We start from the raw sequence: 72,089 nt of genomic DNA, 5'->3' as shown, positions 1-72,089 counted from the left end.
CTGTATGGTACATAAATGCTGTGTGGAATGTAGGAAGTATTTTGGCAAAGAGCCAAATATAATACATGTCCCTTATACCAAGCAACAGGTTAATTGGTTGTTCCAAAACAGTGATTCATAGGCAATTGCCTTTGCTCAGTTTTCAGGAAGAATTGATAATCAGTTTCCAGCTCATGGACTATTGCAATTTACGCTAATGCATCCTTTTATATTCCCAAAAATTGTTAAAAGCAATCCTGTAAAAAATGCTATGTTGGTTTTTACTGATGGCTCGTCCAATGGGAGACCTGCCTATATTATTGATGGAAAGAAATATGTGGAGCAGACAACTCTGGCTTCAGCTCAAATAGTCGAATTTTGAGCTGTTGCAATGGTCTTTCAGCTCCTAGTAAATAATTCATTTAATTTGTATACTGACAGTCATTATGTCTTTAAGGCTCTCCAGGTAATAGAGACAGTTCCATGCATAGGGTCTAGTAACAGTCAAGTCAAAATGTTATTTGAACAAATTCAAAATGCAATTCACCTGAGAAAATTGCCATGTTTTGTGGGTCATAGAAGAGCCCACTCGAACCTTCCTGGGCCACTAGCCGAAGTAAACAGATCAGCAGATGAACTAACAAAACTAGTTGCTCTGTCTCAGGTAGAGAGAGCAAGACAGTCTCATAAATTTCACCATCAGAATAACAAGAGCTTGAGAAAACAATTCGGCCTAAACAGAGAGACTGCTCGCCAAATCATTAAACAATGTGGAGTGTGCCCATAGTATCTACCTGTGGCTAATTTAGGGGTGAATCCCTGAGACCTGATCCCCAACAATTTATGGCAAATGGATGTGACTCACATCTCAGAGTTTGGCAGGTTGAAATACGTGCATGTGGCAATTGACATGTATTCAGGTTTCTTAATGGCCACTCCACAACCAGAAGAGGCCACCAGACATGTTATAAGTCACTATTTAAGATGTTTTGCTTACCTGGGAGTGCCAAAAGTTATAAAAACAGATAATGGGTCTGGATATACCAGCAAAGCTTTCCAGCAATTTTGTGCTCAATGGAAAATTGATAACAAAACAGGTATTCCTTGTAATCCCCAAGGACAAGGAATAGTAGAGCAGGCCCATAGTGCCCTAAAAACACAGCTGAAAAAGATAAAAAATGGGGAGCTGTGCCCTCAGTCTCCACATGATGCGTTAAACCATGCACTGTTTATCTTAAACTTTTTAAATGTGGATGCTAGTGAGCAATCTGCTGCAGACAGATTCTGGCACAACGGAACTCAGAGCAAATTTTGCTCAGGTCAAATGGAGAGATCCATGTATCAGCAATGGAGGGGATCCGACCCCATAATTATCTAAGGTCGAGGGCATGTCTGTGTTTTCTCAAAGGAGGAGAACGAGGCATGCTGGCTACTGGAAAGATTGGTGAGATGCGTGGAACAGAGAAAAAACGGGACCTGGGCCCACAGGAGAGACCATCTGAAACAGCTGGAGTGAAACACTGGACCTGTATTTCCTGAACCTTGAGGACATCCGACCTACAGCCAGAGGAAGAAAGGAGACACACTCAGTTCCAGTTTTGAGATGCTTTCCAGAGTTCCAGCCTCCCTATAGATGGACTACATACACCTCTCTGAATCCGTGAGTGCTCATTCCAGAGCAGGCTAAGAACTTGACAACAAACAGCGTGCTTTCTTGCCACAAACAGACACACAAAACTGTTTTGCTAGTTTTCCCATTGGGAAAAAGGACCCATTTAGGACAGTCGGATACTGGCATAAACCAGAGTGGCAGAAGCTCCTTCACAATGCTTAAACAAGACATGGACAAAAGACTTTTTAGTTAACTTTCAAAGACTGATATTACAAACCTGATGTTAGAACTTCAGACGTTGAGCAAGAAATGGAAAAGTTTCAAGGGGCATTGAGTCCCAGACAGGGAATAAAGAAAAAAGGGTTTAGAATTGTGAAATTGTTCACACCCCACAGATTGTGAGAATATCTTATTGTCTTTGATTGCTTTGTAACTCAACCTAATGTATGTTCATGATGGAATGGTTAATGTCTGTGATCTTGCTATATGTGTTATGCAAATGTTATTAGAAACTAGAAGCCAGAGTTCATTCTTACAGGAATGTAACGTGCAGTTTACAAGCCTTAGGATAGAAGTATGTTTTAGGGAGCAAACTTTAATAAGGTCCATATCAGAGGCACTAGAGGCATTGCCACGGAAATTGTAAAAGGCCATTTTAACCTTTACATGTCTTCATCTGCAGGAGAAAGTTTGCAGCCACGAGAGCTGAGATGCTATTCTCCTGGAGGTTTCTTGCTGATTCAGAACACTTGGAGCAGGACCATGGTCCATCCCCCACTAACCTTATTTGTTTTACAGAGGCTGGTTCCAGCCAAAGACAGGTACAGTTTTCCTTGCCTTCAGGGAATCCTAAAACAGAAAACGCATGGCAGAATGCGTGATTCCATGATGGGCACCCCTCGTAGGTTGAAGGGAACCCCCTAAGATAGGCGCAGTCATCTGTCCCGGTGCAGAGGCACGAGTTTCTTTTTATTAATTTAAGAGAGAGGTATTGTGGGGAACTGAATATTTCTGTTATGGAATATTTTGGGGACCAGTCTCTAGCTCCTGTAAACAGGGGCACCAGAAAACTCAGGCTCACCATTGTATTGTTAATTGCCAGTAGGGCTACTATTGTTTGCCATGGCCTCAGGGTAATATGCCTCCTAATTTGCATCTCTGTAGCTTAAGCCTTGAGTAGGCCCATGCCTGGGCTGAGGACTCTGCCTACCTTACCAAGAGTTGTTTAGGTAATAGAATCACTTGATGTTAGCTATATACATTATAATAGATGCTTTCTGATGTTGCCCCTGCCCTTGGAGGACTATTTAAATGGACTTCTCAATAAATTGTGGCTGCTCAGCATCAGCTGGGAGCCCTCCTGAGATGACATGGTGTTTCCTGTCTCATCATTAGTGTCGTTGGGTAATTAAACTTCCATTTATACCTTCTGGAATTGGAAAACCCATTATCTCAAAAAGAATGTAACTGAGTATATCAACCATACTCCAGGCGGGTACTATAACCAGAAATAGTTCATCAAAAAAAAAGGGGGCGGGGGAGACTGAATAGGTCCCTGAGGACCCTGGTATACTGACTCTGCTGAGATTGCTGGGCTATTCCGGCCCCCACAGAGTGCAGAGAGTGCAGAGTTGAACTTGCCTTGGGCCCAACTTCTGCCTGCCCACCCTGGCAAATCCCACCCTGGATCTGCAGGCAGACTGAATAGGTCCCTGAGGACCCAGGGAACCTGACTCTGCTGAGATTGCTGGAATATTCCAGCCCCGACAGATGCAGAGAGTGCAGAGATGAGCTGCTTCAGCCCCTGCCTTGGGCCTGCCCACTCTGGGAACTCCTGCCCAAAAGTCTGCAACAGGATGACTCAACCTGTGAGGATCAAACAACCCAGGGTCTGCTGACATCTCTGTGCCAGTGATGCTCTCACCCACCTGGAGAGCAAGAGCCTCAGACCTGCCTCTACCCAACTTGTGACCCATCAGAGTATCAAAGTCAATTGCACACACCTGAAAAGAACACCGGACCCATACATACCAGGAAAGGAAGTGACAGCAACTGTACCCACTGGAAGAAGAGATGGGAACTCAAAAATATAAGAACACATCCAAGAACAGGAAAACAAATATGACACCCACCAGGGTCTAGGGACTCTACACCAGCAAGACATGAACATCCCAACACAGAAGAAGCAGAAGAGAACAACCTTAAAAACAAATTCATGCAGATGATAGAGAACCTAACAGGAAATCAGTAAATCCTTCAGAAAAATGGAAGAAAAGATGGACGAAAAGATGCAAGAAATCAAGGAAAGCCAAAAAAGCCAAGAAAATACAATTAAACAGCTGAAGGAAACAGTTCAAGACTTGAAAACTGAATTAGAGACAATAAAGAAAACACAAACAGAAGGAATGCTGGAAGTGGAAAAGATGAGTAAACAATCGGGAACCACAGATGCAAGCATAACCAACAGAATACAGAAGATGGAAGACAGAATCTCAGACGCTGAAGACAAACTAGAGGAAAAAACTCATCAAGCAAAGAAAATATGAAGTCTAAGACATATATAACACAAAATATCCAGGAAATATGGGATACCGTGAAAAGACCAAACCTAAGGATAATAGGTATAGAAGAAGGAGAAGAAACCCAGCTTAAAGGTACAGAAAACATATTCAACAAAATCATAGAAAAAAACTTTCCCAACCTAAAGAAAGACATGCCAATGAAAGTACAAGAAGCCTACAGAAAGCCAAATAGAGTGGACTACAAAAGAAAGTCCCCTTGTCACATAATAATTAAAACACCAAATGTACAGAATAAAGAAAAAATATTAAGAGCAGCAAGGGAAAAAGGCGAAGTAACATATAAAGTCAAACCTATCAGAATTACACCAGACTTCTCCATGGAAACTCTGAAAGCTAGAAGGACCTGGGTAGATATTTTACCAACTCTGAGAGAACATGGATGCCAGCCCAGACTACTGTACCCAGCAAAGTTTTCAATCACTATAAATGGAGAAAACAAGTTATTCCACGACAAAACCAGATTTAAACAATATGCAACCACTAATCCAGCCCTACAGAAAGTACTGGAAGGAAAACTCTAACCTAAGGAAATTAACTACACTCACATAAACATAAGCAATAGATAATCCCACTCTACAAAAACACAAAATAAAAGGCAGGGTAAATCCACATACAATACCAGTACCAAAAACAAATCAAAAACAAACTAGAATAAACATTCAATGGACCTTAATTTCCCTCAATATTAATGGTCTTAACTCGCCTATAAAAAGACACAGGCTAACAGATTGGATATGAAGACAGAATCCATCCTTCTGCTGCATACAAGAAACACACCTCGAATTCAAAGACAGACATTACCTCAGAGTAAAGGGTTGGGAAAAGTTACCCCAATCAAATGGATCTCAGAAATGAGCTGGGGTAGCTATCCTAGTATCTAATAAGACTTCAAACTAAAATCAATCAAAAGAGATGAAGAAGGTCATTTCATATTCACTACAGGAAAAATCCATCAGGAAGAAGTCTCAATTCTAAACCTCTATGCCCCAAATACAAAGGGACCAACATTTGTAAAAAAAACATAATTAAACCTCAAATCACAAATAAGGCCTCACCCAGTTATAGTGGGACTTTTAAACACTCCACTCTCACCACTGGACAGGACTACCAGACAGAAACTTAAAAAAGAGACAAAGGAACGAACAGAAGTGTTGACCCAATTGGGATTAACAGACATTTATAGAACTTTCTATCCAAACACAAAAGAATATACCTTCTTTTCAGCATCACATGGAACCTTCTCAAAAATCAACCACATTCTCGGCAACATTGCAAACCTCAACAGCTACAAAAAAAAATTGGAAAAATCCCCAGTGTCTTATCATACCACCATGCTTTAAAGATTGAAAAGAAAAACAAATCAAAGTGCAGAAAACATAGCAACTCATGGAAATTGAACAACATGCAATTGCAACATTCCAAGGTCAAGGAAGAAACAAAGAAAGAAATTAAAGACTTCCTAGAATTCAATGAAAATGTTGAGATAACATACCCAAAGTTATGGGACACTTTGAAAGCAGTACTAGGAGGAAAGTTCATAGCTCTAAGTGCTCACATGAAGAAACTAGAGAATAGCCACACCAGAGATTTGACATCACAGCTGAAAGCTCTAGAAAAAATGGAAGCAAATTCACCCCAGAGGAGCAGATGCCAGGAAATAATCAAACTGAGGGCAGAAATCAATAAAGTTGAAACCAAGAAAACAATTCAACGAGTCAATATAACAAAGAGTTGGTTCTTTGAGAAAATCAACAAAATAGACAACCCTTTATCCAAACTAACTAAAAGGCAGAGAGAGATCAAGCATATTAACAAATTCAGAAATAAAAAAGGGGACATAACAATGGACATTGAGGAAATCCAAAGAATCTTCAGGTCATATTTTGAAAAACTGTACTCCACAAAATTTGAAAATTTAAAGGAAATGGACAATTTTCTGGACAGTTATCACTTACCAAAATTGAATCAAGAACAGATAAGCAACTTAAACAGACCTATAACCTCTAAGGAAATAGAAGCAGTCATCAAAAGTCTCCTAACCAAAAAAAAGCCTGGGGCCAGATAGATTCACTGCACAATTCTCCAGAAATTCAAACAAGTGCTAATACCAATACTCCTCAAATTGTTCCACACAGTAGAAGAAAAAGGGACATTGCCAAACTCTTTTTACGAGGCTACAATAACCTTGATACCCAAGCCACACAAAGACACAACTAAGAAGGAGAACTACAGACCAATATCCCTCATGAACATTGATGAAAAATTCTCAATAAAATACTGTCAAATCGATTCCAAGAACACATTAGAGAAATCATACACAATGATCAAGTAGGCTGCATCCCAGTTATGCAGGGATGGTTCAACATATGAAAATCTACCAAACAATCCAATTAAAAAGTGGGGTACAAAACCAAATAGACAATTCTCAATAGAGGAATCAAAAATGGCTGAAAGACACATAAGAAAGTGTTCAACATCCTTAGCCATCAGAAAAATGCAAATCAAAATAACTCTGAGATACCATCTTACTCCTGTCAGAATGGCCAAAACCAAAAACACCAATGACAGTTCATGTTGGGGAGGATGTGGAGAAAGGGGAACACTTCTCCACTGCTGGTGGGAGTGCCAACTTGTACAGCCACTTTAGAAATCAATATGGCGACACATCAAAAAAATGGGAATCAGTCTACCACAAGATCCAGCAATTCCACTCTTAGGCATATACCCAAAAGAAGCACATTCATAAAACAAGGACTTCTGTTCATTGATGTTCATAGCAGCACTATATGTAATAGCCAGAAACTGGAAGCAGCCTAGATGCCCCTCAACTGAAGAATGGATAGAGAAAATGTGGTACATTTACACAATGGAGTACTACAATGGAATCCCGAAGTTTGCAGGAAAATGGATGGATCTAGAAGAAACCATTCTGAGTGAGGTAACCCAATTGCAAAAAGACAAACATGGTATGTACTCACTCATATTCGGATTTTAGACATAGAGTAAGGATTACCAGCCTACAATCCACATTGCCAAAGAAGCTAATAAACAAGGAGGACCCTAAGAGAACATACATGGTCCCCTGGAGAAGGGGAGAGGGTCAAGATTTTCTCAGCAAATAGGGAGCACGGGAAGAGGGGGGAGGGAGCTAGGAAAATGAGAATGGGAGAAGAAGAGGGATGCAGAGGACATGAGGGAGCAGAAAGTTTGAGTCAGGGGAAGAATAGAGTTAACAAGAATGGAGATATCATAATAGAGAGAGACATTTTTGGTTTACAGAGAAATCAGGCACTAGGGAAATGTCTGGAGATCTACAAAGATGACACCAGCTAACAATCTAAGCAATGGAGGAGAGGCTACCTTAAATGCTCTCCCCTGATTATGAGATTGATGACTGATTTATATGCCATCCTATAGCCTTCATCCAGCAGCAGGAAGTAGAAGCAGACTCCCACAACTAATCACCAAACTGAACTGAAACCCAGATGCAGAGGACAAGTGAAGAGCACAGGGGTCCAGACCAGGCTGGTGAAACCCACAGAAACAGCTGAACTGAACATCGGGGAACTCTTGCTCCCCAGACTGATAGCTGGAATACCAGCATTGGACTGATCCAGATTCCAGGAACATGGGTTTCAGTGAGGAAACCTCAGAAATCTGCAGGACCACCTGTAGTAGTTCAGTACTTATCCCTAGCACAGGTGTGGACTTTGGGAGCCCAATCCATGTGGAGGAATACTCCCTGAGCCAGGACACATGGGGGTGGGCCTAGGCCCTATCCCAAAGGAAAAATAGACACTGATGACACCCTATGGGAGGCCTCACCATCCAGGGGGAGCAGAAAGGATATGTGATAGATAGGGTTTTAGCTGGGGGGCAGCAGTAGGGGAGGATGGGTGGGAGAAGGGAATTGAGATTGTCATGTAAAACAATCCTGTTTCTAATTCAAATAAAAAAGTTGGGAAAAAAGGGACTCCATTTTTTGTGTGCCTTTTGTTTTGTTTAATTTTGATTAGGCATCATTAAAATCTGAATGGTAGTCTTTTTTCTTGTTGTTTGTCTTTTTTCATAGTTTACATTTTATTTTTCTGAGACAGAGAAAGAGCATAAAGTTAATTGGGTAGGAAAATAGGGAAGATTTGGAAGAACTTGGTGAAGGAAAGTTTATAAATAAAATGTATTTCACATTGCCGTGCAAACCTGACAACCTGAGTTAGGATCCCCAGTGTCCGTGTGAAAAGCCAAATGTGGCTACACAGGTGCCTATAATCTGAGTGCGACTCTACCAAGAGATGGGAAGTAGAGGCAGGAGACTCACCAGGGACTCGCAGGCCATGCAGCCTGGTGTGTGCATCATGAACAGAAACCCTGTCTCAAACAAAAGGTAGTGGAAGGCAAAGACCCAAGGCTGTCTTCTGACTTCCACAGGTGCACCTCAGAATGCGCACCTTGGTGTCTGCAGAGAGAGAGAGAGAGAGAGAGAGAGAGAGAGAGAGAGAGAACTTAAAAACTTGAGTGTCTCAGTCAGAGCGAGACACTCGCTCTGATCCTCGCCTGTGTTTCAGCTGTGTTTCCTGACTTCGCTCTGCCCCTACACACTGCTTATCTCCAACAGCAGCGTCTGTGGAACCGGCTTTTCTTTTATATCTGGGTATCTGTAAGTGTCCATTCATCCACCTCACACACGAGCTGGAGATGCGCTTCTCTTGTTTCTATGGTAACTTTCCTCACACCCTTCAAGACCCAAGACAAAGGTTTTTCCTCAATGAACCCACCAGGGGAAGGATGGCACTTTCTTTCCCGAGTGCTCTAATGGGATCATCCCTCATCTCCACTGTGACTGGCATCCACTGTTAGTAAAGCAAGACAGGAAACAGGTCCTGCCAGGTTTCTGTAGTCAGTAAGGAACAGGGTTACTGGTGCCTAATCAGTGAACAAAATAAACAGCTAGCCAGTATAAATATATAAATATATATAAATAGTATAAGCCAGCTCCCAGGCTCTTTCCTACACTCCCCTGTTATCTCCTCTCTTCACAGACTCCCTGAGACTAACTTAATTGCTCAGTTGTTGAAAGGTCTCCGATCTATATTGTAGTACCTACACTTGAGTTATCAGTTTGAGACAGGTTCAAATACAGGAAGAATTAAGAGACACAATAAAGGAAAGTCCCCCTCTCCAAATTCTGGGATCTAGTTTGTGTTTCCTACAGCAGGAGGCAAGAAACTTCAAGATAACTGTTAAAATCAAACCGCCTACAGAGACAGGCTTGGTTTTCTAGAGGAAAGCAACCTAAAACAAAGAAACCTAGACAGCACTGGGGAGAAGGCTCAATAGGTGAGAGTACTCCCAGCACCCACACAACAGCTCAAACCATCCATATCCCCAGGGGACCCAGCACCATCTCTGGCCTCTAAAGGATCTGCATTACACATACATACATGTCGACAAAATGCTCATAAACCTTTTAAAACTTAAAAGACATTCAAAACAACAAAAACTATGCTCACCCATTCCACATAGAAGGATACTCCCTGAGCCAAGACACACAGGGGTGGACCTAGGCCCTATCCCAAAGGATATGATAGACTCTGAAGACCTCTCCCCCCCCCCCATGGAAGGCCTTGCCCTCCCTGGGGAGCAGAAAGGATATAGATAGGTAGGGTTTTAGTTAGGGAGAGGGTTGGTAGGGGAGCAGGGGAGGGAGAGGGAACTGGAATTGACATGTAAAACAAGCTTGTTTCTAATTCAAATAAAAAAATAACTATGTTCAAAAAAATGTATTTCACAAAATAAAATAAAAATATTTCAAAAATGAAAAAATGGTGTCATTTGGGGGAACAATGTTATAAATGAAGCTCATAAATTTAAGGAAAGCTTAGAGTGTGAAGTTGAGCTGATAAGACAAAGAATAATTTAAAAATTGCTTTATTAACAATACAATGCATTACTATGTGCAACATTAAATATGAATAAAATATACTAAACTGTTTATGTAGTATAATTGCATTTTTGTGTTACTGATAACTGGGGTTAATATTTCTGTTTCAAACCAACATTCAACTGTGATTGATGAATACTTAATATTTTTGTACTCATTCATGGTTCTCAATAGTCACTGAACTTAATGAAATGAATGTCTGTTTCTTCCTCTCTCCATATGTGTGTATGTGCATTTATGTATATATAGAATTTTATTGGAATGATTTACAAGCTGCAGTCCAACACTATCTAGTTATGAATAGAATATCCAAGAATCTAGTAACTGCTAAATCCCATGAGGGTGGTTGTCTCAGGTCATCTTCTGTATGTGCTGCATTCCCCCAAACTCAGATTCCAGTGTCAATGAAAGTATGGATGAGATAACAAAGAGAGAGAAAGTAGGCAAAAAAATGATCTTTTCCTTTTATGATTGCTCCCATATTGGTTTCATAAAGGTGAGTCTTCCCATGCCAAAAGATCTGGATTAATGTTGTGTATCATCCCACAAGTGTGCCTTCCAATTCTGGATTGTAACTCATTCAGAAATAGTCAAGTTGACAACTAAGAATAGACATCACACTCAGTATATTAGGTTTAAAATTAGTCTATTGCAAAATCCACAGAGCAAACAATTTGGGGCAAATATTTTTCATTTTCTTTACCTGCATTTTATTTTATAATTTTTAATAAAGTGTACTGTCCATCAAGGCTTTATAAAACTTTTATTAAACCAATTAAAATAGTTAATAGTCATCTTGTATATTCTTTTTCTTTCTCTTTCTCCTCCCAATCAGAAAGTGACTGAGTAAAATACCTTCAAAACAGTTATTCTTTATATCATAGCTCCTATACCTCTTCACTAAGACAAGGAAGGGATTTGAATTGTTATTTAATGTATTTGGATGATGGGGTCTTTGTGTTGCTGAGGATATATGAAACCATTGAGACTGGCAATAACTCAAAATATAATTGGTCAGTTGGAGTGGGACCTATGACTTGGTACACATGGGTACTCCTTTTGCTATTTATTATCCATCTTTAACCTACCCAAAGCAGACATGAATTGTCTCATAGAAAAAGGGAGACTGTGGCTCCATGAGCTTCATTTGACCATCATACTTACATGTGTTTAACTAAAATTGAAACTCTGATTAATGTAATTAGGATTTGAGTCAGTGCTATTATATTGGACTACTATAAATCACAATATATACTTGATTAATTAAATAAACTAGAAGCAGAAAAGATTATGAATCACACAATGGACTTTTAGGCTATACCAGATGAATTGCACACAAACATTGAAATGGCATTGAAAAATGAACTTGCCCTGTACAAGATATGAGCAAAAGAATGCCATGTTTATAATGACAGCCAGAAAATGCTGCATTTTCATTCATAATGACTACGGATGGCAACATTAAAAGAGATCTTTAAGAGATAACCAGTTTTCACATAAAATTAGAAAATTATGGAATACAGGTCCCCTTTTTCTGTTTAATGGAAAATTGACTTGGATAGAGGAAACAGAATATAACCTTATTCCTGATCTCCCTAATTACAAACATAGCAGTTAAGATTATTGTTGAGTGCTGTGTAATTCTATGATCCTATGGCTCGTTCCATGATTAATTGAAACAGCTGTAACTGAAAAAAATTCCTGGATCTCATCCAAGTATCTTAATGACTTTCCTCAGAATAGGAAAGTCCAAAAATAATTATTGTAATCGGGGACTGAGTGGGGGGAGGATGTGGGAAATGTAAATGAAATGAATTGTTTGATGGTAGTGAAACTCTTGTTTTGGCCAATATACTTTGGATTACATGGATATTTTCTTGGGGCTGCATATTTACTTTTAATATTTACATCATCCTCAATGCCTTCAACATAAAAAACTTCTTGGTTCACAATTATGGTCAAATCTAACCCCAGATACCTTTTCCCCGATGGTCTTTCTGTCAATTGTCTTGTATGACATCATAATGCATGAAGCTTGATTTTCACTTGAATGCAGAGCCACAGATGCAGTGCCTAAGGGAAGAAGTCTCTGGGGGCATTACAGGAAGCTTCTGAAAAAAGAACTTGGAGTGATTAAAGTCACAATTTCACTGACCAACAAAGTCACAAGCTCACTTTCACAAAAACATAGCTGCCAGACATTATGGCTTCTATAACATAAGGTTTCTATAACTTGCCATTTTATGTATTGGAAGACATTTATATTATGTTCTCTTGGAGTTTTATCCCTTGGATCCTGCAGATTCCCAATCTGGTTTGTGCTTTTGAGATCTCTGAGTGCTTTTTCAGAATCAAAAACTTTCGTCATGATGGAAATGTGATGATTGGTGCATTTTTCCCTCTTCATTACTATTACACAGTCAAGAAAATTCCTCATAAAATCCTGATAAATGATTATGAGGATCTTTATTTACAGTAAGTACCTGTTTTTCCAGAATTATTAGGAACTTGGGGCTGTATAAATACCATTATAATTCTCCCAATTTCTACTATGATAATCACTCTTTTCCAATCTCATGTTTTTTTAAATACTTTTTCTTCTTGATGTCTTTGATGCTCACATGGGATCAGTTAGACATTTGGCTTTGTTCATTTTAATATTTAATGCAATTGAGTTTTCTTTCAATGTTATGTCACGTCTATAGCAACCCATAATATGCATATTTTAAAATTAGGTTCTTCAGAAGGATTATTAATCAAGGATTGATATCAACTTCATGTCATTCTAGAAACTGAGCAAATTTGTCAATCTAACATCATGCATGGAATTCAGGAGTTGCTCTTATAAGAGAATGCATTGAAAGCAGCAAATCCTGAATTCCAAGTGTGATGTTAGATTGACAATTCTTGCTTATATTAGATAGTGATAATTCTAGTTCAAGAGTATCAGAATTTTTGACTGCATCTCCCAGATATAAATATCAGATTGTTGTATCTATATGTTTTTTCTGCAAATTTTCCTGATGCTCAGAAACATTTTTATGATTATTTGTTTTCTCTATATAATTTCTAATATGCCTTTCCTCATAGTTAAAAATCTGTTCATGAAGACACATTGTTTGTGTTGGTAGACACATTATAATTTTTCTTAACAGTTCTCAGCTCTGCAAGATTATGTGATAGTTCCAGACATATCCATTTGATATACTTAAACCAAAATGAAAAAAATAATCATGTGTTTCTTTATAAAGGAGATAAAATACATTTTTTCCATAAAGATGTTGCTAGAGCAGTGGTAATACATTCAATAAATATCTGTTAATAAAAAGCACAACTTGAAATTCACATTGAATACAACATGAGAAAATGGAGTTACATAATAAAGACCATGCAGGGATTCAACTAATGGAAAACACAAAATGAGATAAAAAATAACATGTGTGAAAGAGTATTACTGTGATTTTGCTCAAAATTTGGTGAGGTGATAAGTCAGGAGATCAGAGTAGAGAAGAAAACATTCAGTTGTGAAATGATCTTAGAGATTAAGAATAACCTGTCATTTAGTCTAAAAATGACACAGTAAACATGATCACAGAAATTCAAAACAAAATACCTGGTTTTGGCTCCTTCACTCATCACTCCTCCCTCTCTGCAACTGGATTCCAGAGATCAGCTCAGTGTTTAGCTGTGGGTCTCTGATTCTGCTTCCATCAGCTACTGGATGAAGGCTCTAGGATGGCATATATGGTAGTCATCAATCTATTTATTGGAGAAGGGGATTTAAGGTAGCCTCTCAACTATTGTGTCGATTGTTGTTGGGGTCAAACTTGTAGATCTCTGGACATTTCCCTAGTGCCAGAATTCTATTTAAACCTATAATGGCTTCCTCTAGTATAGTATCTCTTGTTCTCCCCTGTTCTTCTGATGAGGGATGTCCTTCTGTGTATATGTTTACCTTATTGGCTGTTGAATAAAACACAGTTTGCCAATAGGGGAGCAAGATAGGTGGGACTAGGAGTCGAGGAGAATTCTGGGAAATGTAGTAAAGAGAAGTCTTGTGATCCAAGCAGAAAGGGAGATAGCATGCAGACTCAGAATATAAGCAGGGACAAGCAGGAAATCACTCTCTTCCTTTTCCTCCTCCACTCTTCTCTGGGAGTCACCATGTGAGCCCCACAAGAGAGGGCACATGCTGCTGACATCCTTGATCAGATGAATTTATAAAATATATAGATTAATAATTATGGGTGATGCTTAAGACAGAGATAGCAGATAAGTAATTCTAGTCATTGGCCAGCAGCATTGTACGCAATGCAACTCTATGTGTGTTACTTGGTACCTTAATGTGGTGGCAGGGCTCCGCCAGATTGGCAGAAAGACTTGTTACATTCTTCCCCTGACTAGATCTTCCTCCTCTCCCATATCCTCCTCTCCCTTTCTCCCCTTCTCTTTCTTCTAGCTCCTTCTTACCTCCCCCCAATTAAATAAGGAGATCTTGTCCCTTTCCCTTTCTCCAGGGGACACGTAGGTCTCTCTTAGGGTCCTCCCTGTTTCCTAGCTTCTCTTACAGTGTGGATTGTAGGCTGGTACTCCTTTGCTCTATGTCAAAAATCCATATATGTGTGAGTACATGCCATTTTTGTTTTGGGGTTTTTTTTGGTGATTGGGTTACCTCATTCAAAATGGTTTCTTCTAGTTCCATCCATTTTCCTGCAAATTTCAAAATTCCATTGTTTTTTTTTTTTTCTGCTGAGTAGTACTCCATTGTGTAAATGTACCACATTTTCTATAACCATTCTTCAGTTGAGGGGCATCTCGGTTGTTTTCAGGTTCTGGCTATTACAAATAATGGTGCTATGAACATAGTTTAACAGATGTCCTTGTTGTATGAATGTGCTTCTTTTGGGTATATGCCTAAGAGTGGAATTGCTGGATCTTGTGGTAGACTGATTCCCATTTTCCTGAGGAATCACCATACTGATTTCCAAAGTGGTTGTATGAGTTGACCATATTTTATATCAGCAAGATTACCATTTTGTCTCATTTGTGTTAGCTGATATAATAAACTTAATGGTGGATGGAGAATCTTCTACTACTTAAAAATTAATGCTGCCTGAACTCTTGTTCTCTTTTACACTGTACTTTCTTTAGTAAAGTAATATTGTGCATTTTAAATATTATGCTTTTCCCTTTAGACAGTACTGTAGCAAGACTGTGCCTGCCAAGAGCATACTTTTAATTACATGAGCTTTTATTGGCTGCCTTGTCCACAATAAAAGAGGATATTTGCCTGTAAGAATGATTTTTACTTCTAATTAAGTAAACATAATGGCTAGGAATTGTTATATTTAGGATGAATGACTAAAAGAACCGTCTTATGCAGCACTTTTTCTCAATATATTTTTCATATATGTGGAACTTATAAAGGATATATACTTCAAAGCATAACAAGAAAAGTATCTATCTTGATTATGATTAGGTTTCCTTTCCAGGTGTTTGTATTCATACTAATAGTTTTTGAGTTGTTGTTCTAGTTCTCTCTTTTATTGAATTCATTCATATTCTTCTACTTTGGTAATTATATTCATCACAAGAACCATGAATACAGAATATAACAAAATATTAAGAGCTACAATTGTTTTTCATTACATTAGTTTCTGTATTTTACTTACTTTAGAATTTTAATTTATGGTAAGCATAATTACTTATAAGCATTTTCTTATACATAGAATATAAGAAATACATGCTAGCTTTCTGATTAATATAAGCTTATTTTCGTGAATACAGTTGTTTTTTTAAATGGTTTATATGAATTTTAAAGTCTCTAAGTTTTTACTATTTTCATTTAGTTTTTTGTATATCTGTTTGTGTTATGTGTATGCATCACACATATACATTCTAAGGCCTATAAACGTCTCCTTATTCAATGTAATATGTAAGTGCTGTCTTCACCAATAGGCCTTTGCCATCCATTTTTTCAGAGTAACTGAAAGTCTTGACAAAAGTGTCAGAGGCTTAGAACTCCTTTCCCAGTAATGTAATTAAATGTAAACCATTCCTGATACTACAATTTTCACTTCCATAACAAAGATATGTCATTGAGGCATTTCCTCAATTATTTGTTGATTCCATTTAGATTCTATATGTTTATATTTTGAGATGCTTTACAAAGTACATTTCCATATAACTCCTCAAATGTTGTTCTTCCCCATAATGCATTCCTTGCTACCTTTTTATCCTCCTCTTCAGTGAATCCGATAGCTGCAGTCTCCACTCTGTCTTTCTATAAATACACATTCTATTTCCTCATCTTTGTGCAATTCTCTCTTCCCAACTAGTCTGTTACTCTATACCTAACCTCTGTTATATGGGTGGTAGAATGCCTATTAAAATCTTAAAAGTTAACACTATATGACAAAAAATACAGAAAATATTTGTACTTTATCTGTCTGGATTACCTCATTTAGCCTGTTTTTTTTTCAAACTAAATCCATTTACATGTAAATTTTTATTATTCCACTTTCTAAAAGGTAAAGAATAGTCCACTGTACAGTACATTTTCCTATCTACTCATCTGTTTTTGAGTATCCAAGCTGTATCTAATTTCTGGATATTAGGAAGCCCAAGAATGAACATGGACAAACTTCCTATCAAATGCACTCTGCAGATGCAATATAGAATCTCTGTACTCTTTGTGAGGTAGTATGCACAGTCCTTGGAGTATAGTCATATAAATGCAATAGCAAGATCTTTAGGTAGAACTATTCCTGGTTTCCTGAGGAAATTACACCTATATTTGCATAACTATTGTATAAGTTTGTATTCCTTCAATAAAGAACTTTTCAGTAGTCCGACACCCTTGCCAAATTAGGCTGTTGTTGGTTCTCCTGATATAGGCCATTGTGTTTGTTTATGTTGAAATCTTAGAGTAGTTTTGAATTTCATTTCTCTAATGACTAAGGATGTTGAACATCCTTTAATCATCCACCAGAAATTTGTGTTCATCTTTTGAGAACTGTTTAGTTTTGTTAACCATTTTAATTGGGTTATTTTTCTTATATCAATTTTTAAACAACTTTATATATGTTAGATATTAACTTTCTATTTGATGCATATTTGGTAAAAGTCCCATTCCTTAGGATTCCACTTTGCCTGGATGACGAAAATTTCAAGAGGTCTCATTAATTGGTTATTGCTATTAGTGTCTCTACATTTGGCAACTTGTTTACAAAGTATTTTCTTGAGTGAAAAAATGTTCAAGATTATCTTGCAGTTGATCTTCTATCTGATTCTTGGTATCTGGCCTTATGTTAAGGTCCTTACTCCATTTGGAGTTGATTTTTCTTCAGGGTGATAAGCATAGTTCTTTTGTATTCTATGTTCATTCATCCCGTTTCATTCAAGCCATTTCTTAAATGTGGTGTCTTCTCCATTGCATATTTTTGACTTTGCAATAAAAATCCAGGTGTTAATAGATTTATGGCCATATATGTGATCCTTAATTTGATTTCATTGATCAGAGTATATGTGTTTATGCCAATTACATGCTGTTTTGTTATTCTGATAACAGTGATGGTTTTAAGTCCCAAAGTTCTTTTATTACTGAGGATTCTTTTAGCTATCCTGAATTTTTTTGTTGTTCAACATGAAACAGAAAATTGTCTTTACATTTTCTGTAAAGAATTTTAGTAAAAAGATTGATGGGAATTGCATTGAGTGTGAATATTTCTTTTGTAGGATGGGAATATTTATTATATTAATCCTACTAATCCATGAGAATAAGAGACCTTCCCATCTTCTGATGTCTTCTTCAATTTCATTCTTCAATTTCATAAAGTTTTCATCAAAAACTTCATTTCCTTTGTTAGAGTTATACCATAAAGTTTTTATTTTGAATCTATTTTAAAGTGTTCTAATTTTCCTGATTTCTGTTTCAATGTGTTAGTCATTTGTAGATAGGAACACAATTGATGTGTTGTGTATTTATTTTCTGTCCTATTTTTTGTGTATAACAGTTGTAGAATTTTCCTGGTGGAGTTTTAATGTTCTTTCATGTATAAAATCATACAATCTCAAATAAAGAAACTTTGACTTGTTTCTTGCCTGTTTGTATCAATTTGATCACCTTCAGTCATCTTAATGCTCTAGGTAAGACCTCAAGTAATACATTGAATAGGAATTGACATCATTGTCTTATTCATTAATGTAATTGAAGTTCAGTATTTAAATTGATGTAGATTGAGTACTTGCTGTATATTGCCTTCATTGCGTTGAGTTATGTTCTTTGTATTCTTACTCACTCCAGGATTTTTACACAAAGGAGCATTGAATCATATGAAAGGTACTTTCTTCTCAAATGAGATCATGCAGTCTTTGTCTCTGTGTCTGCTTAAGTGGTAAATTGCATTCTCAATTTATTTATTTTTTTTAGATTTGTTATTGTTCTGTGAATGTGCTTATATAAGATCTCTGAGTAAAAATGTTAAATTCTGCTAAATTATATATGTTCTGTACAGTTTTTTGTTTCTCTTTTTAGATTCATTTAATTTTCTTTAAAATAAAACAATCTTATTTTACATATCAATCACAGTTCCCTTTATCTCTTGTCCACCTAGTTATCCCAACACCTCGACAAACCATCTCCATCTCCTCCTTAGAGACAGAAAGGCATCTCATGGAGAATAATCAAAGTCCCTCATCATTTGGGGGCAGGACTGAGGCCCTCCCCACTTTATCTAGGCTGAGTGTGTTAGGTAATGGGCTCCAAAAAGTCAACTCATGCACTAGGGATATATATTGGTTCCACTGCCAGGGGCCTCATAGACTGCCCAAGACCCCCAATTGACACCCACAATCAGAGGGCCTAGTTTGGTCATAGCAGGTTCCTTAACTGTCAGTTTGGAGTCTTCTGAGCTTGGTATGGTCTTATGGTGGTTCCCAAGCTATCAGACTGGGGTCCATGAGCTCACACTTGCTCAGGTCAGCTGTTTCTGTGGGTTTCCCCACCGTGATCTTGACCCTTTTTTTCATCACTTCTCCCTCTCTACAACTGAACTCCAGGAGTTTGGCTCAGTGCTTAGCTGTGACTCTCTACTTCTGCTTCTACAAGCTATTGGATGAAGGCACTATGATGGCATTTAAGATAGTCAACAATCTCATTATAGGGGAAGGACTTTTAAGGTACCCAATCTGCAATTGTTTATTTCATTTGGGGTTAATCTTATGAATTTTTGGGAGATTCACTAGTGCCAAATTTTTCATTAACACCTTAATGGCTGTTTCTTTCAAGGTATATCTTTCTATGCTCTCCTCTCTCCTTCCCCCAACTCAAGCTTCCTGATTATGCATGCTCTCCTCCCCAGTCACTGTCTGCCCTCCTCTCTCTCCTATCCCCCACCCCTACTGATACACTTCCAGTTTACTCAGGATCATGTTCATTTCCCCTTCTTGGAGGGTACATGTATATCTCTCTTTGGGTCCTCCTTGTTTCCTAGCTTTTCTGTGGTTTTGGATTGTGGCTGGTTATACTTTGGTCTCTATCTAATATCCACTTATGAATGAGTACATACCATGTTTATCTTGTTGTGTCGGGGTTACCTGACTCAGCATGTTTTTTTCTAGTTTGATCCATTTGCCTATGAATTTCAAGATGTCATTTTTTTTAACCACTCAGTATTACTCCATAGTTTGCTGTATTTTCTTTATCCATTTTTCTTTGAGGACCATCTAGATTGCTTCAGGTTCTGGATATTATGAACATAGTTGAACAGATGTCCTTGTTGTATGAATGTTCATTCTTTGTGTATAAGCCAAAGAGTGGCATTGCTGGGTCTTGATGTAGATCATTTCCCAATTTTCTGCGAAAATGCCATGCTAATATCCAAAGCAGCTGTACAAATTTGCACTTACATCAACAATGGATGAGTTTTCTCCTTCCTCTACATCCTCTCCAGCATAAACTGTCATCAGTGTCTTTGATTTTAAACATTCTGACAGATGTAAGATGATATCACAGATTTGTTTTGCCTTTCATTTCCCTGATGACTAAGGATTCTGAAATTCCTTAAGTGCCTTTTGGCCATTTGAGATTCCTCTGTTGTAAATGATCAGTTTAGATCTGTAACCCATTTTTATTTGGATTCTATGGTGTTTTGCTATCTAATTTCTTGAGTTCCTCTATATTTTGGAGAACAGCCCTCTGTTGGCTATGGTATTGGTGAAGACCTTTTCCTATTGTGCAGGCTACAGTTTTGTCTCATTTATCATGTCCTTTGCCTTATAGAAGCCACCTCCTTTGCCTTATAGAAGCACCTCAGAATCTGTGCTACTATTGTTATGTTAAAGAAGTGCTCATCTGTGCCCATTCATTCAAAGGTAGTTCCCACTTTCTTTTCTAAGAGACTCAGTGTGGGTTGTTTTGTTGAGATCTTTGATCCATTTAGACTTTAAGTTTTGTGCATGGAGACCAATATGGATCGATCTGCAACCTTCTACATGTCAGCATCCAGTTATGCCAGCACCATTGGTTGGAGATAATTTGTTTTTTCTATTATATAATTTAAGCTTCTTTGCCAAAAATTCAGGCATACATAGGTGTTTGGATTAATACCAGGGTAATAAATTCAATTCCATTCATCCAATTTTCAGTTTTTGTTCCACTACCAAGCTGTTATTAGAATATCTATATAGTAGAGCTTTAAGTCAGGGATGGTGATGTCTCTGGAAGTTCTTTTATTGTACAGGATTGTTTTAGCTATCCTGTGTATTTGTTTTTCCTTATAAATTTGAGCATTGTTCTTTCATGATCTGTGAAGATTTGTGCTAGGATTTTGGAGGATTACATTGAATCTGGAGATTGCTTTTAGTAAGATTGGCATTTTAACCATGTTGATCATAGCTATCCAAGAGCTTGAGAGTTCTTTCCATTTTCTGATATCTTCTTTAATTTCTTTCATTAAAGACTTGAAGTTCTTGTCATACAGAATTTTTACTTGTTTGGTTAGAGTTACCACATGATATTTTTATGTTGTTTATTGTTATCATGAAGGGTGATGTTTCTCTGATTTCTTTCTCAGCATGTTTAACCTTCTCTATATAAGAGGCTACAGAGGTGTTTTTGTTGTTGTTGTTGTTGTTGTTAATCTTGTATCCTGCCAGTTTACTGGAGGTGTTTTCCAGATGAAGGAGTTCCCTGGTATAATATTTCAGGTCACTTATGTAAACTATCATATAAAGTGTAAATATTGAAACTTTGAATTCTTCCTTTCTAATTTGTACCACATTGATCTCCTTTTGTTGTCTTTTTGCTCTAGCTAGAATTTCAAGTACAATATTGAATAGATACCACCAGAGAGGACAGCCATGTCTTATTCCTGATTTTAGAGGACTCACGTTGAGTTTCTATTTATTTAGTTTGATGTTGATGTTGGCTTACTGTATATTGCATTTATCATGTTTAGATATGTTCCTGTTAGTCCTGGTCTCTCCAAGACATTTATCATGAAGGGTGTTGGATTTTGTCCAAGGCTTTTTCAGCATCTAATGAGATGATAGTTTTTCTCAGTTTGTTTATATGGTGGATTACATTGACAGATTTTCCTATGTTGAACCACCCTTGCATCTGTGGAATGAAGCCTACTTGATCATGTTGGGTGATTACTAGATCAATGTTCATGAAGGAGATTTGTCTGTGATACACTTTCTTAGTTTTGTCTTTGTGTGGCTTGGGCAACAAGGTAGCCTCAGAAAAAAGAGTTGGGCAATAGCCATAATGTTTCTATTGTGTGGAACAACTTGTGGAGTATTGGTATTATCTCTTCTTTGAATTTCTTGCAGAATTCTACACTGAAATTATCTGGTCCTGAGCTTTTATTGGTTTGGACAACTTTGACGACTACTTCTGTTTCATTAGGGGTTATGGTCTACTTAAACTGTTTATCTGTTCTTGATTTAATTTTGGTGTATGATACCTATCCAGATTTTTTTTCTTATCAGATTATTTATTGTTTGGGGACCTAGCTTCTTGAGTTCTTAATATATTTTGGGGAACAGTCCCCTGTCAGATGTGGGGTTGGTAAAGATTTTTAGCATTTTGTGGTATGCCATTTTGCTTGGTGACTGTGTCCTTTGCTTTACAGAAGTTTCTCAGTTTCAGGAGGTCCCATTTATTAATTGTCCATCTCTGTGTCTGTGCTACTACTCTTATGTTCAGGAAGTGGTCTCCTGTTCCATTTCATTCAGGTGTATTTCCCACTTTCTTTTCTAAGTGTTTCAGTGTGGCTGGAGTTATTTTGAGGTCTTTGATCCATTTGGACTTAAATAATTGTATGGGCATATATATTGATCTATCTGCAGTCTTCTTACATGTCAACATCCATTTATGCTCATACCATTTTTTGAAGGTGGTTTCTTTTCCATTGTAGAATTTGAGATTATTTGTGAAAAATAAGGTATTCATAGGTATGTGGATTAATATCTCGGTCTTCCTTTCAATTCCATTGGTCTACTTATCAATTTTTGTGCCCATACCAAGCTATTTTCATTACTATAGCTCTATAGTGGACCTGCAAACCAGGGATGGTGATGCCTCCAGAAGTTATTTTATTGTACGGGGTAATTTTGATCTCCTGTGTTTTGTATTTTTCCATATAAATTTGAGTTTTTTTCATTATAGGCCTGTGAAGAATGTTGCTAGGATTTAGATGGGGATTGCATGGAATCTGTAGATTGCTTTTGGCAAGATTGCCATGTTTACTATATTGATCCTACCTATCAAAGAGCATGGAGATATTTCCATTTTCCGATATCTTCTTTAATTTCCTTTTTTAAAGACTTAAAGTTCTTGTCAAACAAGTCTTTCACATGTTTGATTATAGTTACCCAAAGATATTTTATATTGTTTGTAACTCTTGTAAAGGGTGCTGTTTCTCTAATTTTTCTCAATCCATTTATCATCTATATATAAGAGGTTTGTTGATTTTTTAAGTTAATCTTGTATCCTGCCATTTTACTGAAGGTGTTTATCAGCTGTAGTAGTTCCCTGGTGGAATTTTTCAGGTCACTTATGTAAACTATCATATCATCTACAAATAGTGAAAGTTTGACTTCTTCCTTTTCCATTTGTATCCTCTTGATCTCCTTTTGTTGTGTTAATGCTCTAGGTAAAACTTCCAGTACAATATTGAAGATATATGAAGAGAGTGAACAACCTTGACTTGTTCGTGATTTTAGAGGAGTCACACTGAGTATCTCTCTATTTACTTTGATGTTGTCTATTGGCTTGCTGTATATTGTGTTCATTATGTTTAGGTATGTTCCTGTTATCCTTGATCTCTCCAAGACCTTTATCATGAAGGGGTGTTCGATGTTCTTGGAGGATTTTTCAGCATCTAGTGAGATGGTCATGTGCTATTTCTTTTTCAGTTTGTTTGTATGGTAGATTACATTTACCAATTTTCTTAGGTTGAACCATCCCCACGATCTCTGGGATGAAGTCTACTCAATCATGCTTGATTTTTCTGGTGTGTTCTTCAATTCAATATAGCAGCATTTAATTGCATATCTTCACATCAATGTGCTTGAGTGAGATTGGTCTGTAGTTCTCTCTCTTTATTTGTTTCTTGTGTAGTTTGTGTACCAACGTAATTGTATTCTCTTAAAGAGATTTCGGTAATGGGCAATGCCCTTCTGCTTCTATTCTGTGAAACCCGTTGAGGAGTAGTAGTATTAGGTCTTCTTTGAATTTCTTGTAGAATTTTGCACTGAAATCATCTGGCCCTGGGCTTTTTTTGGTTGGGAGTCTTTTGATGACTGCTTCTTTTATAGGTCTGTTTAAATTGCTTATTTGTTCTTGTCCATTTCCTTTAAATTTTCCAATTTTGCCGAGTGAAGGTTTTCAAAGTATGATGGGCTGATTCTCTGGAATTTTCAGTTTCTGCTGTTATGTGCCCCTTTTGTATTTCTGAATTTATTAATTTGCATGCTGTCTCTCTCTGTGCCTTTTGGTAAGTTTGGATAAAGGTTTGTCTATCTTGTTGATTTTCTCAAAGAAAAACTCTCTTTTTATTGAATCTTTTTATTGTTTTCTTTGTTTCTACTTTATTCATTTCTGCACTCAATTTGATAATTTCTTGGTGTTTACTCCTCCTGGGTTTGTTTGCTCTTCTTGTTCTTGAGATTTCAGTTGTGCTCTTAATTCAGTAGTGTGACTATTCTCCAGTATTTACATGTAGGGACATAGTCCCATGAACTTTCCTTTTACACTGCTTTCAATGTGTCCCATAAGTTTGGGTATGTCATGCCTTCATTTTCATTGAATTCTATGAAGTCTTAAATTTCCTTATTTCTTCCTTGAGCCAGGAGTGGTGCAACTGAGCATTGTTCAATTTCCATGTGTTTGTAGGTTTACTGCAATTTGTGTTGTTGTTGAATTCTAAGTTTAAACCATCTTGGTCTTATAAGATACAGCGGATTATTCCAAACTTTTTATATGTTGAGGTTTTCTTTGTTGCCAAGTATGTGGTATGTTTTAGAGAAGTTTTCATTTGGTGCTGTGAAGAAGGTATATTGTTTTCTGTTTGGATGGCCTCTTCTACAGATGTTTTTTAAACCAATTGGGTCATAACTACTGTTAGTTCCTTTATTTTTCTGTTAAGTTTCTGTCTGGTAGTCCTGTCCAGTGTTGAGAGTGGGGTGTTGAATTCTGCCATTATAAGTGTGTGGGGTTCAATTGCATTTTGAGTTATAGTAATGTTTCTTTTATGAATGTGTGTGTGCCTTTGTAATGGGGCATATATGTTCAGAATGTGATTCCACCTTGATGGATTATTTCTGTGAATATGAAATGACCTTATTGATCTATTTTGATTAATTAAATTTGAAGTCTAATTTGGTAGATATAGAATAGCTACACCAGCTTGTTTCTTGTGTCCATTTGATTGGAAAATCTTTTCCCAACACTTTACTCTGAGGTAAGTTCTGTCTTTGAAGTTGACGTGTGTTTCTTGTACATAGCAGAAGGATGGATTCTGCCTTTGTATACATTTGTTAGCCTGTGTCTTTTTATAGGTGAGTTAAGACCATTGATATTGAGGAATATTAATGACCATTGATTATTGATTCTTGTTTGTTTCAGATTTGGTTTTGGTCATGGTATTCTGTGTGGATTTCCATTTTTTTAGCTTTGGTAATGTGGCATTATTTATTGCCTATGTTTTTGTGAGTGTAGCCAACTTCCTTGGGTTAGAGTTTTCCTTCTAGTACTCTCTGTAGGGCTGGATTCGTGGATACATATTCTTGAATTCTGGTTTTGTCATGGAATATCTTGTTCTCTCCATCTATATTGATTGGAAGCTATGCTGGGCATAGTAGTCTGGTATATAGTCTCTTAGTATTTGTTGAACATCTGTTCAGGAACTTCTGGTTTTCCAAGTTTCCATGGAGAAGTCATGTGTAATTCTGTTAGGTTTGCCTTTACATGGTACTTGGCCTTTTTCCTTTGCTAATCTTAATAATTTTTCTTTATTCTCAATGTTTGGTGTTTTAATTGTTATGTGGTAAGGACACTTTTCTGGTACAGTCTATTTGGTATTCTACAAGCTTCTTATCCTTTCATTAGCATGTCCTTCTTTTGGTTGGGAAATTTTTCTTCTATGATTTTGTTGAATATGTTTTCTGCATATTTGAGCTGGGCTTCTTTGCTTTCTTCTGTACTTATTATTCTGAGTTTTGATCTTTCCTTGGTGTCCCATATTTCCTGGATATTTTGTGTTAAGGATTTGTTAGACTTAAGATTTTCTTTGGTTGATGAATATATTTCCTATAGTTTATCTTCAACACCTGTGATTCTCTCTTCCTTCTCTGGTATTTTGTTGGATATGCTTGCATCTATAGTTTCTGATAATTAAACTAGATTTTCTATTTCCAGATTTCCCTCTTTTTGTGTTTTCTTTATTTTCTGTACCTCAGTTTTCAAGTCTCGAAGTGTTTGAATTGTTTCCTTTACCAGTTTCACTGTTTATTTCTTGGCTTTCCCTGCTTTCTTTAAGAGAGTTGTTTATTTCTTTCATTTTTTAGATTTGTCTTTTCTTCTGTTTGTTTCATTTTTGTTTCCTTTTGTTCTTCCATTTCTTTAAGTGGTTTTCTCATTTCCTCTTTGAAGGCCTCTATCATCTTTATAAACTTGTTTAAGGGCATCTCTTCTGCTTCATCTATGTATGTATGTTCAGGTTTTTTGGTATAGAATCCCTATACTGTGGTGGTGTCATATTAGTCTTTATAGTGTTGAATTTGTTCTTATGCAGTTATCTTTCCATCTCTTCTTTATGTCGGTGAAGTTGGGGCCTCTCATTCTCCTGGTAGTCCAAGGCTCTATCCCCCCCTCTCCCAGTGGCTGTGTGTCCAAGACTCCAATGGTCACAGATGTTGGATGGTTTGTTCTTCCCTATTTTCTCTGGGAGTTTGGTGGGCAGGAAGGGAATGTAAGACTGTGGGTCAGGGGACTCTAAGTGAGGGGTGGCAGGAGAAGGCCAAGAACTCATCTCTCCTAAGTGAGGGTTCAAGACTGCATTGGTGGCAAACACCAGATGGTTCTTCTGCTTCAATGTCTCTCTGAGAGATTTGTTGGCTGGACAGGACTGCGGCTTTTGCTCAGGGGACTCTAATGGGGTGAGGAGGCAGAAGAAGGCCAAACACTCACCCCTCACAGTGGGTACAGGTCCAACCCTGCGATGGCAGCAGATGCTGGATGTTTTGTTTGCCTCCATATCTCTCTGGGAAATTCATTGGCAGGACAAGACAGAGACCTAGGGGTAGGGGACTCCAACAGTGGTGGGTGGTAGGCAGGAGAAGGCCTGGAACTCACCTCTCCCAGTAGGTGTGGGTCCAAGAAATGGCAGCCCTGTTTTTTATTTTATATATATATTTTGGATATAAGCCCTGTATCAAATATGTAGTATTAAAAATAGTTTCCCATTCTCTACTCTGGCCATTTATCTGAATGGTAGTGCCTTTTTCCATACAGAAGGTTTTTCAGTTTCATGAGGCCCCAATGTGAATTGTTGATTTCATTTCCTGTGTTATCAGTATTGGGGCAATATCCCAATGATTTCAGTTCTATTTCCCAATTTCTCTTCTATCAAATTCTGACTTTCTATAATATACTTAGCTTTCTGTTTAAGCCATTGATCCATTTGGATTTCAGTAACATGCAGATTGATAAGCATGAATGTATATGCATTCTCTTCCATGAAGACACACAATTTGACCAGAAGCATTTGATGATGGAACATCATTGTCAAATATCAGGAATTTAAAGGAGTATACAATTATGCCAAGAACTTCAATTTGAATCCATTGATCAATGTGTCTGGTTTGATTGCAATAACACTTTGATTTTATTAATGCTCTGAAGCAAAAACACAAAAAGTACTCTGTAATACTTTTTGATATCAGGAATGGTGATACTTCTGGTTCTATCATTTAGAAATACCTTTGATAATATTTGTTGTTGTTATGGTTTTCATTTTGTGTATATGAGTGTGTGTGTATGTATGTATGTGTGTGTGCATGTGTTTCCATCTGAAGGTGATAAGATTGCTTTCAGGTTCTGTGAAGAAATGTGTTGGAATTTTCAAAGGTATTGCACTGAATCTGTACATTACTATTGGTATGATTGTTTTATTACTATATTTATCCTATTAATCCAGCAGCATAGGATATCTTTCCTTCTTCCCATATATTCTTACATTTCTTCTTCAATTTCCTATATATTTTATTATATGGGTCTTTTACTGTCTGGTTTAGAAATACCCTAAAATATTTTACAATACTGATTGTATTGCAAAAGTTGTTACACAGATTTCTTTCCCATTCAACTTGTAACTTATACTAACTTATATACCTGGACATTACTGTCTTTGTGTATGAATTTGTATCTGGATATTTTAGTGATGTGGTTTATTAATTGTAAGAGTTTGCTGGTGGCATTTTAGACTTATATATATATATATATATATATATATATATGATCATATCATCATAAAATAATGATACTTTGAATTCTACCCTTCTTATTTGGGTCTCCATGATCTCTTTAAGTAGTCATTACCAAAAATATGAATAAATATATATTTATATGGATTTAAATGTTGTATTTAGAAATACATTCATATAAATGCACACATATATATGGAACAACAACTGATGAAAAAAGGAGGCCATGAATTTGAAGGAGAATATGGGAGAGAAAATGGCAGGAATTACAGGTAGGCAAGGCAAGGGAGAGAGGTTGCAAATCAATTAAATTTCAAAAAGAAACAAAACAGTGTTACCTTAGAAAACTTAATTGCTGAATCTAGAAATGTTGTCTTTTCATACTAATAGAGGCTGAGAAACTATGATTTTTATTTTTAATTGCTTCTTTCCTGCTTTTAGGGCTGAATGTTTTGTGTTTTCTCACAAGAAAGACAGATAAAACAAGTTCACTTTTAGTTTTAATTAACCACTGTTATAAATATAGGATCATAATTAATCCTAACTATAAAATACCCCTTCTAATTCTAGGTAGTCAATGGAAAATTTAAAGTATTGGTTTTGTGGAAACAAAAACATTTGAATTATAAAATGAATTACACTAAAGGAGCAGAGGTGTATTGTCTAAGTCTTCCTCCTATATATTTTTATATCCTTTGTACAGGTATAAGTTTAAGAACTACCAGTTTGTCCTGGCTCTGGTATTTGCCATTAAGGAGATCAACAGGAACCCTCAGCTTTTACCTAACACATCTCTTGGATTTGATTTTTATAATAACCCTTTCACTGAAAAGAATACTCTTATGAATGCTTTTATTTGGCTCACAGGGATGAATGATGCCAAAGTTAATTACAATTGTAAACTTGAGCAAAAGTCAGCAGCTGCGCTTACAGGAACATCATTTGCAATATCAGCCCATATGGGAACCCTGCTTCAACTCTACAAAATACCACAGGTGAGAGAGTGGTGTTACAAAACAGGAAAGTAGCTTTCCTTTGGTGATCTTTTGAATGTCTACAGAGATAAAATGGGGTAATTTGAACCACTAATCTGACAATGAATACATATCTAGATATTTGGTGATGTATCAATATTTTTCTGCTTGGAATAGAATGGAAAAGCAGAGGAGAGAACACAAAAGGTTTTCTTGAGCTTAGGAATCTTGACATAATTTTTTTTTGAAAACCTCACAGCTAGAGAGTGCTTTCTTAGAAAATATAACGTGAAGATTAGCATCTTAACAAGTCCCAACCATTGCTTCAAAAGTAAAAGTGTATTTGATGCCAATGTTACTACCCTTTTTTCAAAATTCTGCTTTCTCCTTAGCTTACCTTTGGGCCTTTTGACTCTATCCTGAGTGATCAAGCACAGTTTACATCTCTCTACCAGATGGCTCCCAATGACACATCTCTGCCACTTGGCATTGTCTCTCTGATGCTTCATTTCAAATGGAGCTGGGTAGGACTGCTCCTCACAGATGACCACAGAGGAATGCAGATTTTATCTGACTTGAAAGAAGAGATGAAGAAAAATAGAGTCTGTGTGGCTTTTGTGGAATTGATTTCAGGTACCTGGAATTCACTTTCCCACAAATTCTGGAAAAGTCTGGGAAAGATTGAAGACTCATCTGCAAATGTGATTATCATTTTTGGAGACACTGATTCTCTTCAAGGTTTAATGAAAAATATAGGGCAGAAATTAACAACATGGAAAGTCTGGATTATGAACTCACAATGGGATGTTACCAACCACAATGATTATTTTATGTTAGATTCTTTCCATGGGAGTCTCACTTTTTCACACCATTATGAGGAGATGGTGGATTTTACAAATTTTATACAAACGGTTCACCCTTCCAAATACCCAGAAGATACATATCTTCCTAAATTGTGGCATTTGTTTTTCAAATGCCCATTTTCTCAAACTGATTGTAAATTGTTGGAGAACTGTCAACCAAATGCTTCCTTGGATTTATTGCCTAAGCAAAATTTTGACACAACCATGAGTGAAGAGAGTTACTATATATATAATTCTGTGTATACTGTGGCACACAGTCTCCATGAAATGATTCTTAATCAACTTCAAGTTCAACAACATAAAAATGGAGAGGAAATTGTATTTCTCCCCTGGCAGGTAACCTATCTTCATTGTGTTTTAAAATCACTATTGTTACACTGAGATTCTTTTCAAAGTTACCAAACCTGAACACTGTAGGTGGTGGTATATGTGTTCAAAAAGCATAGGAGTCCCTTATTTGTTTCTCTTGAGCTCAATACTTACCTAAATTTCTTTATCCCTGTTAAATTTGGTTCCATATACAAGAAGAAATGAGTTTAGGCAGTATAAAATTTGTTTTACAAATTGCCTCAGAGTCACCTTAATAATAGATTGAATAAGAAAAAGGTAGAGTTCCTATGTATATTTTTTCACAGGAGAAATGAAAAAGTAGGTGCTTAAATATCACATTGTTACTAAACACTGCAGCAATGGTTATGCATGTAAATAATCATTTAATTGCCATTTTTAAATTGGCGTTTTACCTTCATATTATACATTGAAACCTTAAATATATTTAAAAAATAAATAGGAGTGTCCAGGTTTGAGATTTGCCTCATCTTTGACTGCTAATGTGGTTTCTCTTAAAATGGTAGTACATTTTATGATTAAAATACTAGTTCTTATCACAATTTATTTAACATTACCAAGTAAAATTGCCTATAATAAAATTGCATTTTACTTCAGGGACAAAAAAGACAGAGAGACTTTCCATTACTTTGGTTCTATTGTAACTTTCAGTGACGACTCTAATAATAAGTTCATGTATCTCTTCTAGCTCCACCCATTCCTACAAAATAACTATATGAATAATCATGTGGGAAGCCATATGGTAATGGATATGAAATCTAAGTTCGATTCTAAATATGACATTATCAACTTTTGGAATTTTCCAAAAGGTATGGGACTAAGGGTGAAAGTAGGATCATTTTCTCCATATGCTCCACATGGTCGACAATTATCTTTAACTAATCAATTGATACAATGGCCTGCACAATTTACAGAGGTAGGTTTGTTCTTATTGCAATGGTTTGGAATTACTAAATCAAACAAAACATGTTTGTCTATGCAGAAATTCTTAGTTTCTCACTCAGATCCATTCAGTATACAACTACGAATCCAGAACAACATAATAATCTGAGATTCAGACTCTGAGCAATAGAATTATTCATTTTTTAATGTTTCTTAATTTTCATTCATTTCCTGTTATAAATATATGTTAAAGTAAATTTTGTGTCTTGCTTCAAAACACTTGATATGAGGTTTATTTGATGCCTACTTGGGAAATAGCAAGACAACTTTTCGAGGAATTTAATTCTCTAGCACAGCTATAAGGTATAAAGGATGTATGTATACATCTTCAGTAGTTATATTGGAGCTGAAAACAAATTTGTGAACAAAAATAATTGAAAGAATTTATTTGGCTTTCAAACTGAGAGAACAGTTTCATTAAGTTATAGAAAGCATAACTGGAGGAGCAGGAAGCCATTGGTCATATTATAGCTACATTCAGAAATCACAAGTGGTAAATGCTACTGCTGCTTCCTTTCTGCTCTTCAGTCACCATGAAATATCCAATGAAATACTGTAAACCATTTTAGTAGTCCATGTAATCTCATCTGAAAATACCTCAGATGAGTGTGTAAATACGCATTTCTTAGTGGTTATAAATATTTCTAAGTTGACAATTCTTACGGAAATAAAGGATGCTTAACTTTGTAGTCAATATAGGCAGACAAAAGATCAATCTGGAATCATACATGGACATGCCACAATTAACTAAATTCTTCTTAATTAACCATGTCACTTACTGATGTGGAATGTCCTTCTGTATATATGTTTCTCTTATTGGTTGATGAATAAAATACTCTGTGGCCAATGCACAATAGAGGCAGGAAGATAGGTAGGACTAGTAGACAGGGAGAATTCTGGGAAAGGAAGGAGAAAGCGATAGACAGAGTGATGCTATACACAGACTGGGAGGATAAGACAATCAGGTGTTGTCTGGTAAGATAAGGTCATGTAGAAATACGTATATTTATAATTATAGGTTAATAATTAAGACAAAGCTAGCCAATAAGAAGCCCTAGCTATGAGCCAACATTTTATAATTAATGTATTATCTGTGTGTTTATTTGGGGCAAGGCAGCTGCGGAATGTGGCAGAACAGAAACCGCCAGTTATAACCTTATAGTTTACAAAATTCCATCAAAATCATGGTTTTTGGGTCATATTTTAATACTATGGTCTTGTGTTGAGCACAACCCACCAAAACTGGTGGTACCATAACTATTATCTTCACTTATGATTATAAAATCTAAGAGTTAATAGTTTAATATTAAAAACCTCTATTCATCCCTAGAAGACTGAACATTTTCTAAAACAGTTTCCATTTTCTTCAGATACCTAAATCTGTATGCACTAATCTCTGTGGACTTGGATTCAGAAGAACTCTCAAAGAGGGTCAAGATGTGTGTTGCTTTGATTGTACTTCCTGTCCAGACAATGAGATTTCCAATGAGACCGGTAAATGAAAGTCTAAGAAACATTCCAAATTACCATTAAATTCTAAAAAATCAAAGCCAATGAAAAAATATCTAAAAGAGAACTGCAGAGACAAAACTTTCCTTCCATTTTTTTGAATTTTAATGATACAGCAAGTTATATTTCTTCTTGAATAACACAAGAATGAATTTAAAATTCATACTAGATTTATGGTATTGATCTACTACTTATTTTCTTGACTGAAAAAAAAAAAACCACTTTCCTCATCCAATAGTTTCCATTATTTTTTGCAAGCTACATTTTAATCACATCTAAGACTCACTTAAGGCTTTGGTTTACTGTCTATTTTCTTTCTTTCTTTTTTATTAGTTCAAATTAGGAACAAGCTTGCTTCACATATAAATCCCTTCTTCCACTCCCTGTCCCTTCCCTCCCCTCCAACCCTTCCTCCAACCCCTCACCTGCCTCCCACTCCATCCCCCCTTCACTCGCCAGCAGGGTAGGGCCCTCGCCGGGGTAACCCCAAAGGCCACCACATCATACTGTGCCTGGCCTTGCAACCTCCCGCCCATGTGTCCAGGCTGAGAGAACATCCCTTCACGTGGGATGGGCTCTCAAAGTTTCTTCTTACACCAGGAAAAAATACTGATCCACTACCCGGGGCCCCATAGAGTGCAGAGGCCTCCTCATTGACATCCATAATCAGGGGTCTGGATCAGTCCCGTGCTGTCCTCCCAGACAGCAGTCTGAGGTCCATGTGCTCCCCCTTGTTCAGGCCAACTGTTTCTGTGGGTTTCACCATCCTGGTCCCGCATCAGTCACTGGATGAGAGCTCTAGGATGGAATATAGAGTAATCAGCAGTCTCATTATAGGGAAAGGGCATCTAGAGTATTCTCTCCACCATTGCCTAGATTGTCAGTTTGTGTCATCCTTGTAGATCTCTGGAAATCTCCCTAGTGCCAGATCTCTTCTAGGACCTTTAATGGCTCCCTCTGTTATGTCATCTTCCATGCTGCTCTCATCCATTCTTCTTCCAACTAAGTATACTTTCTACCATTTTTCCTCTTTTTAATTTTTTAATTTTATACTTTTTATTCTTTAATTATTACTCACATTTACATATCCATCCCCCCATTTCCTTGCCCTCCCATCCTCCCTGTTCCACACCATCCCCCAACTCCTCCCTAGGGATAGTGAGACCCTCCACAGGGAACATTCAAAGTCCATCATATCATTTGGGGGAGGGCCTAGGCCCTCCTTTCTGTATCTGGGCTGCAATAGTATCTCTCCATGGGGAATGGGACCCAAAGTCATTTTATGCTCTAGGGTTAAAGACTGGCTCCACTGTTAGAGGTGGTATAGACTGTCTTGGCCTCTCAGCTGGCACCCATATTCAGAGGGCTTGGTTTGGTCCAATGCTGGTTCCCCAGCTTTATGACTAAGGTCTCCATGCTCTCAGTAGGTCAGGTCAACTGTTTCTGCGGGTTTCTGCAGCACTGTCTTGGCTCCATTACTCATCCCTCCTCCCTTTCCACAACTAGATTCCAGGAGTATGGTTCAGTGCTTAGCTGTGGGTGCCTGTTTCTGCTTCGAACAGCTACTGGATGAAGTCTCTAGGATTGGTAACCAAGGTAGACATCAATCTCATTATAGGGAAAGGGCATCAAAGGGAGCCTCTCCACCACTGCTTGGATTCTTAGTTGGGCTCATCCCTGTGGATCCCCCTAACATTTCCCTTGTGCCAGACCTCCCTCCAAACCTGTACTGTCTCCCTCTATCAAGGTATCTCCTTTCCTGCCCTCCTCTATTCCCCCCTGTCTCAGTCCTCTTGTTCTCCTCCCACCTCCCCATCTTCCCTTCAAACCTCCTTCTTCTCCCCCCTCCCACAGCTTCCATTTTACTCAAGGGTTCTTGTCCTCCTCCCCTTCTTTGAGGGACTATGCAGTCTTCTCCTGGGGTCCTCCTTGTTTCCTATTGGAAAGGAAACAACTCTCACCTAAGTTCCAGAGTTCAGTTCAGTGTGTATCTGTGGATGTCTGCCTCTGCTTCCATCAGCCACTGGATGAAGCATCTAGAATGGCATAGAAAGTAGTCATCAATCTCATTTTAGGGGAAGGGCATTTAGGTTATCCTCTCCACCATTGCCTGGATTGTCAGTTCGTGTCATCCTTGTAGATTCTTTTTAAAAATTTTAAAATTTAAATTAGAAACAAGATTGTTTTACATTTCAATCCTCATTCCCTTTCCCTCCCCACCTCCCCTGCCCCGACTAACACCCTACCTATCCAATACCATTTCTGCTCCCCAGGGAGAGTGAGGCCTTCCATGGAGGGTCTTCAGAGCCTGTCATATCGTTTGGGATAGGGCATAGGCCCTCCCCTGTGTGTCTAGCCTGAGGGAGTATCCCTCTATGTGAAATGGGCTCCCAAAGTCCATTCCTATGCTATGGATAAGTACTGATCTACTACAAGAGGTCCCATAGATTTCCAAGGCCTCCTCACTGACACCCACATTCATGGGGTCTTGATCAGTTCCATGCTGGTTTCCCAGTGATCAGTCTGGGCACCAAGAGCTCTGCCTTGTTCAGGTCAGCTGTTTCTTTGGGTTTCACCAGCCTGGTCTTGACCACTTTGATCATCAGTCCCCCTTCTCTGCAACTGGATTCCAGTTCAGTTCAGTTTTTAACTGTGGGTATCTTTTTCTACTTCCATGAGCTTCTGGATGAAGGCTCTAGTATGATATATAAGTTAGTCATCAATCTCGTTATCAGGGGAGGGCTTTTAAGGTGGCCTCACCTTAAAAGTGGTGAGGCTACCTTAAAAGCCCTCCCCTGATAAAGAGATAGTTAGTTAGTGTCACCCTGTAGATCTCTGGACATTTCCCTATTGCCTGATTTTGCTTCAAGCCTATACTGGCTCCCTCTTTGATGGTATGTTTTATACAGTCCTTTCACTTGTTTGGTTAGAGTTACCCGGAGATATTTTATGCTGTTGTGGCTATTATTAAGGGGTTTATTTTGTGATTTCTTTCTCATCCCATTTATTGTCTGTATATAGAAGGGCTACTAATTTTTTGAGTTCAACTTGTATCCTTTTCCATTGCTGAAGGTGTTTATCAGCAGTAGGAGTTCCCTGGTAGTTTTTTTTGGGCAGTTTTCTGTAAATTATCATAGCATCTGCACATTGTGAAATTTTGATTTCTTCCTTTTCAATTTGTATCCACTTGATTTCCTCTTATTGTCTTATTGCTCTGGCTAGCACTTCAAGTACAATATTGAAGAGATAAGGAGAGAGTGAACAATCTTTTCTTGTTAATGGTTTTAGAGGAATCATTCTGAGTTTCTCTCCATTTAGTTTGGTATTGACTATTGCTTTGCTTTATATTGCTTTTATTATGTTTAGGTATGGTCATAGTGTCTCTTCACAGCAATAAAAACCCTAAGACACTTGGCTTTTTACAAACTTTCCATGTCCTTTTCCACACAAATCCCCAAGCCTTGAAGGTAGGGATGTGATAATGACATTTCATTTAGGAATGAAGAATACAAAGTCTTTCATTCTCTGTATGTTCATTTGTGGTTCTTATTAATTACTATCTATCTACTACAAGAAAAATTTCTGAGGATGGAATGATAAATTGATGTATGAGTATGAGGATTCAACAGTAGGAGTCATTTTATTGCTATGATCATTCAGCAGATTGAATATTTAAGGTTTGCTCTTTGGGCTAATAATCAATCTAACCTGTCAGGACCCAGCCCTATAGGGTCTTTGTGAGTTGTTTTCCAGCATAACCACAGGTACCTCCTGTTTCCCTGGCCTTGTCTCTCTAGCATCAACAACCTGTTGGTACAGACTGACCTTCAGGCCTGTGCTGGCCTTTTGTTACTTCCTGTTTTGAAACACTGTGCCTTGCCCCCATCCCCTTCCTGCTTTGTTGGCCTTGGGCAGGGGTTGTGGTTTCCTTGTTTGTGATAGGGCATGGGAATGTGTTCTGCTAACAGGTGGTAATTTTCCATTTCCTCTTGTTATGATTGTTCATAAACTGCTGGCTGCTATAAACCAATGGCATTCACTTCTACTGAATGACCTGAGTTGTGTCCTTCTTAATCCACAGAGTCTCGCCTGGTCTGGTTATTTGGTCACTGGCGCTGGCGCCAGTATCACTAGCCAATTTCCTGCAATCATTAATAGTATCAGTTCTGGGTTCTATCTAATGGAACAGGTGTTAAATACAATTAAAATGCAGCTGTTACTCTCCTCACAGTCCTGGCACTGTTGCAAGTAGGCTATTATTGATGATGGCAAAGTGGAGTCAGGATAGGTTAATAATTGGGAATTTATTAGGGGAAAATACACAAGAGAACCGGTGACCAGGTTTGCACCTGGATGGACACAGAAATGCTTCGCAGTCAGCTCAGCCAAGCAATAGAGCTGTGTGCATGCCTCCCACCTTCTTAAACCCTTGTTATATAACTGTGACCATGCCCAAATGGGCATGGTCAGCGATACCTATAATCACGGTTTCTCCTTACAGGCTATTGTTTCAGTTCACAGAATATGCAGCTAAGTGAGCTAGATGATTACTTTTCTTCTCTGATTGTGTGTATGGAAACTTCTAGGACTAGGAATGCTAACTAGAAGTGGTGAAGCTTCCAATAAGTATCTGCTAGATTTTGCCAAGTTCTATGCCATGACTACATGTTGCCTTCAGTAACAGTCTTCTGACCAAGATATAGATAGTAATCACTTTTACAAAAACAGTTTAAAAGGATGTAACACATGAAAAATATATGAATATGCAATACTCAAGATCTATCAGATAATGAACAAACTTAAAAAAATCAGTGGACTTTGTGAAAATGGGTAAAGTGGGAGACTTATCTGTGATCAGCATTATAATAACTATTTTTTGAAGAAAATTCTTCTGTTATACATGTGAAAACAGGTCCAATTCAAGTTGAAGATGGGGCTTTATAAGGAAGTGACATAAGAATTAAGTTAGGTTTACACAGGAATTTAGTAAAGAAGTTACTTTAATCAAATTTTTAAAACATTTTAAAATCAAGGTAAGTGTGAAAGTAAATATAGATAAAAGGCATCGGGCTTAGTTAATTTGTGGCTCCATGAAAAACATAAGGTATATGAATTTGGAATTCCTTACTACAGAGTGTTCATTTATTTGTGTCTGAAAGATCAAATAAAGTCCAATCAATTGGTTCTGAAAACTACCTTAGTATACAAAGAAACATCTGAACACATACTCCTGATCACCTTAATTTCTTCTCAGATATGGATCATTGTGTGAAATGTCCAGAAAGCCATTATGCAAACACAGAGAAGAACCACTGCCTCCAGAAAACTGTGACATTTTTACATTTTGAAGATCCCTTGGGCATGGCACTCAGTAGCACAGCCTTGTGCTTCTCTGCAATTACAGCTACTGTTCTTGGCATCTTTGTGAAGCATAGAGACTCTCCCATTGTAAAGGCCAATAATCGGGCCCTCAGTTACATTCTGCTCATCACACTCATCATATGTTTCCTCTCTTCCTTGCTCTTCATTGGGCAGCCCAACACAGCCACCTGTATCCTGCAGCAGACAACATTTGGAATTGTGTTCACTGTGGCTCTCTCCACTGTGTTGGCCAAAGCTCTTACTGTAGTTATTGCTTTCAAGGTTACTTTCCCAGGGAGATTAATGAGGTGGCTAATGATATCAAGGGCCACTAACTACACCATTCCTATCTTCACTCTACTCCAAATAATCCTTTGTGGAATCTGGCTTGGAACCTCTCCTCCCTTTGTTGATCAAGATTCTCATGCTCAACATGGACACATCATAATTTTATGCAACAAGGGCTCAGCCATTGCCTTCCACTGTGTCCTGGGGTTCCTCTATTCCTTGGCCATTGGGAGCTATATCATGGCCTTCTTGTCCAGGAATCTTCCTGACAAATTCAATGAAGCCAAGTTCCTGACATTAAGTATGCTTGTGTTTTGCAGTGTGTGGGTCACTTTCCTTCCTGTCTATCACTGCACCAAGGGGAAGTTTATGGTGGCTGTGGAAGTCTTTTCTATTTTAGCTTCCAGTGCAGCACTTCTAGGCTTTATATTTGCCCCCAAATGTTATATAATTTTGTTAAAACCAGATAAGAATGTGTTTCATGGCATCAGAGACAAGAAATAACTTTAATTAATCTTAAAGAAAAAAATTATTTGGCCACAGGTTTCAAAATTAAATGCATGGACTGAAGCCAGTCCCAAGGCATTGTAACTCCCAGTTACAAAGTTATAATGTGGTATTTGATTCCATAAGCTATTCTTCCTTCATCTAATTATATTAGCCCCTTTCTATTGTAGGCATTAGAATTCCAAGTATAATATCAGTGTTGTGAGTTTTCTTCTGATAGACTCTCACTATGAAGACTGCCCTGAACATCACCATAGAAGAAGGACTAGCCTTGACTATATAGGTTTTTCCTACATCTGCCTCTCTGGTTCAGAGGTTAAAAACCTGTGCCACCTCATCTTCCCAAGGTTGATCTTTTCTGTCCTATTTTGATTATTATTTTTTAATTATTATTTTAATTTCTGTTTGCTCTCTGCTCTTACTCTCATATGCAAACATGTTCTCATTTTGGAAAATGAATTCTGCCAATCATTTCATTCTTTCCTTAATCATTTCTGATGTGAACTTTTTAAAGTCATAAATGTAAATTACACATAAGTTTATATCATTCCTTGTTTTTATTTTAATACATCAATGTTTATGAAACCCTCAAAACTCTTCAGTAATTCATCATGCTTTAACTTTTATGTGTTTATTCTGAAGAAAATATTATTTTTAATATGCAATGTAATTCTTAAATTCCTTTTTAGTAACTTAGCTGAATCAAAGTTGACAACATTATTATTCTTTTCCTCTTAATGAAATTGTGAATTTTGTATATAATATATCCTGACTGACAATACTTTGTCTTCTCCATCCCATCCCCATCCAGATCCACCACATTTCTTTGTCTCATTAGAAAACAAGCACTATTCTAAGAAATAATAATAAAAACAAGATAAATAAAAATACATTGGAATATGACAAAACAACCAAATGTAAGTAAAATAGCCCAAGAAAAGACACAAGAAACAGATAGACATGCAGAGAACCATTCATTTAGAGAGATCCCTTAGAATTAAAATACACAGAAAGAATAATATACTTATAAATTATTATTATTTATAATAATATATTTATACAACATATAGGAAGAGAGAGGAGAGAGAGATAAACAAATGTACAGAGAGTGAGAGAGAGAGAGTTCATGAAAAGAAAAGGAAAAGAAAGGAAATACAAAAGAATAAGAAATTTTGACACCTATATGACAAGGACTTCTAAAGATACCATTAAGTTTATCATCTTGTGGCCATCTAATGATAAGCATGTGGGTTTCCCATAAGAGTAGTTTGCTTCCTCAGTGATACATCCTTGGACAAAACTAAATTTTCATCAGAAAAAATCACAAATTGGAGGTACCTTTTGGGTTAGGGATGGATGCATGTATTCCCATCTCTATTCATATCTAGGACCTGGTACAGTATGAATCTTTGCAGGCCCTATAGATACTGCCTTAGTCTCTGTGAGTTCATATGTGTCATGTTCCTATTGTGTTTAGAGAATTATATACTTCAAAAAGCAATACTATATAAAATTGGAAAATTTAGAAGAAAATTTAGACATTGTATGGATAGGTAGAAAATACCAAAATTAAATGAATACAAGAACAGACATATAACCCCTAAGGAAATGGAAGCAGTCGTTAAAAGTCTACCAATCAAAAAGCCCAGGGCCAGATGGCTTCAGAGCAGAATTCCAAAGAAGAGCTCATACAAACTCCTCAAATTTTTCCACACAATAAAACAGAAGGAACATTGCCAAACTTCTTTTATGTAGCCTCTTTTATGAGGGTACAGTAACACTGATACCCAAATCATGCAAAGATGCATCAAAGAAAGAGAACTACAGACCAATCTCCCTCATGAACATTGATGCAAAAATATTCAACAAAATACTGGCACATCAAATGCAAGACACATCAAAAAACATAATCCACCATGACCAATTAGGCTTCATTCCAGAGATGCAGGGATGGTTCAACATATGAAAATCTGTCAAAGTAGTCCACCATATAAACAGTCTGAAAGGAAAAACCCATATGATCATCTCATTAGATGCTCAATCCAACACCCTCTAATGGTAAAGTCTTGGAGAGATCAGAAATACAAGGAATATACTGAAACATAATAAAAGTAATTTATAGTAAGCAGAGAGCCAACATCAAATTAAATGGAGAAACTCAAATTGATCCCACCAAAATCAGGAACAAGAAAAGACTGTCCTTTCTCTCCATACAATTATTTTCTGTTTTTTGGGAGAGTGCTGTCATTGTGTGTTTTCAGGTAGGAAATTCTACTGACATCCCGATAAGTGTAGCCTATCTGTAGTTAGCCTACCAACTTCCCTGGCTGGATTGTGCTGATGGTTCTCAGGGAGGAATAGCTGGAGTTGAGGTTTGGGAGAAAGCAATGCATAGGAAAAGGGAATTTAGGAGAGGAACACCTGTGTGATCCACTGGAGATGAGGGCAGAGGGTGAAGAAGGTCTCAGCATGCATTCTGCTGAAGATCTAGGAATGAAATTCAGTGACTGGATTTAAAGGATTAGAGGATTGGAGGTCTGCAGTTAGCTTGTTGGCTTCCCTCATGGGAGTTTCCCATTAAGATATCACTGAAATTCTTCACATCGGCTGAAAAAAAAAAAAACAAAGAAGGAAAACAAACTTTATATTCATGTGGAAATAAAAACAATCCAGGAGAAAAAAGTTTTAAATGAGAAAACAAAATTTTGGATATGTGTTATGATACAAGGTTTCAAGTTATACTGCAAAACTACGGTACTAAAACAAATATGGGAACAACATAAAACATATTCATTGATTAATAGAAAGTAATTGATTACATGCATATAAGCTCACATATATACATTAGCCTTATTTTTGACAAAGACATCAGAGACATTTGAGTAAAAATAGCAGCTGCAAAACTAGGTACAAAAATAATGAGACTCTATCCAAACAACTAACCCTAAAAATCCAAAATTTAAATTGATCAAGGATCTCAGCATAAGGTTTGATACCCTGAATGAGCCAAAGTGAAGATTAAGGAATATGATTGCAATTATGGCATTGGGAAGGATTTTCTGAACAAGATTCAGATTGCAAAGGCAATAAGATCAAAAATGATAAATCAGACCATATGAAAATAAAAACAAATTTCTTTCGTACAAATGGGACACCATCATTAAGCAGGGGACAAAGCACCAAATGGGTAAAAATCTTTACATTTTATGCATGCAACAGATGATCAGTTTCTTCAATACACTAGAAATTCTAGATACTAAGTATCAAAATCACAGAGAGAGAGAGAGAGAGAAAGAGAGAGAGAGAGAATGACCCAATTACAAAATTAGGCTATGAAACAAAATAGGGTTTTCTTTAAAGATGAAACATTTTTGAAGTGTTCCTCATCTTTAACCATCAGGAAAGTTAAAATTAACATTACATTGAGATTTTATGCTACTAAAGTCAGAGTGCATAAGATCAAGAAAATAACATAAAACTGAAAAAATACTGACAATGCCAGTGTTGGATACAAATACTGACAATGCCAGTGTTGGATACAAATTATGTAGAGCAATTAATCACTGCTGGTGTAAACACCATCAGATACAGCCACTATGGAACTCATTTTGGTCCTTCCCTAAAACTCTAAGTAAACATCCACTACATGATCAAAAGCATGGAAGGTTCACACATTTAATCCAGCCATCAAGGAGTCAGAGGAAGGCAGATGTCTTTGGGCTTGTGGCCTACATGATATACATAGTCAGTTCCAGGACAGCCAACACTACAAAGAGAAACCCTTTCACAAAAACAAATAAAAATAAAAAAATCTATAGTTTTACCATACTATTCAGTTAAGATATTCTTTGGAATATCCCCAAAATACTTTATGTTATTAGATAGATTACTTTTTGAAATACTCTTTGATACTCTATTCAAAATAAGAATGTAAGCCTCCTATAAATGAAGAATTACAAATGGATAAAAAGCATGGTATATTTATACAGTAAAATATTATTCAGCTATTTAAAAATAAGTTAAAATATAATTTTTAGGTAAAGGAGTTTGAAACAACTATTCTAATTGTCTAATTCTCAGACACAGAAAAACAAAGGTCACATGTTTCCTTTCCTTTCTGGACATTAGTTTTTAATTTCAGGTACAGATGTTTCATTTGGAATACCCTCAGAAGTCAAAGAATTAGTAAGAAACTTGTGGGAGTGTCTTGGAGGAAGGCTATTAGAAGCAGTGACAGAAAAGTTCAAAAGGAAATAATGATACAGGAAGGGTCAAATCGGATTAGTATTGGGAGGGTAGCATAGAGGTGAAAATCATGGGTAAATATAAATTAACATGAAGACTGAGAGTCACAGATTATGTAGATGTTAGGCTAGTACTCAACAAGAAGGTTTAGCCATGACTAGCCACAGATTCTTTGAGATACAATTGTGCCAATATGGGTTTCATCTCGTGGAACAATGCTTACTGCAGTCAGGAAGTGGTTCATTATTTGTAACATTATTGCACCAGTAGACATTTCATTTTAAGCCAATCCTTATATTGCACAGGGTTTATAGCTTTTTCCATCTGGTAGTAAAAATAGCACTTACAAGCCCTGTGAAAACTAGTTATTAGGGATGAAGATTTTGTGTTTTACTAAATGGATATACTATTCTGCTAAATGGATATAAAATTTGACTTCTAATGGCTTATACCTAGAGACTAAATCATCTCTCAACCCTGATCAGAGAAGTTTCTATTTGCAGTAGATGATGACTAACACAGAGACTCACAAGCGGCACAGAGCAAGAGGCAGTGAATTAGTAAAATCAGAAGAGCTACATGTACAAATTCACAGTAGTTATGAAAGTATTCATAAGCCCCATGCTTAATACAGAAAAAAATCCTGCATGAAGAAGGGAGGGGGTCACAAATCCCACTAGTACTAAGATTGGGTATTGATGACATGCATATAAGAGAGAGGGGGAAGTAAGATTTCCTTAAGAATGAAGACACTAGTTAGTTGATTATGTTCCAGTGAAGCTCACACATCCAAGAATATAGGGGTACCACAAATTGGAGGTGATTGGAAAAATAACAAGTGTCAGATGTGTGGGAAATGGAAGCAAACCTGGAATGAACAGGAGGAGTTAGGTGAATATTATCAAAATAAACTATTTGGAATTGTCTCAGAACTAATAAAGTAGTTTAAGAAGCAGAGCCAGTATAGTTAATCATAAAAATATTGTTTGATTATACTAAATTTCTCAAAACATACCAAGAAAACAGTATGTCATAGATACATTTTCTTGATAGAACTAAGTGGACATGTAGAGGACAAAGACCATCATTTTAGAAAAAGATTTCCATGCTATCAAAAACTGAAAAAAACAGAGATGCAAGGGATATTCTATATCAGTAATTATCTTAAATATTCTTAAATATTAATAATTTGCTTAAATATTCAGCAGCATTCCTAGGGATCATGATTCCTCTTGAATAGATGTCATTAATTGAAATACTAGAGAGGAAGAATTACATGGCAGTATGTACCTTGGAGTCAGAACTGACAGACATGGTGAGGAACAGGTTTCCCAAGATTGTAACCAAGAAAATCAACCATAACATGATGAAGAAGAAAGACTGCTGTTTGTGATCATCTGTAAGTCCAAAAAGAGAGAATTCTGAAACAACTGTTGGGTTTTGCAACTCCATCTCACTTGTAAGAACTTTGAACTGATGAAAAGGCAATCAAATGCATAGTCATTCACAGTAGCATCACTTGAGAACAGGCATAAACCACACACCTGAATAGTTTGTTGTTTAATTTATAGAGTTCTATATTAAAAAATAATTTTTGTTATGTTTTCCAGAATTATTTATTTAATAAAATGTTATTACAATAATTCTCCATTCTTTCCTCACTTTAATTTCCTCTATGCATCGCATGTGGCTCCTTTTCAAATTCATGACTTTTTATCCTTTTATTACTGTTACATATATATATAAGAATAAATCTTTAAATGGAACCTTGTGTGCACACTTCTTTATATCTCTATCTATATCTGTAGATATACATCTAAATCTATATCTTTTGGACTGAATACTAGGAAATAAAAAACCATTTGTGATGCTTCCTTTTGCTGGTTTCTTTTTTCTCTTTTTTCTGTTAAAATATAAATTTATTTTTATGTTAATTTTTTCTTCTCTATTTTTAATTTAAATTAGAAACAAGACATTGTTTTACATGTCAATCCCAGTTCCCTCGCCCTCCCCTTTTCCCATGCCGCCAATTAACACCTTACCTATCCCATACCATTTCTGCTCCCTAAGGAGAGTGAGGCCTTCCATGGGGGGACTTCAGTGTCTGTCATATCCTTTGGGATAGGACCTAGGCCCTCCCCCTTGTGTCTAGGCTGAGGGAGTATCCCTCTATGTGAAATGGGCTCACAAAGTCCATTACTATGTTAGGGATAAGTACTGATCTACTATAAGAGGCCCCATAGATTTCCCAGGCCTCTTCACTGACACCAACATTCATGAGGTCTGGATCAGTTCCATGCTGGCTTCCCAGTGCTCATTCTGGGGAACAAGAACACCCCCTTATTCAGGTCAGCTGTTTCTTTGGGTTTCACCCACCTGGTCTTGACCACTTTGCTCATCATTCCTCCTACTCTGTAACTGGATTCCAGTTCAGTTCAGTATTTAGCTGTGGGTATCTGCTTCTACTTCCATCAGCTGTTGGATGAAGGCTATAGGATGGCATATAAGTTAGTTGTCAATCTAGCAACAATAAATGAGGTTTCTTTTTCCTTCCCATCTCACAAGCATTTGATGTTACTTGATTTGTTGATTATTATCATCTTGGTGAGATGAAATACTGGAATTATTTGACTTGGCATTTTTCTAATTGCTCATAATGAACACCTTTGACATATATGTTAGCCATTTGTTTTTTTTTTCTATTGAGAATCCTCTATGCAAATCCATAGCCCATTTTAAATTGGGTCATTTCTTGACTCTTTGTGCAGTTCTTTATATGATTTGGTTATAAATTTGCTGTCAGATACATAGCTAGAAAACATGTGCCATTACCCTGTGGGTTTTCTCTTCACGTAATTCTTTCTGTCATAATATAGGAGATTTTTGGTTTTGTGAGGTGCAACTTGCCAATACATTGCTTTATTTCCTGAGCAAAGGAAATCCTATTCATGGACCCATTTCTTATACTTACATCTTCCGGGTACTGTCCATTGACTCTTCTAGAACTTTCAGCGCTTCACAGATTCAAACTGACTTTTTTCCCCAATCTGGGATTAATTTTATGCAGATAGTTCTATTTTCATTCTTCTACATCTGTACATCCAGTTTTCCAGAGCCATTTCTTTAAAATACTGCTATTTCCTAAGTAGAATTTCTTGAACTCTGTCAAATGTCAGAAGATTACATGTATTTGTGTTTTGCTTTTTTAATTTTTTCATCATTGTAGATAATTATCTTTTTGCCAGTACCACACAGTTTTTTCCCTTTTTTAATCACCATGGCTCTCTTATGTATCTTGAAATCTGGAATTCTAATCCCTCTAGCATTGGGTTTTTTTGTCCTTAAGAAATGTTTTTCTAATTCCTGATGGGAAAGCCTTCTGTGCATCTGCTTCTCTTATTGTTTAATGAATAATACACTGTTAGCCAATACACAAGCAAGATAGGCAAGACTAGGAGACAGGGAGGATTCTGGTAGCGTAGTAAGAGAGAAGTTGCCATGTGATTCCAGGAGGAGAGAATGCATGAACCTGGCATTCTAGATATGACCATGTAGAAATAGATATGTTAGTAGTTAAGGGTTAGTACTAAAGACAGAGATAGTCAATAAAAAATCCTAGTCACCATCCAATACATTAATCCAGTGTCTCGTGTGTTATTTGGGGGCTGAAGTGGTGATGGGAACCAGGCGGCTGGAGGAAAATGATACACATACCATTTCTGTGAAGAATGTGCTAGATATTTTAAGGGGAGTTTCTTTTAATAATAAACTTATTTAGGTAAAATTTTAATTTAAACTAACAATGATTATGGACAAACTTTCAATTTCTAGTGTCTTAATTTCTTCAGATATGTACAGTTTTAAAAGTAGAACTTGTGGGGGTGGTAGAGTTTTAAAACCTTAAAATACTTTATTTTCAGATTATATTATTTTATATATAAAGGTTTAAAACTCTACCTGGAAATTCTCAGAATTTTTGTTCTCTGATTAGATCGATGTTGGCTGTAAGCTTGCTTTAAATGAACTTTAATATATTGAGAAAAGTTTTTTATATCCCTAGTCATGAAGAAATGTTGGATTTTATCAGAGAGCTTTTGCTCATCTAATGAGATTCTGTCTTGATCTGATGATGGATATTATGGTGGACAATATTTATCAATTTATGTATATTGATAATCCCTGCATGTCTTGGATCGCCTACTTGATCATGGGAGATGATATTTTTGACCTCTTTTTATATTTTGATTGCAAGTTTGTTGAAGATTTTTGCATCAAAGTGTTAATGTATGCCTTTAATCCCAGTACTCAAGAGGCAGAGGCAGGCAGATTTCTGAGTTCCAGGACAATCAAGGCTACAAAGAGAAACTCTGACTTGAGAAACAAAAATAAATAAATGTAATTTTAAAAAAATTTGCAGCTCTGTGAATAAGGGAAATTTGTCTCTAATTATCTTTATGTGGTTTAACTATCAGAGTATTTGTGTCTTTGTAAAAAGAATAAGACAATGTTCCTTCTATTTCTATTTTGTGGAATAGTTTGAAGGGTGTTGTCATTGTTTTTGTTTTTATTTGGTTTGGTTTATTTTGATAATCTTGTAGATTTCTATGCTAACAATTTGTTCCTAGCCTTTTTTTTTCGCATTTGGGACACTTTTAATTATACCTTTTGTTTCCCTAGGGGTAATAGGTCTATTTAAATTGCTTACATAGTATTTATTTAAATTTGTTAGGTAGTATAAATCATCAAAGTTTTCATCCTTCATATATAAGAAAGTTACTAGTTTTTGTGTATTGGTTTTTAATTCTGCTACTTTCCCATATATTTTTTTAATTATCCAATTTTGTAGTACAGATTTTTAAAGTGTTTCCTTGTGATCCTGTACATTTTCTGTGCAACAACAGATATGTTGTCATGTCCTCATTTTTGTTTCTATTTCTGTTCATTCACATTTCTTTTTTAGTGCATTTTGTTTATTCATCGATTTTATGTGCCTGTGTGTGTGTGTGTGTGTGTGTGTGTGTGTGTGCGTGCACGCTTGTGTGCATGCTTGTGTGTGTGTATGTGTGCTCGTGAGCACATGTGCTAATACACATTACAATTGCTGTAATGTGCATGTAGAGGTCAGAGGACAACTGGTAGAAGTCCATTCTTTCCTTTCATCTTTTCTTTCAAAATATTTTTTAATTAGAAAGATTATTTTCAGCGATCTGGTGGCTGGATCCGAACTCGGTGGCAGAATCCAACACACTGGACATTCCCGAGCCCCTGGTGGCAGTTCTGCCTCCATCCTTGAGAAGAGGACAGACATCAGAGTATTGGATCTGTTTGCATCTACCAGAAGAGAACCTTGGTCCCATTCCCACCAGGAGAGGAAGAGACTCCAGCTAAGCATACCAGAAGAAAGTATGAAAAGAGGACAAGGTAAAAGCACATTCAACAACAGAAAACCCAATATGACAACACCGGAGACTAAGAACCATACACTAGTAAGATCTGAACATCACAATGCAGATGAAGCAGAAGAGAATGACCTTAAAAACATCTCCAGGAAAATGATAGAGGACCTCAAAGAGGACATGAGAAAATCCCTTAAAAAAATGGAAGAAAAAAACAAACCAAAAAATACAAGATATCAACAAATCTCTTAAGGAAACAGTTCAAAACCTAAAAACTGAAATAGAGACAATAAAGGAAGCACAATCTGAGGGAATTCTGCAAATAGAAAAGCTGAGTAAACCATCGGGAACTACAGATGTAAGCATAACCAACAGAATACTAAAGATGGAAGAGAGAATCTCAGGAGTTGAAGACACACTAGCAGAAATAGATTCATCAACCAAAGAAACTCTTAAGTCCAACAAATCCCTAACACAAAATATCCAGGAAATATGGGATACCGTGAAAAGACCAAACTTAAGAATAATAGGTATAGAAGAAGGTAATAAATCCAACTCAAAGGCACAGAAAACATATTCAACAAAATCATAGAAGAAAACTTTCCCAACCTACAGAAAGACATGCCAATGAAAATACAAGAAGCCTACAGAAGAACAAATAGACTGAACCAAAAAAAAGGTCTCCTTGCCAAATAATACTCAAAAAACAAAACATGCAGAATTAAGAGCAGCAAAGAAAAAAGGTCAAGTAACCAATAAAATCAAACCTAGCAGAATCACACCTGACTTTTCCATGGAAACTCTGAAAGCCAGAAGGTCCTGGATAGATATTCTACCTACGCTAAGGGACCATGGATGCCAGCCCAGACTATTATACACAGCAAAGCTTTCAATCAATATAGATGGAGAAAACAAGATATTCAATGACAAAACCAGATTCAAACAATACATATCCACCCATCCAGCCTACAGAAAGTTCTGGAAGGAAAACTACAACCCAAGGAAGTTAACTACAACCAGAAAAATATAGTCAATAGATAATCACACTTTACCAACAGTCAAAAGGAAAAATGGATATAATCCCACACATAATCTCGTCAATATCACCAAATCAAAAACAAACAACAATGAATAATCAATGATCATTGATATCCATCAACATCAATGGTCTTAACTTATAGTAAGAAATTACCAATACGGAGTCAGGTAGAAATATAAGGGTATTTAATAGGGAAAAGCCTTACTTACAGAGCGAACCAGCCAGCCGGTGGTAGTCTGTACAGCAAGAAGCAAAGAGAAACCGAAACCGAAAACGCAGTCCCCCTACTCACTCTGACCACGCCCTCACAAGCCCTCAGGTACTCTTGTAGCCAGCCCCTAAGAAGGCGTGGCTACAGCTTCCCCTACAATTCCCCTTTTAGTCTAAAAGAGGATTAAAACTTAACAGTATAAAGGTAAAATATAAGAAGATAACTATCTATTTTAACTAAACCCTAAAGTCATAAACAATAGGAAGCTATTCCTAACTAGGTATATACACTATCCTAAGTGACAACAATGGGGAAAGGGGGCGTAGCATTTTCCAAGTTACTTCCTGCTGAAATGGGACGATGATAGTCATGTGGGGTCCTGTAGAAAGAAAATGTTAGTATCCAGTCCATGTTAGATGGGATTCACTTGATTGAAGATCTCGCTTGAAATCCTCAACTTGATTGAAGTCAGTACCCGAACCTCTGGCCGGAGTGTCAGCTGAAATGGAGCAAGTTGGATCCAGTGCAGTCGAGGAGCTGTGGCCCATTTTCTTTCCAGGGTGTCCAGGGATTGCTGTCAGGCAGGTCTTTATTGGCTGTGTGGGACTCAAACATGAACAGTTAGTAGAGAAATGTTTGCTTGTGTATGTACACATGCTAGGGAATGCAACCATGAGAGCATAACAATTATGAAAGGGTGTACACCTTGAGAGAAAGATCCAAGAAAAGACAAAGACAGTCCCCAAATTCTTCTTTTATTCTGTATTACATCAATTGGCTTCTTGATACAATACAGAAACACTAAAGCTTAGTTAAATAATGTGCTTGGATTTTAGAGGAGGAAAGCCAAATCCACCTCTAAATCCAGCATTGGTTTAATTGAATAGGGACTAGGAAATAAAGAGTTTTTTGAGAGACAGCTGTAAAGTTTACCGTATGGCACATTCCTTCTATTTGATGGTTATAGCTACCTTTTCTTCTTAAGTATCTACCCATGCAGTGTCTTTTGCCTTCTGAAGATGAGTTTTCCTGTGAAGATAAAAGCAAAACACTTCCCTTTCCTTTGGGAGGTTTCTATTTAGTTTATAAGATATACCTTAGTAGAATACCTGTCATTTGTCCTCGTTGAGAGGTTTTTCCTTTTCCAGTCGAATCTTGATCAACTTTGATGGTATCCAAAGTTTTTCTTCTCCTGTAGAAACCAATGCAAAACCCCTACCCCAACGTAATACATGTCCTGGTTTCCATGCAGAGGTTAGTACATCTTTGAAGTATACTGGCTGATTGAGTTCAGCAGTTTTTTCCGTAGTCCAGTGTCTTTCTGCAGCTGTTTGTCCTTTTTCATTGGCATTAAGAAAGTTTAGTGTTAATAAAGCATTATGCAACCTATGTTTGGGGGGTTTAGTCTTCCAAGCTTGTTTGTTGAGCATCTCCTTAAGTGTTCTATTAGATCGCTCAACCACTGCTTGTCCTGTAGGATTGTGTGGTATACCAGTAACATGCTTTATGTTATAATATTTGAAAAATTGTTCCAATTTCGTAGAGACATATGCTGGAGCATTGTCAGTTTTTATTTGTGCAGGTATACCCATAACTGCCATCACCTCTAGCAGGTGTATAATAACAGAATCAGCTTTTTCAGAGTTAAGAGCAGTAGCCCATTGGAACCCTGAGAATGTGTCTATGGTATGATGCACATATTTCAAATTTCCAAACTCTGCAAAGTGAAAGACATCCATCTGCCAAACCTCATTTCTCCGAATGCCCTTAGGATTACAACCTGCTGGCAATGGAGTTTGATTATAAAAGGAACAAGTAGGACAGTTTTTCACTATCTCCTTTGCTTGTTGCCAAGTGATAGAGAAGTCCTTTTTCAAACCTTTGCTATTTACATGATGTTTCTTATGAAATTCTGAGGCTTCTAGCACACTTCCAATTAATAAACGATCAATCTCATCATTGCCTTGTGCTAGTGGGCCAGGCAGACCCGTATGGGATCTGATATGTGTAATATACATAGGATTACTTCTGTTTCTGATAGTTTCCTGTAATTGTAAAAACAGAGAAGTTAATTCTGTATTATCAGGAACAAATTCTGCAGTCTCAATATGTAACACGACTCTCTCTGCATACTGAGAATCAGTAACTATATTAAGAGGTTCTGTAAAATCCTTAAGTACCATGAGAATTGCATATAATTCTGCCTTCTGTACAGATGTATATGGACTTTGAACTACTTTACTTACCTCACCTGCTTTATAACCTGCCTTACCTGATTTGTTGGCATCAGTGTAGAAGGTAAGAACTCCAGAAATGGGAGTTTGTCTTACAATACGTGGAAGAATCCAGACTGTCTTTTTTATGAATTTAATTCTGTCCGTCTTGGGATAGTTGTTGCTAATTGTTCCCCAAAAGTCAGTAAGAGCTATTTGCCAATATTCATTATCTTTCCATAAGGAAGAAATTTCTTCATTAGTTAAAGGTACTATAATTTCTGCTGGATCTTTTCCAGTCAGCTGGCGAAGTCTTAATTTACCCTTTAAAATCAAATCAGAAATCTTTTCTATATATGTCTTTAACTTTTTATTCTGTTTATGTGGCAGAAATATCCATTCCAATATAGTGTCTTCCCTCTGCATCAGAATTCCAGAAGGGTATTCTCTGGATGGCAAGATAACCAGAATACAGTCTAAATTAAGGTTTATCCGATCTACATGTGCATTCAATATTCTGTTTTCTACCCATTGTAACTCTTTTTCTGCCTCATCAGATAATATTCTAGGACTGTTTAGGTCCTTATCACCTTTAAGGGCCATTTTTAAATGCTTTAAGTCATGTCCTTCTACACCAATAATTGTCTGTAATTGAGAAATTTCCCCTAATAATTTCTGAAGAGAATTAAGAGTTTGATACCGATCTCTCCTAATTTGTACCTTTTGAGGTCTGATTCTCTGTAAGTCTATCTTGTAACCTAAATAGTTAATAGAATTTCCTCTTTGTATCTTTTCTGGTGCAATCTGTAATCCCCAACGAGGCAGAACTTCCTTCACCATTTCAAACATACGTTCCAAAGTTTCCTTATTAGAATCTGATAAAAGAATATCATCCATGTAATGATAAACAAGAGATTGTGGAAATTTCTTACGAATTATTCCCAAAGGTTGCTGTACAAAGTGTTGACACAAAGTAGGGCTATTTAGCATTCCTTGTGGCAAAACCCTCCATTGATATCTCCTAACTGGCTGTGAATTATTAAGAGTTGGTACAGTAAATGCAAATTTTTCTCTATCATTTTCCTGTAACGGTATTGTGAAAAAACAGTCTTTTAGATCAATGACTATGATAGGCCATCCTTTAGGTATTAAGGAAGGTAATGGCATTCCAGGTTGCAGAGAGCCCATTGGTTGAATTACCTTATTTATAGCTCTCAGGTCTGTCAGCATTCTCCACTTACCTGACTTCTTTTTGATGACAAATACAGGAGAATTCCAAGGACTGGTAGATTCCTCTATGTGTCCAGCATCTAGCTGTTCCTGTACTAACTTTTCTAAAGCCTCTAGCTTCTCAGAGGTCATAGGCCATTGTCCTACCCAAACTGGTTCATCTGTAAGCCACTTCAATGGCAGGGCCTTTGGCTCCTCTGAAGGTCCATCATTTGTACCTAGTTTCTGTACAGCGTGGATGGTTGGTAACCGTTTTCCATAGCGTCTTACCAGATCTTTTTCATAATTTGTATCTGACACTGGAGGAATATTAATCTGAGTATTCCATTGCTGTAAGAGATCACGACCCCAGAGATTTATAGCTATATCTGCCACGTATGGTTTCAGTATCCCTTTCTGTCCTTCCGGTCCAATGCAGACCACTGAGTTAACACTCTGTCGAACTCTAGATAGAGTTCCAATTCCTAAAAATTGTACATTTGCCTCTCTAAGAGGCCATTTCTGAGGCCAAGACTTTTGAGTAATAATAGTTACATCCGCCCCAGTGTCCACTAAGCCAGAAATAACTTTATTATTAATTTTAACTTTTAACTGAGGCCTTTTATCATTAATAGAAGCTTGCCAAAATATGCGTTTCTCATTTTGTCCATTCACACTTGATTCTTCATCACTATTCAAACTACCATCTAGAGCAATATCTTTTTTCACAATATGCAAAGAACTGTCTATTGTTCCTGTGAGAGATTGTCTTCCACTGCTATTGGAAATGACCTGACCTTTCTCGATGTGGGGGCCTTCTTGAGGCCCCCCTCGGGGTTTCCCGACCTTAAGGGGTTTCCTTGTATGTCCCTGGTCGATCTACATTCATTGGTCCAGTGTCTGCCCTTACCACACCTTCTACACAATCCAGAAGGCAGTGGCCTTCCATATGAGGCATTGTTAGAATTCATTTGTCTACAATTTCTCTTAGTATGTCCCATTTTACCACAGTTGAAACATCTAGGTTCCTGGCGCCTTCGTGGTCTCAAGGGGAAGGCTCTTCCTCCCCAAGGTTCTGGTTCATAGTAGTAGTAACCTCTAGCCTCTTGGTACCTATGTTGACCTCTGTAAGGTGCTTCTCCTTGCCAAGCCCTTACATCCTCACCTCTAGAACTTTTAATTTCCTGTTGCCGTTTTAAACCTTTGGAGATGGCTTCTCCTACCCAAGCTCCAGTATCTTGCACATTATAGTCAATGTTGGCTGCATACAAAACCCATTCTTCTAGCAGAGCTGATCTGATCTTTAAAGGCAAAAGTATTCTTTTGCATATAGGGTTTGCATTTTCATAAGCTATTGTATATATAATTGATTGTCTTGTTTCTGGATCTGTTACCTGTAATTCTACTGCCCTAGTTAACCTTTGTAAGAAGTCCTGGAACTGTTCTGTAGGTCCCTGTTCTATTCTGGTATAAGCTTCTAGACGTTCTCCTGGCTCACGAACCTTATCCCAGGCATTTAATGCTGCTTTCCTGCAAAGAGACAGTATATCGTCATCATATTCAGCCTGAACCTGTGGGTCAGCATAAATACCCTGACCAAGAAGCTTATCTAGAGGCGCTTCAAAACCTTCCTTTATGCCCTGACGTTCAAGGAGCTTTGCCTCTTCCCTTACCAATGCCTTCCACTGGATTTGGCATGAATTCTCAAGTACAGCTGCTACCAATCGTTCCCAATCTGTGGGTGTCACCCTGTTAAAGGTTGCCCATGAATGTAATAGCTGTTTTACGTATGGGCTATGGAGACCATATGAGACAACTGATTCTTTAATATTCTTAAGATCCTTTGGCTGTATAGGTTGCCATTCATAAACCATTCGTCCATGAGGGTGTTTCTTAGAAGCTGGCTTTTCTACCATGGTAGCTGGGTACACTAATGGTGTACGAGTAACAACCTTAGAAGAATAGTCACGATACCTGGGTGGAGTAGGTGCCTGGGATTGGAGTGATTCTGCTTCTGAGGCATCCCACTGATCTTTAAGCCTAGCAATGATATCCTTTTGAAAAGTTTCAATCTCCTTAATCATAAAAGATTCCAAGCACGTTAGTGAATCTGTAAATTGCTCTAACTGCTCATCTACACGTTTTTCTAGGTCTTTCATACGATCATCCTTAGACAGCATCTGGATGGCATGGAAACTGCCTTCTAGGTATTGGAGTCTAGATTCCAGGTCATGATTTGCTGATTTTGAGTCCTCAGCAATCGACCGTATGGACCTATGTAATCTGTCAGCCCTGTACTGTAAATTATCTTCCAAACATTCAAATCTAGACTCAAATTTCTGATCTGTTACCTTGGATGCTTCAATAACTGATTGAATGGCATTGTCCAATTCTTCAACCCTATGCTGGGTATTTTGCACCGTTGCGTCTAGTTGATGAGTAACATTGCCTATCTGAGTTTCTAGCTGGCTACAGATATTCTTTAGCTGGTCATGGTCTTCTGACAGCCTAGCCTCTAAGGCCTCAGACATGGAGGATCTCTCTGTGTTTATCTTATCATAAATACGCTGTATCTCATCAGACAGCTCTGTCTTTAGTGTATTGGACACAGAGCCAAGCTTATCATCCAATTTCTGTTCCACTTGCTGCACAATTGTGGTCTGACCTAATCGTAAAGCTGTTATTTCCTGCAAGCAGGTGGTGAGGTTATCCTTATCCCTATTTCTGTGTCCTCTGGCTAGTAATACTATTTGTACCAGCAAGCTAACTGCCATTATGGCATATAGGCCAGTAATTGGCACATTAACATCCTCCTCAAACAGTGAATTCACGTAATAAGCAAAAATATTACCAATTTTAGCAAATGATAAATATTCCGCCATAATTTTACCTGATTTCTACTCCAGATGCAGTAAATATATTTGATCAGCAGGTAGCACAGGCGTTCAGTTATTCCGAGGCGTTTGGCAGCAGTCGGTCAGCGGTGGAGAGAGGTCACAAAAGCGGCTGCGCTTATCTTAGAGAGTATACGGCCTTGCGGCTACAACCACTGAAACAGATTCGGGCTTTCCCGCAGGCCAGGGGAAGCCACAGCTGAAAGCGGAGGCCTACCTGGACTCTAGGCAGCTAGAAACTGTCTCTGAGCTGGGTGGATGGTTCTGAGCAGCTCAGCAGCAGTGGGTCGGCTGCTAGCCGGGAACGCCTGTGGAGAGTGGGTGCTTTCCGGGCCTAGGCGGAGGGCCCGATGGAACCCACAGCCTGTCCCAAATGGGGTGTGGGTTTCCAATATCCCGCTTCTGACACCAGATATAGTAAGAAATTACCAATACGGAGTCAGGTAGAAATATAAGGGTATTTAATAGGGAAAAGCCTTACTTACAGAGCGAACCAGCCAGCCGGTGGTAGTCTGTACAGCAAGAAGCAAAGAGAAACGGAAACCGAAAACGCAGTCCCCCTACTCACTCTGACCACGCCCTCACAAGCCCTCAGGTACTCTTGTAGCCAGCCCCTAAGAAGGCGTGGCTACAGCTTCCCCTACATTAACTCGATTATAAAAATACACAGATTAGCAGAATGGATAAGAAATCAGAATCCTTCCTTCTGCTGCATACAAGAAACACACCTCAACTTCAACACAGACACTACCTAAGAATTAAAGGTTGGGGAAAGATTTTCCAATCAAATGGACCTAAGAAACATGCAGGGATAGCAATCCTAATACCCAACAAATTGGACTTTAAACTAAAATCAATCAAAAGATATGAAGGAGGTCACTTCCTACTCATCACAGGAGAAATTTATCAGGATGGAGTTTCAATTCTGAACATTAATGTCCCAAATACAAAGGCATCCACGTTTGTAAAAGAAACATTACAAAAACTAAAATCACACATAAAACCGCACACACTTATAGTGGGAGACTTCAACAGCCCACTCTCACCACTGGACAGGAACACCAGACAGAAACTTAACAAAGAAACAACAGAACTAATAGAAGTTATGATGCAATTGGACTTAACAGATATTTATATAACATTCCAACCAAATACAAAACAACTTACCTTCTTCTCAGCGCCACATAGAACGTTCTCTAAAATCAATGATATACATGGCAACATAGCAAACCTCAACAGGAACAAAAAAATTGAAATAATCCCCAGTATCTTATCAGACCACCATGCTTTAAAGTTAGAATTCAAAAAAAACCCCACAAATTACAGAAAACCTACAAACTCATGGAAATTAAGTATCAACCAATTGCACAATTCCTGGGTTGAAGAAGAAATAAAAAAAAGAAATTAAAGATTTCCCAGAATTCAATGAGAATGCGGACACAACATATCCTAACCCATGGGATACTTTGAAAGCAGTGCTAAGAGGATAGTTCATAGCACTAAGTGTCCACATGAAGAAACAGGAAAATAATCACACTAAAGAATTAACAGCACAACTGAAAGCTTTAGAAAACAAAGAAGCCAATACACCCCAGAAGAGCAGACACCAGGAAATAATCAAATTGAGGGCTGAAATCAATAAAATGGAAACTAGGAGAACAATATAAAGAATCACTATAATGAAGAGTTGGTTCTTCAAGAAAATCAACAAGATAGACAAACCTTTATCCAAACTTAGAAAACAGCAGAGAATGAACATGCAAATTAATAAAATCAGCAATGAAAAGGGAGAAATAACAACAGACACAGAGGAAATCCAGAGAATCATCAGGTCATACTTCGAATATCTATATTCCTCAAAATTTGAAAATCTAAAGGAAATGGACAATTTTCTGGACAATTTCACTTACCAATATTAAATCAAGAACATATAAGGAACTTAAATAGACCTATAACCCCTAGTGGAATTGAGGCAGTCATCAGAAGACTCCCAACCAAGAAGAGCCCAGGGCCAGATGGCTTCACTGGATTTCTACCAGAAATTCAAGGTAGAGCTAACATCAAGTCTCCTCAAAGTATTCCAAACAATAGAAGCAGAAGAGTCATTGCTGAATGCTTTTTTATGAGGCTTCAATTACCTTGATACCCAAACTCTACAAGGGAACTCCTACAGCTGATAAACACCTTCAGCAAAGTGGCAAGATAAAAGATTAACTCAAAAAAATCTGGACCCTACTATATACAGATGACACATTGGTGGAGAAAGAAATCAGAGAGAAACATCACCCTTTACAATTGTCATAAACAACATAAAATACCTTGGGGTAACACTAACCAACAAAGTGATAGACCTGTACCATAAGAATTTTGAGTCTCTAAAGAAAGAAATTAAAGAAGATACCAGAAAATGGAAAGATCTCCCATGCTCTTGGATAGGTAGGATCAACATAGTAAAAATGGCAATCTTGCCAAAAGCAATCTACAAATTCAATCCAATCACTATCAAAATCCCAACACAATTCTTCACAGACCTTGAAATAATTCTCATCTTTATATGGAGAAACAAAAGACCCAGGATAGCCAAAACAACCCTGTACAATAGAGGAACTTCTGGAGGTATTACCATTCCTGATTTCAAGCTCTATTACAGAGCTATATTCCTGGAAACAGCTTGTTATTGGCAGAAAAATAGACAGATAGACCAATGGAATAGAGTTGAAAACCCTGACATTAACTCACACATCTACGAACAACTGATTTTTGATAAATAACCTAAATTCCTATGCTGGAACAAAAAGAGCATCTTCAACAAATGGTGCTGGAATAACTGGATTCGGACATGTAGAGGACTACAGATAGACCCAAGCCTTTTGCCCTGCACAAAACTTAAGTCAAAATGGATCAATACCTGAACATAAACCCAGCCTCACTGAACCTATTAGAAGATAACGTGGGAAATACTCTTGAATTAATTGGTACAGGAGACTGCTTCCTGAACATAACACCAGTAGCACAAACACTGAGATCAAAAATTGATAAATGGGACCTCCTGAAACTGAGAAGCTTCTGTAAGGCAAAGGACACAGTCAACAAGACAAAATGGCAGCCCACAGACTGGGAAAAGATATTCACCAACCCCATGTCTGACAGAGGGCTCTTCTCCAAAATATTCAAAGAACTCAAGAAGCTAGTCTCTATGGCACCAAAAAATCCAATTAAAAAGTGGGGTACAGAACTAAATAGACAATTATCAATAGAGGAATCTAAAATGGCTGAAAGTCACATAAGAAAGTGTTCAACATCCTTAGCCATCAGGGAAATGCAAATCAAATCAACTCTGAGATACCATCTTACTCCTGTTAGAATGACTAAAATCAAAACATCAATGACAGTTTATGCTGGAGAGGATGTGGAGAAAGGGGAACACTTCTCCACTGCTGGTGGGAGTGCCAACTTGTACAGCCACTTTGGAAATCAGTATGGCAACTCCTCAAGAAAATGGGAATCAGTCTACCACAATATCTAGCAATTTCATTCCTAGGTATATACCCAAAAGAAGCACATTCATACAACAAGGACATCTGTTCAACGATGTTCATAGAAGCATTATTTGTAATAGCCAGAAACTGGAATCAGCCTAGATGCCATCACCTGAATAATGGTTAGAGAAAATGGAGTACTACTCAGCCAAAAAACCAATGAAATCTTGAAATTTGCAGGAAAATGGATGGAACTGGAAGAAACCATTCTGAGTGAGATAACCCGATCACAAAAAGACAAACATGATATGTACTCATGCATATGTGGATTTTAGACATAGACTAAAGGATTACCAGCCTACAATCCACACTGCCAGAGAAACTAGTAAACAAGGAGGACCCTAAAAGTGCAAGTATTGTCCCCTGTAGAAGGGGAGTCAGGATTCCCTGAGCAAATTGAAAGCATGGGAAGAGGGGGGAAGGAGCTATGAGAATGAGACTGGAAGAAGGGGAAGGATGCACAGGTCATGAGGGAGCTGAAAGGCTGAGTCAGGTGAATAATTGAAGAAAGTTTTGTGATAGGTAGTGTTTTAGTTGGGGGGGAGGTAGGGGATGAAGGGAGGGAGAAAGGAACTTCTTTCTAATTAAAATAAATATGATAAAAAAGATTATTTTACATGTTAATCCCAGGTCCCTCTCCCTCCTCTCATCCCCTGCACCCACAACTAATACCCTACCTATCCCATAACCTTTCTGCTCCCCAGGGCTGGTGAGGCCTTCCATAGGAGTTCTTCAAAGTCTGTCACATGGTCCCCTGGAGAAGGGGAAAGGGACAAAATCTGAGCAAATTGCAAGCATGGGGCAGGGGAAAGGGAACTAGGAGAATGGGAAAGGGAGAAGGGGGGAGAGGAAGACATGATAGGGCAAGGAGGTTGAGTTGGGGCAAGAACAGAAGACAGCAAGATCAAAGATAATATACTAGAGGGAGAAATTATAGGTTTAAAGAGAAATCAACACTACAGAAATGTTGGAAGAGCTACAAAGATGACACCAACAATCTAAGCAACAGAGGAGAGGCTACCTTAAATGCCCTCTTCTGATAACGAGATTCATTCACATTTCTTATGAACACCTTTTATGTAATTTTGCTAAGTTATTCAATTGTATTACTTTCTCATAAAACCAACTATTTTATTTATGCTTTTTACAAGGTTGTTGTTTTGTCTATTTATTGAGTTGAATCTTCAGTTTGATTACTTGTTTCCTTCTAGTCCTTTAGACTGTTATTGCTTCTTTTTATTACAGACATCTAGTGTGGGCTGTAAAGTTTCTAACATGGGATCTTTTTTCTTAAATATAGGTACCTAGTACTATGGACTTGTCTCTTAAAACTGCATTCATTATGTTCTATAACTTTGGGTAAATTGTGTGTTCATGTTGATTCCATTCCATAAAGTTAATAATTTCTGTCTTGATTTATTTTTCATTCAGTGTGGGCATTCCAGTTTCCACATGTTTCTATGTTTTCTGGTTTTTTTGGTTACTGATGAAACTCAGTTTTAACCACTAGTGGTCACATAGGATGCAGAGTTATTTCAATTTTTTATTTGTTTTGTGTCCATGTATGTGGTCATTGTTGAAGAAAGTTCCTAGAGGTGCTGCATAGAATGTATATTCTCTTGTGTTTGAGTGAAATATTCTGTAAATATCTGTTAAGTCCATTTTGTATATGGCTCAATTAGCTCCAGTATTTCTCCTTTTAGTTTTTCTCTTGTCTACTGGGAAAGTGGATATTGTAGTAACTCAGTATCACTGTGTGAATGTCAATATATGATTTTAGCTTTATTAATGTTTTATTATAAACTCAGGTGCAAATCTAACATATGTTTCAGTTACAACATCTTTCTGGTGAGTTCTTCCTTTGACAAGTATAGGTGTCCTTCCTATCTGTTGTGATTAGTTTGGGTTTGGGGTCCATTTTATGATATATTAAATTGCTATACCTGCTTGTTTCTTCAGTCAATTTGCTATTAATATCTTTTTTCCTTTCTTGTATCTTGAGGTGATTTACATTCTTGATGCTAAGCTGTGTTTCTTGGATGCATCAGAAAGAGGAGTTTTTTTTCAATCCAACCTGTTATTTTATGTCTTTTTATTAGGGAATTGATATAATTGATTTTGAGAGATATCAAAGAGCAGTGCTTGTTCACTTCCATTGTTTTGTTCTTGTGGTGTGGATTTTTTACCTAGTATAAGATTATATATTTCATGTGTTTTTTTGGTGTGGTTAATGTTTTCTGGTTGAAGTTTTTCTTCTAGCACCTTCTGTAGGCAGATATTGCTTAAATTTGGCTTTATAGTGGAATGGCTTCCCCTCTCCATCTGAACTGGCAATTCATCTGGGTTCTCTGAGTTTATAGACCATCTCTTCAGGTCTTTCTGTCTTTTATAGCCTCCCTTGAAAGGCAGGTGTTTTCTAATCAGTTGACCCTCTTTTGTTTACTTAGTCTTTTTCCACTGCAACTTTTCATAGAATTCTTTTTCCATTTATGTTTAGTGCTTTGACTTTATTTTCTGTTCCAATCTATTTGGTATTCTCTATGCTTTTTTTTTTAACTTCATAGGCATCTTCTTCTTTACATCATTTCTTCTATGAATTTGTTGAATGTATTTTCTGTGACTTTGGACTTTGATGTTTGTAAAAAGGGTCTTGTAATCTTACTAATCATAGATTTATTCTTTTTTGAGTGTCAAGGATTTCCTTCATGATTTATGCCTGTATTTTTTTATGTTTAACAGTTTCCTTGACTGAAGTGTCCATTTCTTCTATCTTGTCTTCCATGCAAAAAATGCTGTCTTCCTTGTCTTGCATTCTGTTGGGGAGGCTTATTACATATTGACTTTCATTGACATGAGATCTTGTTTCCTGGACCTGGGTTGTGAGGACCTGAAAAAATGAAGCAGACTACATTTTGTAGTTGTCTAATACTATTGACAACCTTCAATTTCAGTGGTCTTTTATACATGAATGTAACCAAGAAAGCAATGATCCAAGGGAGGTTGTTTGAGCTCAGAGAAACATAATCAGAAAAACATTAGCAGAAAAGCATGTAACACTACCAGGGATGCTAGGAAACAAGGAGAACCCTAAGAGAGACATACATGGTCCTCCAGAGAAGAGGAAAGGAGAAAGATCTGAGCTAATTGGGAGCATGGGGGAAGGGAGAGGGAGCTAGAAGAAAGAGAAATGGAGGAGGAGGAAGGGAGAGGAGGTCATGGGAGAGCAGGAAAATTTAGTCAGAGGAATAATAGAGGAGAGCAAGAAAAGAGATTCCATACTAGAGGAAGACATTATAGGTTTAAGAATTCTGACACTAGGGAAATGTCTGGAGATCTACAAGTTTGACCCCCTACTAACATTCTAAACAATAGTTTAGAGGCTACCTTAAATGCCTTTCTCCTATAATGAGATTGATGACTACCTTATATGCTATCCTAGAGCCTTCATCCAGTAGCTGATGGATACAGAAACAGACACCTACAGCTAAACACTGAACTGAACATTGGAATCCAGTTGCACAGAGGGAGAAATGATGAACAAAGGGGTCAAGACCAGGATGAAGAAACCCACAGAAACAGCTGACCTGAACAAGGGGTTGTTCATGAACCCCAAACTAATAGCTGGGAAACCAGGAAAGGACTGTTCCAGACCCCCTGGATGAGGATATCAGTTTTGGAGTTCTGGGAAATCTATGGGGCCTTTGGTAGTGGATCAGTATTTATCCCTAGTACACAAATGGACTTTGGGAGCCCACTCCACATAGAGGGATACACTCTCAGCCTAGACAGATAGGAGAGGGTCTAGGCCCTGCTTCAAATGATATGACAGACTTTGAGGATTCCCCCATGGAAGGCCTCACTCTCCTTGGGGAGCAGATAGGGTTTGGGAAAGGGGGGCATGGAAGGAGGGGAAGGAAAGGGAACCGGGATTGATGTGTAAAAGAAGCTTGTTTCTAATTTAAAATTAGCACATGTAAACACAAGTGAGCATATACTAAATATTAATAGAGCATTCCTTTCTCAGGAAAGAGCAATTGAAAACCTATTACCTGGCAAATGCTATAGATTATAACTGGAAAAGCATGAAAGTAAGGCAGAAAGCCATATTCAGATTCAAGGTACCCTGGCCAGATTGGGTTCCATAGTTATGTTCTAACATCCCTGATATTAAATAAAAACAAATACATCTTATAATTTTAATGTAAATGTTTGTCACAGGTGGCATAAAATCATGTATAAGAATAATCAGGGAACAAAATGCACCTGAGGTAAAATGCCCTCTTTTTATTTTTTTTCCTGAGAGCCTTTCTCATAGTTTCCCAAGGCATTATTCACCATGAAATTTTTGAGATTCCTGTTTGATTTCTTAAATTATTCATTTCTAATTTTTCTTCCTTTTGGATTTTTGATTGATTCTATTTCTGTTTTCTTATCATAAAATGTTTTCCTCATTTTATTCCAGTGTTTGTTCATGTTTTCATAGATTTCAGTAAGTGATTTATTCATATCTTCTTTAAGTACCCTGAATATAATCCTAGTACTTATTTTGAAGTTCCTCTCTTATGCTTTAGCTATGTTTTATTTCTCAAGGCTTACTGTAGTAGGGTTGCTATGCACTGGTAGAGACATTATCTCGGCTGGTTTTGTTTGTATTTTTATGCTGGCATGTAGGCATCTGAATTTGAATGATTGTAATTCTAGGTGTTTATATATGATCTTTTTTTTGTTGGGTGAATGTTCCATTACATGTTTTCTAGATCTTAGTAGATAACATTGGATGAATGGTACCTGGTAGGTAGTTCTTCTAAGTCTCAGCCGTGTCTGGCCATGGGGAGTCCAGTAGACCATTTTTCTAGGTGTTGGAAGCTGAAATGAAGGAATGGAAATGGGCTATAAATTATGGAATGCTGACATTGTCCACAGAATCCAGAAAATCTGTGTCAGCCAGAAGGATCTTCAGAGTCCCCGGGAATGAGGGAAAGAGGAGAGACTGTCCTCTGCAGGTAATCTGCAATGGGGCTTGCAAGGAGATTAGAGAAATACTAATAGAGAACACTAAGGAATATGAACATTGGTTATCTGATTCACAAGTCATTGTGGCCACTGAGTTTCCAAATAAGATGAACCTCTAGTGTTGGCCACTGAGAAAGATATGGAGACAGGGAGGAAGGCTGAATGAGGTCTGAGGAATCCCCTTGGAATGGGGTCAGAGAGAAAGGAGAGGCCCAGCAGGTGATCTTCTACAAGGCTAGGTATAAGTAAGTGTGATTAGAACTGTAGCACAGAAAGAAGAGGGAAGATAGGAAACTTCATTTCCAGGCAAATGAGTTTTGTAGAAATTTTTTCACATTTGTTTGTTGTTTTATAGGGTGAAATCTGTTTTGGAATGGCTTTCATAGGCTTCTGAGTAATACTGATATTCTTTTGTGTTTGAGTGACATTCTTTCGGGGGGGAGTTATTTGGCTTATACCTCCACTGTTCCTCATCAGTGGAAGCAAGGGTGATAACTAAAACAGGGAATGAACCTGGAGGCAGGAGCTGATGAAGACACCACAGAAGTGTGCTTCTTAGAGGACTGCTCCTCATGACTTTCTCAGCCTGCTTCTTATAGAACCCTACACCACTAGCCCAAGGATGGCACCTCCAGCAATGGGCTGGGAACATACAGATTAATATTTAAGGAAATGCCCTACAGGCTTATTGGCCTACAACCCAATCTAACGACTGCAATTTCTCAACTGAGGTGTCCCAACATACTAAAGCTAGTATGTTGCCAAAAATCCTAGCCAGAACAGACATAAGAAAGAAGGACAGAGCTAACTTCTGCAGGTTGTCCTTTGACCTCTTTATGAAGACCATGATTTGAGCTCCCATGAGTGTGTGCATTTGCATCTTCCCCAACACATACATGTACACAAGATAAATCAAAGTGGAAAAGAGAGCCCATCTGATTTAAACAATTCCAAAAAATCAAAAAAACATAACAAATAAATAGGGAAATGTGATCCATTCAAAAGAAACATAAACTGGTAGAATCTTTGTCTGAAAAGGAACTATTTTCCAGATGGAGTAGAAAACAATGGGCTTTCAAGCTATTGAGTGACATATTCCATGTTTACCTTTTTATTACAATTGATGAGGTAGATCATTGAATTCTGATGTTTCTGTTTGTAAATTGACCAAATTACATATGTGATGGAGGTAATGGCACATTAAATCATCTACTATTACTGTCTTCTGTTAATCTGTGTCTATAATTCTACTACCGTGTTTCTTATGAAACTAGGTATCTCAGAGTTTGTTACATATGTGTCATTGTATTATTGTCTTGCTTATTTTGTTTTATCATTAGAATAAAGTATTCTTATTTATGTCCTTTGATTTGTTTTAGTTGGAAGTCATGTGTGTCAGGTCCTGAGATGGTAATGCACTCTTGCTTCTGGGTGTTGTTGGTTTTGAACACTACATCTCATGCTTTGACTTCAATATAGTCCCTACTTTTAAAGCTAAAATGAGTTTCATATAGACAACCAGAAGATTAATTTTGTTTCTTATTATATTCACTCAGTCTGTGTCTTTTAATTGAAGAGTTGAGAATATTAACATCTACATTTCTTATTAAAATGTGTGTGTTTATTGAAGTCACCTTATTAGGTTATATTTTTCTAGGAGTATTTCTAGTCATATTTTGTATTTCAGTATTAGTTTGCTGATAAGGCTTTTCCCTGAAATTTTTATTTGTATTACTGAATATTTGAATTACAACTTCATTTCTCCATGATTTTTCTTCAATGTGACTTTATCTTTATTTACTTTGGTCTTCTGATTCAGGATTGTCTTTTTCATTTTATTCATACTTATATTTGTATTTCCTTGAGTGCTACTCAGGCATTTATTTTCTTTGAGTTACTCTCTTAGCTTTCATTGACCTCATTTTCTCTTGGGGATTATATATGTGTGGGTCTTCAAACTCTGTAAAATCTTGGATAAATTTTATTATTTTTTTAATTCTGTGCCCAAAGGATAATCAAATTAATTTTCATGGGAGTACTTCTGTATTATAATGATGGATTTGGGGGGCAGGTCATGTTGTCTTGATCTTTTATAATGATTTTGTGAAGAGATATGTGTATGCCTCTTCTTATATTGGTAATTCTAATGCAGGCACAGCAGCTTGAGGCAGTGCATAAGATGTGTCATTCTATCCCAAACCTGAAGCTTAGTATATGCACATAGGGCTCACTGTTTTGAGATGTTGGTGCCCTGATTTTGAGACCTCAATGAGGTCTGGAATTCTAGAGAGTACAGGAAGGGTATGGTGGTTGAAATGGAGTTTTAATAGTCTGAACATAGGATAGGCAAGTTCGTCTCTGTGTGCCATGGATAGATAGATATATTCCAAACAAATGATGGCCACCTATAGCTTATTTTTTTTCCTGGGGAGTCCAAGTAGTTTACTTCTATCTCCAAGCCATATTTTCTGTCTGTAGGGTTTTGGGTACTAAAGGCTCAGGTATCTGATGAGTCACACAGAGAGGCAGGGAGATGGTGCCAGTTATTCTTCATGGAAATTAGCTGTAGTATAACCAGAGTTAGGAGTAACTGTGTAGGATATTCAATGTAAGTTATGGTCGTTACTTCTTAAGGGATATGTTTCTAGAAGAGAGAGTAGGGTAAAATCAATTTTTAATTTAAATACATACAATATTCTGTACTTTCTCATAATACTAATGTACTTCCCTTTTTTCTTTATTATTTTTTCATTTATTTTGCATCCTAAAAAAACTCCAGTATCTCCTCCCACTTCCTTTGTGCCCACCTCTCCAACCTATCCCTCCTAAACTTCTGTCCAGTAAGGGACAGGCCTCCATGGATACCAGCAAAGCATGGCACATATAGTTGAGATAGGACTAGTCTGCTTTTGTTGTATTTAGGGTGGACAAGGCAATCCAACATTAGCAAGAGGTTCCCAAAAGACAGTCAAAGTGCGAGGGAAAGAGCAGCTCACACTGCCAGGAGTCCCCAAAGTAGTCTAATTAGTCCAAGCCAAACAATGATCACATGTATGAAAAGGGCAAAGTTCAGCCCCATATAGGTTCCATATCCATTGGTTCATAGTCTGTGAGCTCCCATAAGCAGGCCAGTTGCTTCTGTGGGTTCCCTAGTGAAGATTCTGACTACTCTAGCACATATAAACCTTCCACCCTCTACTCAACCAGATTCCTGGGGCTCAGCCCTGTACTTGGCTGTGGATCTCTACATATGTTTCCATCAGTTACTGGACAAAGGCTCCCCAGTGACAATTAAGGCACCTTTCAATCTGATTATAGGATGGCCAGTTCAGGCTACCTACCCACTATTGCTAGGAGTCTTAGCTGGAGTCATCTCTGTATATCCATAGGAGTTTCCCTTGTATAAGGTTTCTACATGAGCCGAAAATGCCCCTATCAAGTAATCTCTTTAATTACTCTCCACCCTATCCACCCCTCAACCTCATTCCTCATGTTCCCATTCCCACCAGCTCCCAGTCTCCTCAGGATATCCCTTCTATTTCCACTTTCCATGGAAATCTATGTGTCCCACTTTGGAACCTCCTTGTTTCCTAGCCTCTCAGAGTTTGTGGATTTTAGCATAGATATTCTTTACTTTAAGCTAATAGCTACTTATGAGTGAACATATGCCACATTTGTCTCTCTAGGTCTGGGTTACCACACTCAGGATGATATATTTTTCTAGTCCCATCTATTTGCCTTCAAATTTCATAATATCACTGCTTTTAACAGATGAGTAATTCTCTCTTGTGTAAATATACCACATTTTCTTTATCCATTCTTGGTTGAGTGGCATCTAGGTTGTGTTCAGGTTCTGGCTATTAATGCTGCTCTGGGCATAGTTGGGCAAGTGTCCTTGTGGGATGATTGAGCTTCCTCTGGGTATATGCCCAAGACTGATGTAACTGGGTCTTAACATAGATTGATTCCCAATTTTCTGAGAAATACACATATTGATTTCCAAACTGGCTGTTCAATTTTTTACTCTAAACAGCAGTGGAAGAGTTCCTCTTGCTCCACATCATCTTCAGGATAAGCTGTTGTTAGTGTATTTAATTTTAGCCATTCTGACTGGTATAAGATCAAATGATATGACACACTTTGTAGATTCCCCCATGGAAGACCTCACCCTCCCTGGGGAGCAGAAAGGGGTCAGGATATGGGGTCATTGTGGGGCAGGAGAGGAGGGAAGGGAGAAGGAACTGGGAATGACATGTAAAAGAAACTTGTTTCTAATTTAAATAAAAAAAGATGGAATCTCCAAGTCCTTTTTATTTTAATTTCCCTTTCTCTTCCAATCTCTTGTATTCTGTTTGTAAAGCTTGCCTCTGTGGTTCCTGCTAGGTTTCTTACATTTTTCATTTCAAGATTTCCCTCAGTTTTGGTTTTCTATTGATTTTGACTGTCAGATCTTGAACTATTTCATTCACTGCCTTCTACTGCTTGTGTTTTCATAGATAGATTCTTTAAGGCTTTTACTCATTTTTCTCTTTAAGGACCTCTATTATATTCATGAATATTATTATAAATTATTTTTCTTTTGATTCTGCTATGTTAGAATACTCATGGCCTGCTATGGTAAGATTGCTGACAATATGAGGAGAAATACTGTCCTGGATATTACTTTTCATGCTTGTTTTTTACGCTGAAATCTAGAAATGTAGGAATGGAAAGATTATAGTCCTGCCTGCTGGTATGTTTTTGTCTTTGTTGGGTGGGTGTTTTGTTCATTGGTTTCTGTTTCCTATTGTTCTTTGGAGATCGTGAGGGCTGTATGTTGCCTGGTAGGAAAATCTTCTGGGTCCTCATATGTGTGAATACTGGGGGTTCCAGGTAAAATGTGTTTTTGTTTATTGGGGCCTGACATTTAGGAGTGAGGACGGGCTAATACCTAGGAATGGGAATGGACTGGACATGCCACAGGGTGTTGACAAATGGGATGAATGCAGACTGTTTCCACAGCATAGCATACCATGCTTAGTTAGTCCTCTGGGAATGGAGACAGAGAGGGAAGTAATAGCACAGCTAAAGGCCTGCTACAGATCAGGGAATAAGACTGAGGTATTGGGTTTGGAATAATTGGGGATAATATGAAGATCTGAAGTTAGCCTGTATGTTTCCCTGATCAGAATGACCTGGGGGATTCCCAGGAGTGCCTTCTGGAGTTGGGGGCTGAGTGGAAACAAAGGGTTAATGGAAAGAAGGTGGGAAGGGAAGTTCTGTGTGATCTATTGGAAATGGGAGTCTGTGGCAGATCTTCTGCTGCAGAGTTTGGGATGAAACTGGGGAACTGAATTAGGAGGAACAAAGTATGTGAAGAACTGCAATTACTCTATCTGCTTTCTGGCCAAGCATGGCCTTGGTTTCTCAGAAAGTGCTTTCTGGAATTGGTGGATGCAATTAATCAAGGAAGTTGGGGCCAGGAGGTTAAGTCCTGTTGGATCCACTGGAGATGGGAGGGTGAGAGAAAGGAAGGCTGCAGCAAGTGTTTTGTTGCATAGCTGTATATGATACTGGGGTATTTCATACGGAGGACCAGTAAAAGAACAGAAGGTCTTCAGTTAGCCTACCTGCTTCACAGGCTAGGTACACCTTACTATATTTGAGACATGGTCTCACTATACAAACCCTACTTCCCTAGAGCTCATTGTATATATGAGGCTGGCATTAAACACATAAGAATTTGGCTAAGTTTTCCTACTGAATGATAGCATCAAAGTCGCACACCACCACAAAAGGATCATAGCTTACTTTTTATTTGATTCTCTTTTTATTTCTCATTTTCAACTAATTTTTATTTTAGTTTATACATAAATCCCAGTTCTCCCACTCCCCCCATCTTCCCCTCATCCCAACCTCATCTGCTCCTCAGAGAGGGTATGTCCTCCCCTAATATGTCAACTATAGTGGGAAATTACCAATACAGAGTCAGGTAGAAATACAAGGGTATTTAATAGGGAAAAGCTTTACTTACATAGCGACCTAGCCAGTCGGCGTGGCAGCTGTCTCTGTAGCAAGCCCAAAAGTGAAACCGAAAGAGAAACACAGTCCCCTGAAAGTCTCACTCAACATCACCCTGACCACTCCCCAGGCACACCTGTAGCCAGCCCCTAAGTAGGCATGACTACAGCTTCCCCTACAATTCCCCTTTTAGTCTAAAAGAGGATTAAAACTTAACAGTGTAAAGTCCAAAATTAACAATCATAAAGGTAAAATATGAGAAAATATGTCACATCCTATCTATTTTAACTAAACCCTAAAGTCATCTGAGAGAGGTGTCCAAGCCTGAACACCTCCTTCCAATCCCAACCATAAACAATAGGAAGCTATCCCTAACTAGGTATATACACTATCCTAAGTGACAAAAATGGGGAAAGGAGGTGTAGCATCCTCCAAGTTACTTCCTGCTGAAATGGGATGACGATAGCCTTGTGGGGTCCTGTAGGAAGAAAATGTTAGTGTACTGAAAGCCTGGAATGGATTGTATCCAGTCCATGTTAGATGGGATTTGCTTGATTGAAGATCTCGCTTGAAATCCTCAACTTGATTGAAGTCAGTACCTGAACCTCTGGCCAGAGTATCAGTTGAAATGGAGCAAGTTGGATCCAGTGAAGTCGAGGAGGTGTGACCCATTTTCTTTCCAGGGTGTCCAGGGATTGCTGACAGGCAGGTCTTCATTGGATGTGTGGGACTCAAACATAAACAGCAGAGAAATGTTTGCTTGTGTATGTACACATGCTGGGGAATGCAACCATGAGAGCATAACAATTATGAAAGGGTGTACACCTTGAGAGAAAGATCCAAGAAAAGACAAAGACAGTCCCCAAATTCTTCTTTTATTCTGTATTACATCAATTGGCTTCTTGATACAATAGAGAAACACTAAAGTTTAGTTAAATAATGTGCTTGGATTTTAGAGGAGGAAAGCCAAATCCACCTCTAAATCCAGCATTGGTTTAATTGAATAGGGACAATGAAACAAAGACAAATAGAGTTCTCTGAGAGACAGCTATAAAGTTTACTGTATGGCACGTTTCTTTTGTTTGATGGTTATAACTACCTTTTCTTCTTAAGTATTTACCCAAGCAATGTCCTTTGCCTTCTGGAGACTAGTTTTCCCGTGAAGATAAAGGCAAAACACTTGCCTTTCCTTTAGTTTATAAGATATACCTTAGTAGAATACCTGTCATTTCTCCTTGTCGAGAGGTTTTTCCTTTTCAACTCGAATATTGATCAACTTTGATGGTATCTAAAGTTTTCTTCTCCTGTAGAAACAATGCAAAACCACTACCCCAACATAACACATGTCCTGGTTTCCATACAGAGGTTAGTACATCTTTGAAGTATACAGGCTGATTGAGTTCATCTGGTTTTTCTGTAGCCCAGTGTCTTTC

At 37.5% G+C, this 72,089-nt stretch overlaps 1 protein-coding gene across 1 annotated transcript; it reads left to right on the top strand.

The window, feature by feature from the left end:
• Nucleotides 1–12,380: 12,380 nt before the first annotated feature.
• LOC100762456 (vomeronasal type-2 receptor 116) lies at nucleotides 12,381–38,894 on the top strand. Its single transcript, XM_027411639.1, has 6 exons — nucleotides 12,381–12,589; nucleotides 28,809–29,100; nucleotides 29,472–30,278; nucleotides 30,979–31,206; nucleotides 32,603–32,726; nucleotides 37,996–38,894. Exons 1-6 carry the CDS (start codon nucleotides 12,381–12,383, stop codon nucleotides 38,892–38,894), a joined length of 2,559 nt encoding a protein of 852 aa, XP_027267440.1.
• The last annotated feature ends 33,195 nt before the right edge of the window (nucleotides 38,895–72,089 follow it).

This window comes from Cricetulus griseus, chromosome 4 (genome assembly GCF_003668045.3).
Source record: "Cricetulus griseus strain 17A/GY chromosome 4, alternate assembly CriGri-PICRH-1.0, whole genome shotgun sequence".
Classification (NCBI taxonomy): domain Eukaryota; kingdom Metazoa; phylum Chordata; class Mammalia; order Rodentia; family Cricetidae; genus Cricetulus; species Cricetulus griseus.
This window is presented reverse-complemented; position numbering and strand designations above follow the sequence as displayed.

Excerpts from the sequence above, each read along its gene's own strand:
- LOC100762456 (XM_027411639.1), top strand. The coding sequence starts at position 12,381 with ATGTTCTCTTGGAGTTTTATCCCTTGGATCCTGCAGATTCCCAATCTG. Across the intron at positions 30,279-30,978 it reads TTGTATTTCTCCCCTGGCAG|CTCCACCCATTCCTACAAAA; the intron begins GTAACCTATCTT and ends TATCTCTTCTAG. Across the intron at positions 31,207-32,602 it reads GGCCTGCACAATTTACAGAG|ATACCTAAATCTGTATGCAC; the intron begins GTAGGTTTGTTC and ends CATTTTCTTCAG.